The sequence below is a fragment of the Emydura macquarii genome, unplaced genomic scaffold (assembly GCF_026122565.2).
Source record: "Emydura macquarii macquarii isolate MOO-44397 ecotype Brisbane River unplaced genomic scaffold, CSIRO-AGI_Emac_v2 contig_383, whole genome shotgun sequence".
Lineage (NCBI taxonomy): Eukaryota > Metazoa > Chordata > Testudines > Chelidae > Emydura > Emydura macquarii.
The window spans coordinates 7,106,717-7,178,805 of record NW_027130520.1 but is presented as its reverse complement, the minus strand read 5'-3'; the positions used below and the strand labels follow the sequence as shown (position 1 = coordinate 7,178,805).

At 43.2% G+C, this 72,089-nt stretch overlaps 1 protein-coding gene and 1 long non-coding RNA gene across 8 annotated transcripts; one reads left to right on the top strand and one right to left on the bottom strand.

The window, feature by feature from the left end:
* Positions 1–32,779: 32,779 nt before the first annotated feature.
* LOC137145288 (uncharacterized) lies at positions 32,780–49,219 on the bottom strand. 4 transcript variants are annotated; one of them, XR_010917628.1, is made up of 5 exons: positions 49,067–49,219; positions 47,689–47,808; positions 46,517–46,641; positions 45,766–45,832; positions 32,780–33,229 (listed from the first exon to the last, which is right to left on the bottom strand). It is a non-coding gene; the product is annotated as an uncharacterized lncRNA (long non-coding RNA). The 4 variants fall into 4 exon arrangements; XR_010917629.1 differs by having other exon boundaries at positions 46,517–46,613; XR_010917627.1 differs by lacking the exon at positions 46,517–46,641.
* Positions 49,220–49,472: 253 nt separating this feature from the next.
* Positions 49,473–57,831, top strand: ZNF706 (zinc finger protein 706). Of its 4 annotated transcripts, XM_067537324.1 has the most exons (5): positions 51,749–51,906; positions 52,435–52,618; positions 55,262–55,398; positions 56,748–56,855; positions 57,527–57,831. In XM_067537324.1, exons 3-4 carry the CDS (start codon positions 55,264–55,266, stop codon positions 56,841–56,843), a joined length of 231 nt encoding a protein of 76 aa, XP_067393425.1. In that variant the 5' UTR covers positions 51,749–51,906; positions 52,435–52,618; positions 55,262–55,263; the 3' UTR covers positions 56,844–56,855; positions 57,527–57,831. The 4 variants fall into 4 exon arrangements, with proteins under 4 accessions (XP_067393424.1, XP_067393425.1, XP_067393428.1 ...); XM_067537323.1 differs by lacking the exons at positions 51,749–51,906; positions 52,435–52,618 and adding an exon at positions 49,473–49,491; XM_067537327.1 differs by lacking the exon at positions 52,435–52,618 and having other exon boundaries at positions 51,762–51,906.
* The last annotated feature ends 14,258 nt before the right edge of the window (positions 57,832–72,089 follow it).

Below are 72,089 nucleotides of genomic sequence, written 5' to 3'. Positions count from 1 at the left end.
ACCTTGCATTTTCCAGGGTATTCCAAGTAACTACTTGGAGATCCCAGTCCCACGGCTTGAACTTTCCCTTGTTTAAAGTACAGCAGACTCAAGATGAAAGAATCAGATCTCTGGTTTCTCTTTTATAGCTGAAGTGGGTTGTCAAGTGTTTAGGGCAAAGCATGTGACTGAGGATTCTTCTTTGTTGAGCACCCACTGACCCATCACTTTGAAGTTATCCTATTTCCCATGCATACATTGATTTACATAATGCAATCAGCCAGTCACTCATTATAACAGGAATAGATAAGCTGAAGACAATATAAGTAATACTGTTTTTCTGCAGTGTCTCACATCTTTGATCTTAAGGTTAAATGAGCACAGGAGCATACATAATGTAAATGCAATTAAGACATGAAAAGGATTTAGCATCTAAAAGCTAATTTGGTTACATCGGTAAACTTGTAACAGGATATAAGTACACAGACAAACATTTAGCATCGCTCTTGATTCCTACTACTAAAAATGAGTGGGCCTAGCCTATTAACCCCTTTTAGCATCTCTTTGATATTCACACACGAGTGAATTGTCCTGATTACAATTGCAATGCCTCGTTAAGTTGTTATAGGTCATACACAGGTTAGCTGGTTTGCCAGTGGCACAGTGTAAGCAAGGAGAGAACGCCTACAAGAGACTGTCATCCCCTCCTTTCATGAAGGGAATCTACCTGCCACCCTAAAATGTGAAAGTCAGACTAGTGCTTTAAAAAAATTCCTCAGTATTAGTGACCTTCCCAGCTACTGCCCAGAATCTATCCTCCTTTTTCTAACTAAAAGAACTGAATAGCGAGTGGGAAAATATTTTGGGGGAGCTAAAGTTGTTTCGGTGGCTAATTTCCAAATTGGTACAGTCTCCCTCCAGGCATAAAATCATGGACATGTAGGGCTGGAAGGGACATCAGGAACTTATCTAGTCCAGCCCCCTGAGCTAAGGCAGGACCAACTATACCGAGACGCTCCCTACAGGTGTTTGTCTAACCTATTCTTAAAAAACCTCTAATGATGGAGATTCCACAGCCCCCCCCTTGGAAGCCTATTCTAATACTTAACTATTCTCTTAGTTAAAGATTTTTCTAATATCTAACCTAAATCTCCTTTGCTGTAGACTAAGCCTATTACTTCTTATTCTACCATGAGTGGATATTGAGAACAATTGGTCACAGTTCTCTTTATAACAGCCCTCAACATATCTGAAGATTTATCAGGTCTCCGTCGGGTCCTCTTTTCTCACAACTAAACATGCCCAGTTTGGGGTTGGTTTTTTTGTTTTTTTATTTTCTTAGGTCAGTTTTTCTAAACCTTTTATCATTTTTGTGCTCTCCCCTGGACTCTCTCCAATTTGTCTACATTTTTCTTAAAGTATGGTGCTCAAAAGAGGATACAGTACTCCAGCTGAGGCCTCACCAGTGCTGAGGAGAGCAGGACAATTACCTCCCATGACTATGGAGGAATGGAGGACCGGGGACTGTAGCGTGTAGGGAATTTACATTGCTGCCTTTGGGGGAGGTTAACAACTCAGGATTGCACTGTTGCAACAGCTCTGCTACAGTTAATGTTGAGTAGCTTACTGATTAACAGCTGACTTTTTAAGGTGTTCTAAATCCACATGCATATTTAGATTGCCTTGAAATTTGCTGTGCTCCATAAGGGTTTTGGGTAGGGTTAATGTCTGAAATTTGGGTAGTTAGAGCAAGGGGTTCCTGAAATATAGCACTCCTCTCTTCCCCCCAAAAAGTAATGTTTACATATCATGTGGTTCTGATAGTTTTCATGACACTTGGAGCTCAAACTGACTCATCTTCCCCACATTTATATCACCTTGTCAGGATTTATCTTGGCTAGTGTGCGGCACCTTTTGGGGAAGCAGTATTTCAAGAGTTACTGACGGTAAAGCTGGGAACTCTGTGGCACTGGCCCTTTCTATGACTCATCAACTACTTTCAACACTTCTGTTAACATACCCCAGAATGATATTAGCATTTTTTGTAACTGGATCACATTGTTGACTCATTTACAGTGGATCACAAATTAATTTGCAGATCCTTTTCAGCAGTACTACTGCCTTACCAGTTATTCCCCACTTAGTTGCATATTTGATTTTTTTCCTTCCTAAGTGAAGTATCTGGCACTTGTCTATTGAATTTCATCTTGTAGATTTCAGACCAATTCTCCAATTTGTCAAGGTCATTTTTAATTTTAATCCTGTCCACTTAAGCACTTGCAACGTCTCTCAGCTTGGTCTCATCTGCAAATTTGATAAGCATATTTGACTTCATTCCATTTCACTCCGGTACCCAAATCATTAATGAAAATTCTGACTAGTAGACTCAGGATTGACCCCTGCAAGTCGCCACTTGATATGCCTTCCCAATTTGACACCATATCACTGATATGATTTCATCTAGATCACATATCCCTTGCTTTATGAGAATATCATGTGGGACTGTGTCAAAAGCCTGACGAAAAATCAAGATATCACATCTAAGCATCCCCCTTATCCAATAGGCCAGTAACCCTGTCAAAGAAGAAAAGTAGGCTGTGGTTTGACATGATTGGTTTTGGACAAATCCATGTGGGCTATTCCTTATAATCCTATTATCCTCTAGGGGCTTACGAATTGATGAAGTATTTGTTCCTGTATCTTCTCAAATATCAAAGTTAGGCTCACTGGTACATAATCCTCCAGGTGCTCTTAGCACCTATCATTAGAAAGGAGAACAATAATTTGCCCTTCTCCAGTCCCCTGGGATGTCACCTGTCTTCCATGAGTAAGGATAAGATTATATCACGAGAGGTCACAGAATACATGACTTCCCGTGACCTCCGTGACATTTTCTGCTTCAGCTGGGGCTGGGGCAGGAGCTGTCAGCTGGGTGGGACGGGCCTGGCGCCTCCCTGCCCCTGTGGGCAAGGAGAAAAGGGGGACCCAGAGCTACGAGCTGCAGCGAGCAGCAGGGGACCCCTGGAGCTCCCTGCTGCTGCCTCTGCAACTCCCTGCTGCCATGGGTGGTCAAGGCTCCCACCTGCTGCTGGTGGCAAGGGGCCCTAGAGCTCCAATCAACTATTGCAGGTGGCTAGGAGCCTCAATCTCTGAGCCGCCATGGGCAGCCCTTTCAGCTTGCAGCCATCACAGGCAGGGGGGGAAACCAGGAGCTCCCAGATGCTGCTGGTGGCAGGGGACCCCTGGAACTATGAACTACCATCACATGCAGCACAGACCTCCCCCCACTCCGAGCCACCGCAGATGGCAGGGGGGGGTCTGGAACTCGCCGACACCGCAGGCACTCCCCACAGCTCCAAGCCGCTGCCATGGGTGTCAGGAGGCCCCTGAAGCTCCAAGCCAGCTAGCTCTGAGCCACCCTGGCTAGTGGGGGGCCCTGTGACTGTCTGGATTAGGAATGACCATTTATAATAATGTTACTGATACCAATATTACAGAATTGCAAAAAATATCTTACAGCATATGCCATGCAAGGAATTCAACGCCATGGAAAAGTCATGATTTACTAAGATTGATAAGCATGTTTATCCACCTGTATCTGTTTTGTATTATAAGTTCTAAATATATACGGTATATTTGTATTTCAAACTTGTGCTGTGTTTCTGGGTGACACCCCCCAACAGGATGGCAGCAACACTAAGCCTGCTTAATGGTCCATCAAGAGAACTCAATGAAAGACTCCAGGGGCTACAGCTTAGGACTCAACATGACATGTAGGAATATGCCTATGGACAGGGGACTCTGAAGCTTTTCCATGCCATGTGCTGTGATTCTGTGTTTGGGACAAAGTAGTACCGACCTCATGGCAGAAGCTATATAATGCAGCTGCACTATCACCATCTTGTCTTTATCCTCTGGATCAACTCATCTACACCTGGAGCTGGGGAAAAAAAAAAAAAAGGACTGAGACCCAGCCAGGTATTGGATATACACCAAAGGAACTGTACAAGCCTGCAAACTCCACAATTCTGCTGAGAATCCAATATATATGGAGTTAGAAGTCATGTGTGTGTAGCTGACTGCTTTGACCATTTAACTTCTCTTCTTGTTTGTTTCTTTCCTTTTATAAATAAACCTTTAGTTTTAGATACTCAAGGATTGGCTGGCAGTGGGATATTTTGGGTAAGATCCAAAATATTTTGAGTAATGTGGCTGACCCTTTGGGAATCAGAAGAACATTCTGATAAAGGGAAGAGAGTTTTAATAACTCTCAGTTGCTGATTGGGACCTAGAGACTGAAATGCAATAAAGAGAACTGTGTAGTTCTTGGTGTAGCTTCTTGATAGCCAGTGTGAGAAATCAGCACTGTTTGTGACTTGTCAGTGTTACTCACCAGTTTTGGGAAAATCTGCTCTCCTTTAGCAGCCTACCTGATCTTTGCATTTTCAGGTAGACTACCCTTGGCATGGACAGGTCACAGGCCCCCCACCAGCCCCACAGGGCAATGGGGGACCCTACTGATCCAGAGCTACACACTCTGGCCCCCAGCTCCCAGCCTCTGCAGGCAGTGGGGGGAAGAGGACCTTGTCCCACTGCTCTCATCCCACCCCTCCCACTCTACACAGTCTGCCCTATTTTGTCATAGATTTTTACTAAAAATAACTGTCAGGGAGAGGGTACGGCTTCCATGAATTTTTGTTTCTTGCTTGTGACCTCTCCCTAACTTTTACTAAAAATAACCGTGACAAAATCTTAACCTTATCCATGAGTTATCAAAGTCCAGTTAAGGAAACAGACTAGAAGGAGTCCAATGCACCAAAAGAGATGAAAGGAAGGGAAAGTGAAGATAAAAGCCAATGGAATGGGTGCATTGTTTTGTTAACTGTAGTGGGGATTCTATGCTAATGATGTGATTAAAGTGTGTAAAGAGATTAGAAAGTAAAAAGCCAAACTGGAGTACCAGATGAAAAGGTAGAAAGCCAGCTACTGAAGTGTGTGATAATTGAAAGGGGCTAGACAGAAAGCGAGAGCAGTGGAATAGAGAATATGCAGCTGGGAAGGCAGATCTAAGTGGAATGAATATAAGGGGGTTGGAGGGGCAAAGAAAACTGGAAGACAAAACTTCAACACAATAAAAAGATGTGAAATCTCACTTTGTCTAAGAGGGCTAGCCAAAAACCAAAAAGAATCCTTTAGATTTCAGCTGTTATTTTGCAGCAGCTGGTCTGCAGTCCTTCACAGTCAACAGACAGAGCTCTGGGAAGTCGTAATGAAATGAAAAGAAATGAAATAAAATAAAGTAGGCTGATAGCATCACTATTTGTAGTTAGAGTCTAGCTTTTTTTTTAAATCCATCAGGGAGCTTCTGTTTTTTTGATATGCAAAAAAGTGGCTTTGCATTCCTGCAAAGAACAGGGGATAAAATTAAGCTACAAGCAAGCTATATGGTGTTTAAAGTATTTTACTGTACAACAGCTGGGGAAAATTTCTTCAGCTGTGGATTTCTAGAACCTCAGGTTGGTGAGCAAGACAGGTATTTTCTGTAGTGCCAGCCTTTACTTGGATTCTTAGATGGTGCCCAAGACTGTGGCACTGCAGTAATCAGAAGCTCTGGATACAAAATATTTAAAAAAAAAAAACTAAAGTAGAGGATAGAGAGGGTTGGGGCTCAATAATGCCAAGGGCCATTTCTAAAATCTTAAGTAATAATGACAAGTTTTAATAGAATTTTGAGAGGGAGCATTTTGGGTTGTATGGGCCACAAATTCAGAATCCTGGTTCACTTGACTGTAACACAATATAGACCAGAGGTTCTTGCTTATGGCCTGATCAGCACACAGCTGTGGCCTGTGTGACAGCCTCAGGGCTATAGAGGTAGTATATATATTGTGTGGATTGTGGCCCATATAACACTTTGCAAGCTGCATACACAGCCCACAATGGTAAATAGTTGATGAACACTAATATAAACTAAGCCCTTTTCTTGTATTGTAAGTTCTTTGAGGGAGGGACAGTGTTTTGGCATGTGCTAGGAGTTGCAGTCAAAAAAAGCAGTTAGGAGCCATTAGGAAAGGGATAGATAAGACAGTAAATATATAATCCACTATATAAATCCATGGTATGCCTACACCTTAAACACCTGCAGTACTAGTCGCTCCATCTCAGAAAAGGTATTAGAATTGGAAAGAGTACAGAGAAGGGCAACAAAAATTCTGAGGGGTTCCATAAGAGGGGAAAAAAGACAGACTGTTAGGAGAGAGACAATTAAGAGGTGATCTGATAAAGATCTAGAAAATCATGAATGGTGTGTAGAAAAGGTGTTGTTTATCCCTTTACATAACACAAGAATCAGGGCTCACTCAATGAAATCACTAGGCAGGAGGTTTAAAACAAACAGAAGAAAATACTTGTTTACACAATACAGTACACTTGTAAACTCATTGCCAAAGGATGTTGTGAAGGCCAAAAACATAAGTGGGTTCAAAAAAAGAATGAGAAGTTCATGAAAGATAGCTGTTGATGGACTTATTAGCCAAGATGGTCAGGGATACTGCTCTATGCTGGGTGTCCCTAAACCACTGACTGCCAGAAGCTGGGACTAGACAACAGGGGATGATCACTTTATAATTGCCCTGTTCTATTCACTCTTTCTGAAGCATCAGGCACTAGACACAGTTGGAAGACGGGATACTGGACTAGATGGTCCAGTGGTCTGATGCAGCATGACCATTCTAATTGTGACAGGATCCTTAGGATACAACCTGGAACTGGGGTACTGATGTGCCCTCAAATCTCCTGCCTGGGCTTTGTCTCACAATGCTTTGCTAGTGACAAGCATCAAAACCCCTCCAGGTGCTGTTATCACTCAGCACAACAATGTGGAGCCCTACCCCCCACTAGATTGCATGAATCTAGTGGCTCAGGGAGCAAAGAGAAAGGCACCTGCTAAATCTGTCCAGCTCCCCAGCCTTGCACCATCTTGCCCTGGTCAGAAGCCTGACCAGTGCAAATTTATTACCCAGTCCACCCCTCCCTCAATGTGGAGAGGACACACACAAGCCTTTGTAAGCCGAGCTGAGATTTCCCAAGCACTTCAACCAAAACACACAGTTTTAGGTAAAATATAAAACATTTATTAAGTACAGAAAGACAGATTTTAAGTGCTTGTAAGTGGTAGGCATAGAAGGTCAGAGATAGTTACCAAAGAAAATAAAAAAGATAAGTGTACAGTCTAAATCTTAAACCTTATTAGTCTAGGCAGTATTTGGATCAAGCAGTTCTCCCACCCCACTGGATGTTACACTTCTTAATACACAGGCTTCTCCCTTAAGCCTGGGACCAGTCTCTTCAACTCAAGTCTTTGTCCTCTCAGTGTTCTTGTTGCTTCCAGCATAGGTGCAGGAGGAGAAAGGCGAAAGCATAATGTTACTGTCCCCTATTTTATATCCTTAATCCATGTGCCTGGAAGACACTAGCCCAGATCTGTCCTGGTGGGTTTTGCTGAACCACAGGGTTGAGCAATCCCCCTGGTGTGGCCTTCTGCAACTGAGTCCTAGAGTTGCGCAGTCCCCATTGTGTGATGCTTGCATAACTATCATTGAATTGTAACTCCCTGGATTACAGCTATCCTGCTGATTAATGATTGTTGAACACCCTTCTGGGAGTGGTTCGCCTCCCCTGTATGTCACTAGCAAACTTACAACACATTTCAGTAACAACCATACAGCAACATCTCAACTTAATACACACCAACGATTTGCATATTTGGACAAAACAATGGGTTTCAGCAGATCATGACCTTTCATAAGATCTCACATGGCAAGCTTTGTATGAAATATCACAATCATATGAATATGGGATTACAGGGTGCTGCTTTAAGGTACAGTGTGTCACACTGATTTTCAAGGAGGCCCTGAGTCCTGGAACCCCTGCATTTGCCAGCCAAGGGCTTCACACGTCTTATCCCTGTACACTCATGCTATGCCAGCCTTCTTTTATCCACCATACATAAAGCTGGAGCTGTTACTATTATTCAACATATACAGAGCACCTGAGGGCTGCAGACTAGCATGACATTGGAAAGAGTTTTTTCCTGTGCTGTGTGAGGGATGGGGGGCAGAGAGAATGTCTCTCCCAGTCTGGCAAGATATTGGGAGAGTGTACTGAGTGAAATACAAAGTTATGTACTATAGTAGTGATCTGGAAAGATGCAGATTTTTTTTTCCAGTTATGGGAGGGTGGGGGCCACTCAAGAGTTCTTTCACCCTTATGGTGAAGGAAAACTTCCCACAACATGTACAAGAGCATCTCAAATGCCATCCAAAAAGAAATGCAAGCCTTTGGCCAAGAGGCAAGTTCCATCTGTTTTGTATAGTTAGGGGTCCCTGATAGTAATGTTTTTGTGCTAGATATGCTGCATGCCATAATTTTTCATAGATGGAGCAAAGACAGTATGGATTTGCCCGGCTGCCCAATTCAATGCTGCAGCATTCCTTTGGGTGGCGTGCCAAGCAGCTTCCACCTTAGTGGTAAGTCTGAATTTGGTCTGCATCTGCAGTTTCATGTAGAGGTTCATGTCTGAGACCTTTGTCCTGGCTGCAGAGATGACTGTGATCCAGTAGGAGTCCCAACCTGAATCATAACATCTGGAGGTGTACTCCAGTGGCAGAGCTGTTCGTCTGGAAGTAAGTGACCACACCAGTGGTTGCCTCTGCCTGCCAGTTATGCAGCTTGCAAAGATGGCACCATGCTATCAAGGGAAACTGTCAGTTGATAAATTGCTCTAGCTGGCAGATCCAGGACATGCAGATAATCCATACCCCAGTGCAGCAATCTTCCATAGTACACAGCAAGGCCAAATGCTACTGTATAGCAATCCATAAAACAAACTAAGTCACCCAGAATGGAGGACCGGGGACTGTAGCGTGTAGGGAATTTACATTGCTGCCTTTGGGGGAGGTTAACAACTCAGGATTGCAGTGTTGCAACAGCTCTGCTACAGTTAATGTTGAGTAGCTTACTGATTAACAGCTGACTTTTTAAGGTGTTCTAAATCCACATGCATATTTAGATTGCCTTGAAATTTGCTGTGCTCCATAAGGGTTTTGGGTAGGGTTAATGTCTGAAATTTGGGTAGTTAGAGCAAGGGGTTCCTGAAATATAGCACTCCTCTCTTCCCCCCAAAAAGTAATGTTTACATATCATGTGGTTCTGATAGTTTTCATGACACTTGGAGCTCAAACTGACTCATCTTCCCCACATTTATATCACCTTGTCAGGATTTATCTTGGCTAGTGTGCGGCACCTTTTGGGGAAGCAGTATTTCAAGAGTTACTGACGGTAAAGTTGGGAACTCTGTGGCACTGGCCCTTTCTATGACTCATCAACTGCTTCCCTGGGGTTAAAAGAAGGCACCTGGGCCATATAAGTGGGAACAACTGAGACAGTGGAGGGCTTGGCTGGAGTTGGGCTGAAAACAATCTAGAAATGAAGGTGATAGAGGGGAAGACTGGTTGCAGATTAGGAAAGAAGAGGGTTGACATGCCAGCGCTAGAAGAGAGAGCGCAGGCAGAAAGAAAAGAAAAATAGTAAAGAGAACATGTGGAAACCTAAACAGCCATAACAGATTGTAGGGACATAGAAGAAATAAGAACAGCAAATGTCTAGAACAATTCATTGATGAAAATAGTTTAGTGATCATGAATGATGGTACACTGACTAGGTATAATGCAGCCACTGGAAATCATTCTAAACCTGGGAATTGGGTCAAATAATACAGCAAGCAAATACAGCTGGGAAGTCGATAAAGAGGGAATGGGAAGTGACCACTTCCCAGTACTTCTAGTATATCAAAGTAAAGGCAATGTTGAGGTTGGAGGAAGGCCCCCTTCTTAGGAAAAAAAAAAAAGCAAACTGGGAACTATTTAGAGCCAGTGTAATGGAAATATTAATGAACTAAGTATGAGCAATGACATTGAGGAGGTTAATAGCAATATAACCAAGGAAATCATGATGGCAACAAAATTAGCTATATCTAAGGTATCAAGACACCCCAGAAAGATAGAAACCATGTACCATGGTGGAATGAGAAGCATACAAAAGAAATTAAAGGAACAAGGCATATAATAAAGTAAAAAAATATAAATAATAGCAAGGACTTCATGAAATAAAAGAAACAAGGCAACTGTGCAAAGGACTATTAAAAAGGCAAAAAGAAAAAGAGAAAATACTGTGGGAAAATAGAGATACTAAAACAGAGGTATGTAGGCATATTAGGACAACAAATTGAATATGGAGTAAGAGCAATTTTATGCCAGACTTCATTGGAGAAGGCCAAAGGATAAAAAGCTCTAATGAAGAAAAAGTGGAAGCCTTAGCAGAAATATTCTACCAAAAAAAAAAAAAAAACTTAGTAATGGTGAAAGTCTAAGTATAGAAAGCTGCCTGAGGAGAAAAAAATTCATTAAAAGCAATCATGAAAACTGGAAGAGGTGGGAGGAAAATATATTAAAATGAAATGAAAACTGTGAGGGAACTTCAAAAAGGTACATCTAAAAGCAAAAACACACCACAAAACTCTGCACCAGACAAGGACGGCGTATGTAACAGAATGCTAAAAACCTCTAGATGAAGGGAGTCTGAAAATACTGCTAAAACTTTACAACAGTATAGGGGGGGTGGGGGGGCGGGGAAGAAGGTGAGCTACCAATGGAGTGAAAACATGGGGTAGGAGTCCCAGTACAGAAACCAGGTAAACTGAACAAGGCCTGATGCATACAGGCCAATTTCCCTTACATCATGTACAGGTTAAGCCATGGAAAGAATGGTGACTGAAAGATTAACATATCTAGAGAGAAATGGATTTATAGAAAAACATGCAAAGTGGGTTCAGGAAGGGAAGGAATACAGATGATCATACAGGAATTGTAGAGATGGAAAAAAGTATGAAAATATATGATAGTAGCTCTCCCAGATATTGAAAAACTATATGATATTATGGAGAGAGGGCTTATTACATAAAATAGCATCCATGAGCATAAAAGAAAGAATAGATAAGCGGAGACAGGATTTCTTAAGTAAGAACTATGCAGGTCAGAGTAGGGAAAGCTTACTTTAGCATATACAGTCACAAATGGCACTCCGCAAGTGAGTGGCATCAGCCCTACCTTATTCAACATAATGGTAAACCATCTCCCGGAGAGGATGTGTAGGAATAGGCATTTCCTTGTTTCCAGATGATTGTGGCAGGTGGGCTGTAACAGAAATCAGGTAATAGCTGAGAAGCAAATTAATGACGCACTTAGGAGACCTGCAGGACAGGGAAGTAGGTCTTTAAATATTTAATTCTGAAAACCAAAAATTTATTAATAGGAAAATTAAAAAGGATTGTAAACGGCCTTTATATGGACAGCACATTGTTATAGTTAAAAGCTACAAATTCCTTGGTTGTGACATTTGACAGCAAGCTAATACGGAAGGATCATTGTGAAAACACTGTAGATAAATGTAAAGGTAAAAATGAATCTACTTTAAAGTACTTCTGGAACCAGTTGGGGCTGTGGCTAAGACAGTCATGGTAACACTTTAGATCCAGATTCAATTATTAATGCTCTAATCATTGAATATGGATGACAAGCATTTAGTTCACCATCAAAAATGAACCCAAAGAAGCTAGACTCAATCCAAGCCCAGGCATTATGCATTGTATATGCTACCTTCATATAATGTAGAGTGCAGGACAGGAAGGGACCTTGAGAGGTCATCTAGTCCAGTACCCTGTACTTAAAGCAGGATTAAGTATTATCTAGAACCATCCCTGACAGATGTTTGTCTAACCAGCTCTTAAAAATCTCCAGTGACAGATATCACAACCTCCTCAGGCAATTTATTCCAGTGCTTAACTACCCTGACAGCTAGGAAGTTTTTCCTCATGTCCAACCTAAATCGCCCTTGCTGCAATTTAAGCCCATTGCTGCTTCTCCTATCCTCAGATTAAAGAGAACAATTCTCTCTGTTCTCCTTGTAATAACCTTTATGTACTTGAAAACTGTTATCCCGCCCGTCTTCTCCAGACTAAACAAACCCAGTTTTTTCAGTCTTCCCTCATAGCTCAAGTTTTCTAGACCTTTAATCATTTTTGTTGCTTTTCTCTTGAATTTCTCCAATTTTTCCACACATTTCCTGAAATATGGCACCTAGAACTGGACACAATACTTCAGCTGAGGCCTAATCAGCACAGAGTACAGCAGAAGAATTACTTCTCATTTCTTGTGTAACCCCTTTCTATTTCTGGGTTACTTGGGAGCCGGCAACACTCACCTGCGTGCAAGGGCGCTTAAGGTTGTTAACAACAAAGGATATCCTGAGTATCCCAGAGGTGATGTAGAATAGGTGGGAATCCTCTATCCACCCCCCTGCTGCAGTCCCTTTACTTTTAAAGGAATTTAAACTTGGCGGTGCCTCCACCTGGCTGGCCCCTGCACACACTTAATAGCGGGCCTTGGGAGCTTCCAGGACTAAACCTAGTCTGATAATAATAATAATAATAATAATCTGAGACAGGTCTAACAACAATTGCACTTATGCAAACTAAACATCCAATATACTTAAATTAGAGTTAACACAACTTTACTTAACAAATTAAAGAAATATGGCATAACAGACTGAAATTAAACATCACTATTATGTTAAATCCACAGGGCAGCTGAATACATCAATTAATAAAAATAGTATAAAAACAAATGAAACTTGTCTAAACTTCCATTTACACTGCCACTGTGTACCCCACCTGCAGAGTGTACACTCCCCAAGAGTTCAGAGCCCTAACCCCTTGCTTGCGTGGGCGCGCTTGAAGATCTGCAGAAGACAGCACTCTGTGGGTTCGGTGTTCCAGTTCAGCCCAGTTGTCACGCTGGAGATTTGGAGCTGGCCCAACCAAATGTCTGCAGTCCTGGCCCTGCTTGAAAGGACTCTCTCTCTCTCTTCTCAGGCCCAGTCAAAGTCTCTCTGCAGTGCCCCTGCCCCAAACAATGGGGGGGAGGGGGGGGCGGGGGGCACTCACGCTACCTTCACTGCAGGCCCATCTCAGGCAGCTCCAGGCTCAGTCCCTGCCCTGGCTTGGGCAATGCCACCAACCTCCGAAGCTCCCTGCTCGATCAGGCTCTTAGCAGCAGCTTTGGGACCCCAGCAGCAGGCAGCAGCAGGCGGCAGCAGCAGCAGCTTTGGGACTTCGGCAGCAGGCAGCCAGCAGCTTCCAGCCTCAGCTGCACTCCACCCTAGCACCAAAATGGAGTCCCCCACATGCTATTCCCTGTCTCTCTGGAAGGGGAAGAGTCTCTCCCCTTTTCCCCAAGGCATCATAGGAGTTGTAGTCTCCCAGGCTCTTCCCAACTTTAAACTTCCAATCAAGTTCCAAGGCCCCTGAAATACAGGGTACCTACACTTGCTTACAATATTCCTGCTAATATAGCCCAGAATTCTGTTTGCTTTTTTTTGCAACTGTGTTACACTGTTGACTCATATTTAGCTTGTGATCCACTATGACCCTCCAGATCCCTTTCCATAGTACTCCTTCCTAGGCAATAATTTTCCATTTTATATGTGTGCAACTGATTGTTCCTTCTTAAGTGGAGTACTTTGCATTTTATCCTATTTACTATTCATCATGACCCCCATGCGCAATGCAGATAGCTGCTGGTGAAATGCCTATAGGGTTAAGAATGAAATGATTGGACTTAACTCTTGTTTTTGCTCAAGAGGTTATTGGAAACTGGTAAGATGGAAAAACAGTAAATTAGTGTAGTAGAACCTCAGTTACAAACACTAGAGTTATGAACTAACCTGTCAATCACATACCTCATTTGGAATGGCAAGTATGGAATCAGGCAACAGTAGAGATTTTTTAAAAAAAGCAAATACATACAGTACTATGTTAAATATAAACTACTAAAAAACTAAGGGAAAGTTTAAAAATATTTTGACAGTAAGGAAGCCATTTCTGTGCTTCTTCCATTTAAATTAAGATGGTTATAAACAGCATTTTTATTCAGCATAGTAAAGTTTCAAAGCTTTATGAAAATCATGTTCAGTTGTAAACCTTTGAAAGAACAACCATAACATCTTGTTCAGAGTTATAGAGTTATGAACAACCTCCATTCCTGAGGTGTTTGTAACTGAGGTTCTACTGTATATGAAGTATTCTGGGAATTCAGAGGACAATACTGGGGGGAAAACAACTGCCTCATGTTAATAGAATTAAAGTACAACAAAAGGAACTAAGAGAAAAGAAAGACCTAGAAGAAATTAGTATAAATAGCCATGGGAAAATATATTACAGGTGGAAAAAAAAATCACTCCCCTCTCTTCCCCCAAATATACATGTGGAATTTTATAATTAAATTAGATATTAAATTCTGTAGCCATTTTGGTGGACAAATTAGCAGGAGTAATGCTGACACTATTGTGGATACTCGATGTGCAATCTACCTCGAGTGTGATCTTGTTAGATTCGTTAGAATGACTAGCAATCAAGTCATAATTCAGATAGAAGTTATAATTAATTAACATTGTTACCAATAGAATTGGCACAGATGGAAGTAAATGCTGAAATAGCATGGATCCCTGCACAGGTTGGGATAGCAGGAAGATAGGTGGCAGAGAGCAGCAAAAATGCTGTTAAAAATTAAAAAAATTGTCAGATCCCTTTAAGTAAACAGGAGTTGAAAGTCTCATTAAGATGAACTAAGGCATGGCAGGAAGTATGGACAAAGGAAATGGGGGAAAGATTCCATGAAATATGCCCTAAAAATCAAAAAACACTGACATATTGCAAGAACTGAGGAGAGAGGGAGGTAATTCTATTCCACACACTTGCCAGACACTGTGGCTTAAACAGTAACTTCTTTAATAAACACAAAAATAGGTTATGAGACGCATGCAAGGTCAAAGAAATGGTTGATCCATCCTCCGGGAGTTTAAAGAGGATAAAACTGATTGGGGAATTTAGTACAACAAACTCAGGCACCTACAAATGATAATGATTACTTTAAAATACCTGGTAAGAGCATCGGGAAAATGGAGCACCACTAAGAAAACAATTACAATTTTTTTTTTAAATAGTCACTTTTTCCTATCATGAAATCCACACCTGGCAGTTAGACTCAGAATGTGAGTCTGCTGTGCCTAAATACAAGAAGTGGTTGGTTCAGTCAAGAGGAGAACAGGAAAGAGCTACCTGGAAGTGAAGGATTGGTAGGTGAGAGCTGCCAGAGGCCAAGAGACCCCAGGAAGACACTGGAGGTGGTTCCTCGGAGTAGGCAGGAGAGCAGCAGAGGGTTTTGTTGGCTGACTTAAGCTGGAGAGCTGAAGCCAAGGGCAACAGAAGGTTGAAGGAAGGAAGAGGCTTATTGGCTGACATCTCCATGCTGGAGAGTTGGAGCCAGCAGATAGTTGAGGGCCATGGGAGCAAGGGATGCTCCTTTGATGAGGATGAACTCCCAGTAGAGAAGCTGGGGGAGGGGGGGTTCCTGCTGGGAAGAGATGGTTGCATGCCATCTGGAAGTGCTAGGGGCCTGTCCTGGCAGAAGACCAGGCAAGGCCTGAATAGCTCAGGTATGGAAGATGCTGGAGCATGGTCTATATCAGTGGTTTTCAACCTGTGGTCTGCAGTTCTTTTGGGGTCTGCCAGTATAATCAAGGAGGTCCAGAAATGTGCCAGCAACTACATGATCATGACATACCACGTTCTGACACTCACTTCGATAGTGACTTGGCACTGTCCATACATCACCTAGCAACGCTGTAATTTTTCATTTAACACATCTTCAATCTGTGTGTTTGAGAATGATGCACAGAAACAGAAGTCTGATGCGTTTAAATGACTGAAGTAAAAGCTGAGGTCCTGCATTTTTAAAAATTCATATGCCAATCAGCCATCTGGTTTATGCCAGTTGTATTATAGACATCAGTTCGACGTGGACCTTGTAATTCAGTGAGGGAAGAAAAATGCTAGAGATCATTTCAGCTGCAACTGTGAAATAGAAATTAAACAAATTAACTGTATGATGAATAACTGTTATTCGTAAAGTGACAGTCTACTTCAGCAGTTCATGAAGCAGAAAACGTGTCAAATAAGACAGAAAGAAGCAAAATTGAATCCTCTTCAAAAAACAAAAACTGAGGAAATATGATGACAGCTACATTAAACTTGGTTTTGTTTGTGTATGTGTCTGTGAGAATCAAGATCCCTGTGTGTAATTTGTGGAGAAGTACTTTCTAATGAAGCACTTAAGCTGGCAAAAGACTTACAAAACATCTGAGGTCTTTGCATGCAGAAAGCATTGACAAGCCAGTGGAATATTTTGAAAGGAAGCAGAATTGCTTATTAAAAACAAAAAAGACTGTACAGTTGACAGTTTGTATAAGAGAAGGCTCCTAGAGCATCCTACAAGGTTGCAATTAGAATCACCAAAAACAGAAAGCTATACAATTGCTGAAACTTTACCGAAGCCAGCTGCAATTGATATGTGCTGTGAAATGTTAGGGGATGAAGCTACTAATAAATTGGAAAATGTGCCAATATCAAATGACACCATCAAAAGGCGAATTGCAGATGTTGCAACTGACCTGAAAGACCAATTGTTACACAGAATTCAAGCAAGGGGAAATACAGGTATAAATGAACAAATCTTAGGATGTATCAGGTGAGGTTCAGCTGTTTGGTTTACGTCTGATACATCTGTGATGGGAAAATAGAAGAACTGCTTTTTTACAGAGCACTACCTACAAAAATGACAAGTGATGAGATTTTTAAGTGTCTGGATAATTTTATGATGAGCAGCAATCTAGACTGGGGCATTGTTATGGTGTGTGCACAGACAGTGTTGGTGCAATGATAGGGAGGCATAATGGGGATTGTAAAAAAAATTAGATATTCCACCATTTGCAAAAGTAATGCATTGCATGCTTCACAGGGAGAACCTAGTCATGAGAAGGATGCCAGATGACCTGGAAGATGCACTTGTCAAGACAATAAAAGGGGTTAACTTTATCAAAGCACATCCATGAAATGCACATATTTTTTCAGCGACATGTGCAGAAATAGGTGAATTGCATCACAACCTTCTCCCGCACCCAGTGATCAGAAGGCTCTCCAAGGAAAAGGTTGTGAATAGTGTTTGTGCTTTCTGAGTGTCTGAAGGTATTTTTGGAAGAGAAAATGCAGGTAGATTCTAAGAGGAGATCTGGCTTGCTCGACTTGCTGATATCTATGATCACCTGAATCAACTTAATATTAGCATGCAAGGGTGCCAGTCAACACTTGTCACTGTCAAACAAAGTGATGGTGTTCGTTGACAAACTGGATCTATGGCAGAAACACCACAAAGGGAATGTGAGCATGTTTCTGCTCCTTCAGGAATTTTTGAACTTTGACAAAGTCAAGGCCAACTGCCTGCCTTTATGTGCTATTATGACAGAACACATGGATTCCCTTCTTTACCAGTTCAGAACAGACTTCAACGACATGGTAAGCAATGCTAAAATGATGTGGATCACAAATCCTTTCTTATCTACTGATGTGGAATTGCTTGAAATGATTCCTAAAGAGAATGAGTTTGAGCTGAGAAATGACATATGAAATGTGCCCATGAAACCATGCCTGTTGCTGGTTACACATCTGGTGAATTTCCCAAACTAACTGCACTCTGCGAGTCCTCCTGTCAATATTTTAGTTTACTAAGTTGTATTTTTTGTTTCTCTGTTCAAATAATTTCTCTACGGTAATATTTGATACTATTAAAGTAAAGTAAAAAGATTCTGAGGAACAAAATGAGGTGGGAGTTGGAGGTCTACAGATTTTTTTTATCCAGGGACCCCTAAACTTAAATAGACAAAAGATTGAGAACCACTGGTATGCGCCATGGCAATGGACTAAAGAACTATGTACACTGGGTGTGAGAAGTGGACGTTTGGGACTTCTGTTATGGATTATCTGAACTGTATTTTAGTAATACCTAGTACCCAAGGAGGGTTTTAGTGAGTCAAAAATGCTTGTGTAAAGTTACTTGAGACTCTGAAGAAGAGAAACTGAGGCATGTGCACTTAAAAGTGAGCATTTATGTACTGTGATTTTGAGTACTAGCCTTGGCAGCTTTCAGAAACGGAGCGTTATGCATGTTACTTGCTCTACGGCTGCATTCGGCAGGGGCTCCTTTAGAAAATTCAACCCTCGGACCAAAGCTTCCAGTTTAAAAGTTCAAAATGCCCAAAAATTCACATGCAAATTCAGATTTTACTTTAAAAGTGTGACTGTCAGTGCTCACTGACAAAGGAGTCACTGCCCTGGTAACAGCTCCTGCCAATCCTCTTTAGAGGCAGCAGACTTAGTAATTTCTGTAAGCATCCAGTGACAGGATATTACAGAGAAATGATCTTCCAGGGGCTTGGAATCTGGGGGCACCAAGAGTTACCCGCCAGGCAAGGACTGGCGATTGGCCAAGTCCTGACCTGAGGAGTTTGTTGTACTGGACTATAAGTGCCAGGCAGGAAAACAACCAGACCCTCTCGGACTTGGGTTGGCTGGCTCTCCTCCTCCTGCTGGTGGGGTCAGGGTGGCAGAGGCATGTGCCCTGCTCTGGCCAGGCACTGCCATCTCGCTGTGTGACAGGCTCGCCTCACAGTGCCTCTTCATAGCACACAGAGCACAGCAGGGGGTGGCAGCCAGCAGGAGTGGGGCACATAGCTGCCACTGTACCAACCCCATGGGAAGGAGGCAGCAGCAATAGCTCAGGTTCATGGAGGACGGGGAGGGTCAGGTTGGAAAGTGACTAATCTCTTGGGCTTGGGCCTAAAAATGAGGCCTATGCAGGCCTCTCCCACACAGGGCAAGGTACTTATGTGGTAGTTCAAGGGTAGATGCACTACCCCTAGAATTTCAAATCTCTGTGTAGGCAATTTGCATGCTGTGCACACCAGCGCTCTCATTGCACGTCACAGACACGGTGGGGAGACCAGGGTGGGGAACTGAGCAGCACCATGTCTATTGCATGGCATAGGCCCCCAAAGCTGAAACTGCAGGGAAGTGGGGGGGATGAAAATATCCCCGGAGATGAATGGAGCAGTTCACACCTCTCAGTTGTTTCAGCATGTATTCATCATTGTGGCCTGGGGTAGTCTCATATACCTGAGATCTCCTTATGAAGAGGCCTCTTCATACCTGAGCCCTCTCTGCTGCAGATGGATGTGAAGCGCCTCCTTCCCCATACACTAGGCCCACATTTGGGGTAGGGATGCTGCATCTGCACTCTCCTGCTGGTATAAGTACTCTTCACTGCCTCATGCACACTTTCCCAACTCCCCTTTGCCCCTCCAAGCTTACCAAAGGCATGGGAGCCTAGTCTGGGTGAAGAGGAGGGGGGCTTGGAGCAGTGGGGCATGGTGTGAGGTCAGAGTAATGGATGTAATGCTGAGAATCTTGGAGGCTGGAGAAGTATCCAAGAGTGCAAGGGACCACTCACATACTGGTTTTTTTGGAGGGGCGGGGGGAACTCAGTTCAGTCTTGAGAGCTTTGTCGAAGAACTGGATTTTAGGGGTCACATGTCTGTCATGCCAACATGAGGAAGCAGACAATGAGCTCATTTGCAGCAAGCCCTCCAATTAGACCCTATATCTTGTATTAGACCTGGGGAAAGCCAGGAGAGCAGGAGAGACTAGAGTAGAAGGAGCAGACAGACAAGATCTCTCTCTCCTCCCCCCCCCCCCCCAAAAAAAAAAACATGGTAGCACGAGACAAGCACTCCTTGTTTGCTGAGAAGCCAAGCAGAGAAGTAAATAGGTGGCCCCTTCCCCTGCCTTTCCGGAGGACTGCAAGGAGCAGTTGAGTTGTGGGCTGAGGACTGTCTCTCCCCCTCCTCAACTCCCTGGTGCTGCAGCAGCAGGAAACATGCTTTATTCTCCAGTCAGAAAGCAGAGGAGTGGAGTGATTGGAGATCCATCCCTGTGTTGGAGGATCAGAGAGACTAGTGGTGCAGGAGACTGGGGTATGGCAGATAGCCTCAGTTAAATGTCTATCCCAGAGCCATGGTTGGAAACTCTGAAAACCACAAAGGGGAAAGAGCGCAAAAAGAAAAAAATGCAAACTAAACAGTCTGAAGACTCATCAGCCATGGGGATGATGCATAAAATAGTGGCACCAGATTACTGCCAATTTAACCGTGGTGGTGGAACCCCATTTCAGCAAGTTTGGGGAAAAAAATTAAAGTGACAAACTGGACACAATGACCAGTCAAATAAATGAACTAGTAGTAGTTATTACAGACCCAGACTCTAGAATTACCAGCATGAGACCAGGCAGGGGCAGGAGATGCTTGTGGCCCTAGAGTCACAAATCAAAATACTGACTAAAAAAACTGGAAAATGTTGAAACAGGAACCATAGGTAAGATTTTAGGGCTACCAGATATGACTGAAGACAGATACCCCAGACAATACTCAAACAGATTCCCAACGCTGTTCACAGACCCCAAAGGTGGGTGCCTGCAGGTTGGGATCCATATTTTTGTAACCACGAACAGCTCTATCAATTTCTTCTTGGTCTCCCCTATTTGGTTCCGAGTCCCTTCTTTGGGTTTGTTCGCTGGTCTAGAGTCCTTAGATCTGAAGTTGGAGTCTGCAGCAACTCCTCAGAGAGCCCAGCAGAATGGAGGGGTGTGGCTGCCTCAGCCTGCAGTATGTCATTAAACCTCCCTAAGCCAGGGCAGGGCAGGTACACCTCATCACAGAACCCTTGATTAAGTTGTACTTAAATCTAATCAGTACCTATTTCTAGAGCCCCACAAATCTGCAGATATCTGCTTTATATCCACGGACCACTTTTTGCAGTTGGTGGATCAGATAGGGAACTCAAAGGCATAGGAAGCAGCTGTCTGCAGCTCATAGCCTTTGAGGCTGTGCCCAGGAATTGCTGCAGACTCCAAACTCAGATCTAAGGCAGGCAGATTCCACACCAGTGGACAAACCAAGAGAAGGGACCAAGCCACCAGGAGTGGCACCGACTGAGGACCCTGGAGGCTCCGGAGAATTGTGGATCAACCACCACAGGAAACAGGGTAGGAAGTAGCCCAGAGGACTCAAATGGCAGTACAGGGGACGAATCGGGGAACCGGTCAGTGTGTTTTGGGAAGATCCCTGCTGACAAGTACCCCCACCACTGCCAGGGCCTTGGGCGGAGGCTCAGAGGAGCAGGGAGGGCCCAAGCCCTCCTACCCCGCGTGCCACACATCCCTAGGCAGCCCCCCACTACCCCAACATGCCAGTAGGCCACATTATCTCACTGAGGTGGATGACTTCATTGATTCTGGCTACTAGCTGCAGTTCCACCAGGCTAGAACATGGGGCTACATTGCCCTCCACTCCTCCCCACCTTCCTCATGCTGCCTCTGGGCTCACCCCCTGCCTCAGATGCTAATGCACCTAGTGGAGCAAGGAGGACACAACACTGCAAGGGATTGTGGAGCACAGGTCAGAGCTGCGAAGTGAGGGATATAAGAGGGGCAACTACAGCTTTGCCTCCCACTTGTTCCTCCACCAAAAAAGACTCCCACGGACTATCTCTGCATCCCCAGTCAAGTTCTTCAGCCTGCAGTGCTGTCAATGCCCATCCCATCACCAAAGGAAGGGCTGAGTGAGGGGACTAGGCTGTACTGGACAGGCGGAGCAATTAGATGTTGCAGGGGGCAACAGTTTCATTTAGGTCAGCCCCAGCAATTAGGAACAACCTACACATGACCTATACTCCAACACTGAGCCTATTCCACACATCACACCTCAGACTTGTAAAACGTTACCAACCCTGCACCCTTGCCCTGGGGATTCCTTTGAGACATTGCCTTCACTTACACTTTGTGACACTGTCTGGAATGGGGTGACCATTTAGAATATTAATATAAATATTGCAAAATTACAATAATTCATACGAGAGATCACACCAGGTATCATTGGAAAGGCTATAATTTGCAAAGTATGATAATATGGTTTGTGTATGTGTCATCTTTGTTCTGTAAGTTATGGGTATGTGTGATATATCTGTATCCAAAAACTTCTACTGTGCAACTGTATTACACACCAGGCAGATTAGTGCCAGCATGATGACTCAAGGGCCATTATCTTTACATTGAACCCAGGGAGAGAAGCCAGGACAGCATCTACGAGTCATCAGAACATATAGGGACATGCTTGTGGTTGGGGAACTGCAAAGTGCCTTTTCCTATCCATGTGCTGTGAGCTTGTGTTTGAAACAAGCCATAGAAGACCAGACACCATAAAATGCAGATGCATCATCTCCATCTTGTCTTCATTCCTGCCTCCTACCTCTGGATCAATTTATCATAGAATCACAGAAGATTAGATATGGAAGAAACCTCAGGAGGTCATCTAGTCTAACCTCCTGCTCAAAGCAGGACCAACCCCAACTAAATCATCCCAGCTAGGGCTTTGTCAAGCCGGGCCTTAAAAACCTCTAAAGATGGAGATTCCACCACCTCCCTAGATAACCCATTCCAGTGCTTCACCACCCTCCTAGTGAAAAAAGTTTTTCCTAATATCCAACTTAGACCTCCCCCACTGCAACTTAGACCATTGCTGCTTATCTAACTTATCTACAAATGAAACTGTTGAAACAAAGGACTGAGACCCATCCAGGTACTGGATGTACACCAGAGGAATTGTACAAGCCTGCGAACGCCACAATTCTGCTGAGAATCTGATTTTATATGTATGGGGGGGCAGGGGACGACACAACACACGAGAGAGACTTTAAAGTCATTTGTATGTATTTGACTGCTTTGACCATTTAACATCTCTCTTCTCATTGGTTGCTGTCCTTTAACTAAAACTAAACCTTTATTATAGGGGATTGGCTGGCAGCATAGTATTTTGGGTAAGATCCACACTTATATTGGTATGGTAATGTGGCTGGCCCTTTGGGGATCAGAACAAGATTTTTGGTAAAGGAAATGGAGTTTTAATAAATTCTCTTTACTGGACTTGGTTGCTAATTGGGGCTAGAGATTGAAATACAATAAAGAGGGCTGTGCATTTCTTTTTTGGGGCTTCTTGATAACTAGTGTGGGGAATCAGGAGCACTGTGAGAGACTGGTTGGTGAATCTAACTGCAGTGTTAGCCACCAGTTGGGGAGAATCTGCTCTCCTTTTGCAGCCTGCCCTGACCTTGGCATTTTCAGGTGGGCTATCCTAGGCATGGATGGGTCACACCCCTCACTAAGCCCTGGAAATCATGGTCATGTATGCCAGCAGACAGATGACGATCCCCATGGCAAGACGATGCTCTGTGCACCTCAGACTCAAGCAAGAATTCAGTGCTAAAATGAGGCTCACTTGATCCCTCACTTTCATGAGCAGAGGTGCATGTGTAACTAATCCCTCCACCATTCAATACAGCTCAACCCAATGGAATGAGTATGTTTAGAGCACGTGCAGATAAATGCTGCAATTCACATCTGTGCAACACACCTCACAAGAAAATGCAATTGTTTGTGTTATGTCTACACCAGAGCTGGAAGGGGTAAAAAGGCACGCTGAATAAGAACCTGTCCTAGACTGTAGGTACATATGGGGGCAGCTAGCCCACCTCATTGCCTATATCACCACAGCTACACTATTTAGTGCATTAGCTCAGAGCTAGCACAATAGGACTACCAGAGCTAGAAGTTTCCCTTTCCAGTTCCAGGGTAGATGCACCCTTAGTCATTCTTCATGGGTATTTATGGCACCACCCTTACAGAGCCATTCCAGAGGCTATTGCCAGCTCAAGGGGGCAGACTGAAGCTTGCAGCAAACAAGTGGCATGTGCCTCAACTTTGTTTTTTGCAGATGTTTTAAGTTTAGCCACTCTCCACATTCTGGAAGAGTTTGAGACAGCACTGGATAACCTCAACTTTGTTAGTGAAGTTTTGGGATGGTTAATATAAACATTGAGTAGCAGGAGGTCCTTTTTTTAGTTTTTATTCCCAGAGGGCCAGATTCTGTTTGTAACACATCTCTTCTCCAGCATGGAGAGGCATCTATTGGCTCAGTTTCCCCTTGAACAGTCTTTCCTAGATTAGCAGAGCCATTTGGTGGGGTGGTGATTTTGCCTTCTGTCCATCTCAAGAGTCTTCATTTGGGGCACTCAATTTGCTCCCTGAAAGGGAAGAGGAAATCTTTCCTTAGGTCAGCCAGACTGTACTGGCCACAGCCCTTCCCTGAGGTTCTAACTTCACCCTCCCCTGGGCACAACTTCTTTCCAAGTTCTCCACTTTGGTTACAGGGCCCACCAATACATGGCACCAGAAGGGAGACCTCGCCCTACTTCTGCTCCAGCTCTGGGACTCTACACTGCTAGCAGCTCTGTCGCTCTAAATCCAGATACTTCATTGCTTCCTGGAGCCACTCCAACACACCTTGCTGGCCTTACCCTAGAAGTCCTCCATCAAATACTGGCTAGGTTCCTTCCTCTCCCTAAGAAGCAGCCACTCAAGCCAGCAAACTGCTCCAGATGTGCATCAGCTCCTGTCTCATCACAGGTTGCCCAGCTCATTTATAAAGCTACGCCCTGGGCTACTGGAGAGCCAAAGCACACACTCCTTACCCTAAGCTACAGGTATACACTACTAAACTTTAATACCCTTGCTCCCTTCCCCCAGGAGGCCCCTGCTTCCAGCCTGGGGTCACATAAGCCTCCTAGACTACGATTCCCAGAAAAACTATTTTTAAAGGGTCAGTGTTGCAATAATTGGACCTACAAGATGTACCCCGATTGTGAGCTCAGTTGTAAAGAGTGAGGTTAAAATATCAGTCTTAAAAAAGTTTTGATGGGAAAGGTATGAAATACAGGAAAAACTGAACTACCCCAACAAAGAAGCCTATGGATATAACTCAAGGACTGTATCAAGAACCTGCTTGAGAAGAGTGTAGAACCAGAAATCAGCGTCAGAAGCTAGGTTTAGTTGGTGGACAAGAGCATGGGCCATTTTACATGTCACTCCCTTTTAGGGTTGTGAAAGAAACTTTGCGGAAAATGTTGGCTGCTCGAGCAAGCTTCAATGATAGTTGCCACCCCCATAATCTCCTGGGATCCACTCCTTTTGTCCTAGTCCTGAGACATGTCTGGACCAGATCGGGCCAGAGAGAGGAACTCAGATGACATTGCTACTTCCACCAGCTCCAGCTAAATCCCAAATATCTGAGACGGTCTTTCCTACCCCTCGTGTCCTTTTCCTTCTACACCTTTTTTCCTTCTTTCCTATTCTTCTCCTTTTTAACTTCTTTTAAATAAGAGGCTGAATAAGACTGTATATTTTGCAACAATGCTGTAAATCTACAACCAGAAGAGGCAACTAAAAGCAATTCCCTAAACAGCCTGATGCTGGTACAAGTTTGCCAGGTTTCAGAGTGACTGATAGGCGCAACACATTGTCTTATGTTTTTCCAGCAGTGAAACCAACACCAGAGACAGAAGCTGCATTTTCTATCTTTGCTATTGTTCTCTCTCCTCTTGGGTGTATTTATCTACTTCTGTCTTTTTAGAAAATGGAATTAGTCTTCAACAGATCTTAACTGCTTTTCCTCAGAAAAGGACAGTTATTACCATCCTTAATACCATGTAGGAGACTGTCACAAGGGTTGTTTTCCTTGTAAAAACTCTTCAGCTAAAGAGAGCTAGAGTTGTTAAAATGAAAACTTTATTAAATACTTTACATTTCAACTGCTTTAACTGGTTCTCTCTGCCCCCCTGTATCTTTAATAAGAGGTTAAAATGATTTTAAGGGTGTTTGCCATGTTACTAAGGAGGGTGAAGTCTCTGTACCAGACCCTGAACCTTGTTCAATATTGGACAGTAACCTTAAACTCTTTGGATTCATATATTCAGGCCAAACTGCTACAAGTCCATTGCTAACCAGTTTGGGACTGGAACGTCAGATGTGGGTAAAGGGGTAATGGAGGTTTGAGGTGATCAGGTGTGTGATTTACCCAAAGGTGGTGAACATAAAACAAATATCCCTGAAGTAATTACTGGTTTTGACAGAATGGGGTTTCCAAACTGCACCAGAGCCATTCATGGACTCATATGCTCAGAGTTTACCCTCAGGGAGCACAAATCCACAAACCACAAAGTGGCCCAGAAGCTGGATTTTTGGACACCAACATGGACTGCACTGGAAGAAGTCATGCTAGGATTTTCCCCCAAGCTGAAGTCTACCTTCATGGACAGGTTGGGACACTTACCACATGATTGGTTGTAAGCAGAGTTACTGTCTCCACTCTTATTCAAGACAATCCTTTTCCCTTGGCTTATGAAACCATATTCTGATCTCAGAGCCCCTGGCAAATGGCTGAATTACACTCAGCACATATAGAATGGTGGCTGAATGTGCCTTTGGCAGACTGAAATCCCACAGGGTGCTGTTTATAGAACCATTTGGCTTCCAGTGTCATCAATGCTGTCTGTGTTTGTGGCTTGTTGTCCTTTACACACTCTGAAAATCCAAAAAGGTGAGCCATTTGCCCCTGAATAGACCTATGACAATAATGGATTGGAGAACTGGTATATTTAACCAGAAGAGTGCACCTCTCTCACTGGATGCACACTAGCAACAGAGATCAGGGGTGATTTGTGCACCCACATTATGGACTTGCAAGGACCCATGGTTGATGGAGAATAGGATGTTTCATATATTTATACAGCACTTTTTTTTTTTTTTTTTTTTTTTTTTTTTTTACAGTAAATGAACCACTCTTGCTGTACACTATGAAAGGCGTGATTGTCATGAATTATTAATTGTGGATGAGATGACTGCATATACAATAGCTGGGGACAGGGGTTTGAGACATGAATTATGGATTTTCATTATGGATTGATCTGAATAGATGTATTGAGAAATTGTGTTTGACTACAGCTTCCCAGTTGTGCCTCGTCTTATTCTTTGAAATACAGATTATATGATGTGATGAGCAGTGATAGTAGAAAAGCCTTTTTTTCCTAAACATGGCTGTATAACAAAAATATTAAAGTTTTGTAATGGAAGCCTGCCTCGCAACACCAGGACACCAGTAATAAAATAAAACGCATAAAACATTTTGAATGCTGCAATATAGTGAACCAGTCCAAACAAATCAATCCCCTACTTTTGCACATCCCCTGGCTCCCTTCCCTTTTCCAGCTTGTACTTAGTGCCACTGCACAGGGTGCTGCAGTTTACTACCTGTCACAGTAAGGGATGCAATTTAGACCAGTGAGAGGATATGTCACCACCTGCCCTGCAACCTGGGGTGCCTCACAATGCTTTGCTGTTGTGGCCCCCAACCTGGGCTTCTCAAACAGCCTGCAGGTCACATCTTGAATGTCTAAAGCTGCAGCCCTGGTTCAGCAGCTCTGACCCCAGTAGCCTGTTAGCAACACTCCCGTTTCCACCAGCCTCAGTTACTACTTGTACAGTGACCCCAACACACTCCCAGTCCTGAATTTTCCCCAAAACAAGTGTTGTGCTCTGTCCAATCCTCTCCTGGGCAGTCCAGATATTGGAGGGTCTGTGGTCCCTGTAAGAAGTCAATATGCAACAGTTGGCTACTTTAACTAGAGTTATCCAAACAGTTTAAACACAACACTGGATTAGTTTAGATTTAGAAAACAAGTTTAACTACAAAGACAGTTTGAAGTGAGTACGAGTATAAGCATTAAAGTCAGATTGGTTACAAGAGACGTAAAGATAAAATGCTTTCCAATAACTAAAAAAAACATTAGACTTGGTTCAAGATTTTTAAGTTAAAACCTTACCACAGGTTCCCAGCAACATGACTGGGAAAGTTCCTGATCTGAGAACTTGCTCAGAGTCAATGGACTGGTTCCTTTGTCATCTTAGGTGAAAGAAAGAGGAGAAATCAGGAGGGAGGGAGAGAGAGAGAGAGAACCTGGAGTGCTTTTGCCCCTCATTTTTGTAGTCCAGTCACCCTTTGAAATGCACTTTCCTGAGGGTTACCCCTAGATAAAGTTCCTTCCTGCTGTGTGGACAGAGACATGCAGTCTTGTGGTGAAAGAGATTCCATGTTTGCTGAAATGCAGATTGATCTGCTCCTGCCCACCTCATTGGCAACCACCAGTCAAGTGGCCCTTCTTTGGCAAGCAACTTTGAGGACACCTGGCTAGAGGCATCAGCTTGTCTTTTATCTTTGAGGAACAGGTTTATCCCCTCCTGCTGCTCTGAGGACTCTGTTTACTACTTGTATGTAAATTGAGATAAACACATTGGGTTAGGATAGACCTGTTCAACAACTTCTGCCTAGTCAGGGCTTCGTAAGTTTGAACATTCGCTATCATACAAAGAGGAAGTAATAATTTCACATATGTTACACTGTTTACTATAATATTGACCATTTGAGTTAGTTTCAGATGATACCTCAACAGGCATATTTTGTATAGTGATTACTACAATAGTGTGTAGGGTGTAAATACAGGGGTGTGTATATAGGGTGTAGATGGGGGATAGGATATGAGGGGGGGTGTAATCCTGGAGGTTTCTGAATGGCAAAGGGACATTCTACTCCAAGCAGCCAGTGGCAAGCCAGCAGTGTATGCCACACAGTTTTTCATACATATGGTGATTGAGCAACACATCTGAACTGAGTGGGCTGTGTCCTGTCAAAGAGAGCCCAGAAAATACAACCTTCCCTAACATGTGATTACCTCACTGGAGTCCTGCTACAGGAAAAGTTTGCAGCTATTATCCAGGATTGGGTACAATTCATGACAAAACAGGATGCTGCATTAGCATCCACATAGATCAGTGTCTCCCTATGGTTTAGGGTATAGCCTGCTTTGAGTACACCCACCTATGGAATACACGCAAATACACACACTAGACACATAGCCATCCCCCCACCTTGTTTCTGGACTGCATACAGAAGGGAGGGTTGTACTTCAGACACTGATTTCGTCACCCAGGCACTGCATTTTCCTCCCTCCCTGCCCTCCACCACATACTGTCAACAGGCAGCTTGAAACTGGGGCATGGCCAATTTCTCCAGTGTGGCATACTAAATGGAAAGGCAATACACTCCCATACATCTTCTTAAGAGAGTACCTAGTAAAAATTTAGTTAGACAAGCCTTAACTGTTGGCAAAATGGAGACAAGCAAGTGAATTCCACATGGTGGGGACACAGTGACATTAAAGCACTAGCATGCAATCTGCTATTAGCATGTACCTGCTGCTACCGGCAGATTCTAATAGAAATTGCATTTGGTCAAACTGGAAATCCCTCCCATTTGTACAAGACAGAGCCAGGATCTTACCAGGCTCCTTGGTTACTTCTACTTGTTCTGTGTCTGCAGGAGTCTGTTTCTCCAGGGGGGAGGAAAGGTCTCAAACAGTTCCTCCAAGTATGGACCCAGCACATGCAGCAGTTGCTCTACCAGTAAAGTCTCCTCAGGGGGCTGGTGTGAGCACCAGAGTCTCTAGCCTGATCTGGTATCTGCTGGTTCCCCTCTGGTCCCGTACTACATTCAGGAGTCAAAGTCACCATCCCAGCTGACCAGGATGTCATGAACCACTGTGGAGCAAAGTCCTCATAAAGAGGCAGGATCATGGGGGGTCCCTAGAGGAACAGTTACCTGTTTCCTGACAGTCAGTCAATTGGCTAGTCCGGCAATAGAAAGGATAGGAACACTGGCCTGTGGGATAGTGATGGCAGATTCAGGACACTTATCAGGAGAAGCGGGGCCTCAGTTGTGTCTGCACTAGTGTAAGCCAGGTCTGAGTGTCTCAGTGGCACTCTCCCTGCTCAGCAGCTGAAAGGGGGGCACTTTATTTACATGGGCTTTGTATCTGCATGAGTACAATTAAGTATTTAGCATAACTTACCTAGGTGCTGAGCATAATGGGAAATGGTTAGCAGGGCTGGTTTTGGGCTACAAACCACTTTTGTGTTAACTGCTGGGGTAATGAAGTGTTGTCCTTCAATTGTATGAACAGATGTCAGCAAAACTCTGCTTAGTCTGTTATGATAGCATCTGCACCCTAAACTAAACAGAGCTCCACAAGGGTGGCAGACAGATGTTTCAGCCTGGAAAGAGGGGGAGCAGTCTCCTATTAGGATTGCACTGGCCCTGGCAAAGGGCTGCCCCCAGGCATGGAGTGATTCTCTCTCCCCTGTTGTTAAAAGGTAGAATTAAAGACTCATCTTGGAGTCTTTTGTTTCTTGAAAGCAGAGACGTTACCTGTATGTCAGCAGAAGGTTTACCCATGAGCTGAAATCACTAAGAGCTGAACCAGTAGAGGATCTGGGAAACCTTGCCTGACAACTAACAGAGCTGAGTAAGCACCAGGCAATGCTGGTGAGAGGCCGGCACAGTCGGTGCCAGCCCGGTGTGCGGTCGGCAGAGAGGCTGGCACAGTCGGTGGGAAACAGGCGGGGCCGCTGCCAGTAGTCAGGGACTCAGCAAGGCCCGAAGGTGGTAGGAGACAGCAGCAGAGGGGGCCTGGTCAAGCCTGCGTTGGACAGGAGCGGCATAGGGGGTGGAGCCACACCCAAGAGGTGGACATTGCAACTACGCCAGTCAGTACAGGGGGAAGAAGGAAGGGAGAGGCGAAGGACATGCCCCGTACTCTGGGAGGGGTTTGGCTCATTGAGTTCATGAACTCTGTTCGCACTGTTTCCCAAACCAGTGTGGTGTTACCTCTGTTTTGCTATTAAAAGGTTTCTTTCTACACTCAGACTCTGCTTGTGAGAGGGGAAGTATTGCCATTTGGGGGTGCCCAGGGAATAGTGTGTAATTTCCCAGGTGACTGGGTGGGGGCTCGAGCCAGTTTGGTGTTGTATCATTGAGAGGGACCCCTAGATATAGAACCCGGCCCTTGCTGCTGCTGACTCCGTCTGGCAGAAGGGTTACACTACAAAAGGATGTATTTTGGACCAGAGTTCCACTGGGACTCCAGCTCAGCTCCACCCCTTGTGCTTGGGCCTGATCCCTAGAACCTGAGAGTTTAGAGGCTCAAGTCAGGTGTGTGGACAGAAGGTTAGAGGCAAACCACCCCAAGGTGAGCTTGTGTTTACATTGCAGCATAGACATATTGCATGAGCATGGAGACATACTGCATTTAGGATGGAAGAATCCCATGCACTGCTACAGACTGGGGACCGACTGGCTAGGCAGCAGTTCTGCAGTAAAGGACCTGGGGGTTACAGTGGACAAGAAGCTAGATATGAATCAGTGTGCTCTTATTGCCAAAAATGCAGCCCAATATGCCGTTAGCCTAAGTAGGAGCACTGCCAGCAGACCGAGGGACGTGCTTATTCCCCTCTATTCCACACTAGTGGGGCCATATCTAGAGTAGTGTATCCAGTGTTGGGCCCCCCACTACAAGAAAGATGTGGACAAATTGGAGAGAGTCCAGCGGAGGGCAACAAAAATCATTAGGGGCTGGAGCACAAGAATCGAGAGGCTGAGGAACTAGGCTTGTTTAGTCTGCAGAAGAGAAAAATGGGGCGGGGGGTTAGATAACAGCCTTTAACTACCTGAAGGGGGGGTTCCAGGGAGGATAGAACTAGGCTGTTCTCAGTGGTAGTAGATGACAAATAGGAGCAATGGTCTCAAGTTGCAGGAGGGGAGAGAAGAGGTCTAGGTTGGATATTCATGAAAAAATTTCCTAGGAGGGTGGTGAAGCACTGGAATGAGTTACCTAGGGAGGTAGTGGAATCTCCATCTTTTGGAGTTTTTAAGGTGCAGCTTGACAAATCCCTGGTTGGGATGATTTAGTTGGGAGTTGGTCCTGCTTTGAGCAGGGTGTTGGACTAGATGACCTCCTGAGGTCCTTTCTAACCCTCATCTTTTATGGTTCTATGAAAAACAACATGAGTTCTGTGGCATCTTGAAGACTAAAATTTATCTGGGCATAAGCTTTCGTGGGCAGAAACTCACTTCAGCTACATAATGACACCATACAATCACCTGCTTGGGTAAACCTTGAATAGCAATTTGATACTAGTGATACCCCTGATACATCTGAAATAAATTCTATCAGCTACATCTTTTCAACCACACCATAACCTCCATCTACTGAAAGATCCAGACTAGAGTCCTTCTGGTCCCAGGCCTTTGACTCCATTATCACTGCAAATCCAGGACACCAGAATATAAACATAGGTGGGACAGACTCATCTAAATACCCTATAGCCTAGCAGAAAGTGCTCCAAGGTGGGAGTGAGAGATCATGAGTTCAAATTTCACATGACACTTATTTCCATGTACTTCAGCTTTTATTGACCAAGCTCTCAGACCAATCGTGGAAGGCATCAACTAATTTTTAAATGGCATGTCTAATACTTAACAGATGTTGAACAAAGTCACTTCAGACAGAAGCAGGAACAGAACCTCTCGCACATGACAAGCCCAACTCTTATCCATTGAGCCATGCTGCCTTTCAGATTGAACATGCCAGACAAGCTGTTAGCCTGGGTCTAAACCCCTGAACTACTCATATTCCAGGATTCCTATCAGTATTCTAGTCCTGTCTAGCAAACAGACACGTAAACCCTGGCTGAGTGTGCATTAAGTCCCCTTGTAATGGCTGGCCCACACAGCAGAGACTCATTACTTCTGTAGTTCAGGTGGTAGAGGCGTGTGCTAAGAATGTGAAGATCTCTAGGTTACAAACCCTGCCAATGACTGGGGGGAAGGAGAGAGAGCTTACTACGTGCGGCCAGAAGTGTTTCCAGTTTAATAAAGTTTATTAATCCACACAGCTACGAGACCATTCTAAAACGGTTTTTATTATACAAAGTATCTAAGTTATGGTGTAACAAGATAATACAGCTGTTTCACATTTTTGACACAATGGCTGCTGTCACATTAGCAGGTTTAAAAGTTGGAGGAGCAATTCTGGGTATCCAGGCTAAATCAGTAATGCGAAAGACATATTAGTTGCCCACATTTGAAAAACCTGACCCTTCGCTTTTGTGATCTTGAAATGCAAGAGTCATTTGGTTGTGATAGAGGCAACCCAAACGCATGGCAACAGGATCTTCCGGCACCTCATACCACATCCTCATATTTACTCAGATGAACATGCACATTGTTGTTATCCACACCTGGTCACAGAACCTTGCTCTTATAATATGCTCAAAATGTAATTGTGAGCAGGGAATCAATAGGGTGTTTATCCAGGGAACAGTTCTTGGACCTATGTAACTTTTTCAATGATCTGGAAGAAAAAAAAAAGTCTGCAAGTGACAAAAATTTGGGGAGTGGTAAATAATGAAGAGGACAGCTCATTACCAAGCAATCCAGATTGCTCTGTCAAACTGGGCACAAGTCAATAATGTGATTTAACATGGCCAAGTGCTAGTGTACAGCTGGAGGAACAAAAGGTAGGCTGTACTTACAGGATGGGCGGGGAGGAGAAGACTCCCATCTAGGAAGCAGTGATTCTGAAAGAGATTGGGCATTGCGGTGGAGAGAGAGTCAGCTGAACATGTGCTCCGAATATAATGCTGCAGTCAAGAGAGTAACGTGATACTCAACTGTCTAAACAGGGAGATCTCAAGCAGGAGTAGAGATTTTTCTACTTCTGTATTTAGCACTGGTGCAACCACTGCTGGAATACCGAGCCTAGTTCTGGTGTCCCCAATTCATGAAGGACATGGATACTTTGGAGAGGGTTCAGAGAAGAGCCATGAGAATGATTAAAGGATTAGAAAAACATGCCAGAGTGATAGCTTATTTTACCACAGAAGTTAATCTCTTTGAGTCTAATGGCTGACTTGATCAGTCTATAAGTACCTATGGGGGGAAACAAATATCCGACGAGTATACTACTATTCAGTTGCTGGAAACTAAAGCTAGACAAATTCATGCTGGAAATAAGGATAATTAACCACTGACAGGTTATGGGCCATGGTAGATTCTCCATTACGGGGAATTTTAAAGTCAAGATGATCTCTCTTCCCCCTGAGATATGCTTAAGGAATTTTTTTTCTTTGAGGAGTTCTATGGCCTGTTATATAGCAGGTCAGATTAGACCATCACAATGGTCACTTCTGGCCTTGGAATCTATGAAGAGTGCCTAACCCTGCAGCATAGCTCTGTGACAGACTGTGCCCTATGTTCACCATTTTTACAAGATGATAAATTTTATACAAAAGTATACCTTGTGAGGTATCATTTGAAAACTCAATCTGCTGAACATTATTGTCCTGATAAAATGCATGGCAACACTGCATGTAAAGATTCTATTGTATAACATTACTGACAGTGTTTGGAGCTCTGGTTAGTGCTTGATCTTCGACCTATAATGCTCTAAGCCTTTGGAAAATCAGCACTTGGTGAATAAGAGAGCCCATGGCTGTTTGTAACACTGGATAAGAGCAGTGTGGTTTTGTTTAATGGTGTTCTGTAGCTCTGCTTTGTGTATCCTTTAGTCGCACATTGCTCTGGGCATTCATTAACAGTCTATTAGTTGATTTTTCTATATTCTATCAAGAGGGACTAATGAGACTAGAAGTTTCCTTCCACCCATACAATAGGAACACTGTTCTAGTTTTTACTCCATAGCAACTACACAGTCAAGAGACTCCCTCCTAAAGTGCTACTGTAGCAGTAGAAGCTGGCAACATCTGAGAGTAGGTTAAACTGACACAAGTGACTCAAAGGCTGTTCCCAGCAGTTGGTGAAGATCATGCTAGAGGTGTCAAACCCAGCTTGTCAATGCTCTCTGAAAAACCACCACTGCACCAAAGACTCTCACCCTGAGCTACAGGGCTGGGTGGATGTGCAGGGAGCCAGATAGAGAGCCACTACAAAGGTTTTTGAACAAAATTTTTTTCTGGGGTGGGGGGAAGGAAAAAAAAGATTTGGAGAAGCCAGAGCATTTTGCAAATTTAAGCCTTTCAGCAAGTTGTTTCAGTCAAAACTGAAAATGTGGATGAGTCAGACAAACACATTTAGATTTGAGCACCATTCACAAAGCCACTAGAGAGGGTGGTGCAGTTTCCCATCACTGTAGCTCATTCTGAAGCAGGACTTGAACCCAGATCTCCTACACCCCAAGGGAGTGCCTTGACCAATAAGCTGTGAGCTATGCTAAGATGTGGTGCTCTTGGTCTCTCCTCTTGAAGCTATTCCCACTTTGTATAAGTAGACATGGCAGAATTTGATTTTTATTTTTTTCTCGTTTCAGTGATTAATAGGTTTTTATTTTTACAATTGCTGGAAATTAAGGGGCTGGGTAGGGCCTCACTGACAGCAGGGCCACAGAAGGCCCCTTGTGTGGCCAAAGAGGCCAACATAGCCTCCCCTGCACCTTGTGCTTGGGTATGGTCCTGACCTGGAAGAATAGAGCCCCCAGCCAGGGCTTCAAGGGAGGATCATGAGGCCCCCAGCTGCAGGGTGCAGCTGAACAGTTCCTGCTCAGGGCCAGCTCCCACACTTATTTGGTGAGCAAGTGGGGCCACGACAGCAGGGCTGCAGAGGGCTTTCTGCATGGTTGCAGAGCTGCTGGCATCTGATCCCTGCAGGCACAAGTGGGAGGTTGCACTCCTGTCCACTGTTATAGAAATCTACAAAAAAAATTGATTTCATCTGACGCCAGTCAATGGTTACTGACAGCTGTCCATTTAAAATGAAATCCTGCCATGCTTATATAAGAAGTGCCCTGAATAATCAGTGAGCTAGAGAGAATGACAATAGCCTGGTAGTTAGGGCACTTGTGAGAGAGGTAGGACCCTGGGTTCAAGTCCTGCTCCACAATGGGAAGTCTCCCCCAGGATGCATGAGCCCCAGGTTCATGCTTTAACCACAGGGCTAAAGGTTGCCATCATGGGCTCCGGTGTTTCATGAATCTAGCCCCTTAACTTATTTCAAACACAAAAGAAAGTAAGTGCCTCAAAACAAAAAACCCATCAGATTTTGGGTCAAACCAAAAAATGTTTCATTTGACCTGAAAGTGATTGATTTCATTTCAACCCAGACTGATTCCTCTCCTCAAGTTTTCCAAGTCTGCCGGAAGTCAGTTATTCACACCATCTTCTAGAAACAATAAGAATCATTAACTACCTTATCCAGGTTTGAGCTGTTTCCCCCTCACCTTTGGGCCTGAGCCATATTATACTCATTTCATGAAACAAGTTTTCAACCTGCATGGGAATGCTGCACAGAGATCCAGGGAGAGACATTCTTACTCAATCTGAGAAAGCATTCAGCTAGGATTTCATGCAGTGCTGAAGAACAGTAGAACCATGTTTTTTGGGCACACAAGTAGTCTCACTGACAATCATACCATCCACAGGCATAAAGATCGGCATGTATGTATTCACAGGATTGGGGCCTTCGTTTTCTAGCCCGATCAAACTAATAGTGTAGAAGTTCACTGATGATATTCTGTCGCCACAAGAAATATTCCAGGAGACAAGCCCAATTGAGGAGTACTAGTTCCAGGAGCAGTTCCAAATACAGCATCGCCCCAGTGTGTTATCCCATTACTTCAGCATTTGGCAACAAGGCCACATTGGATTTTCACTAAGTTTCCTTCTTTAACTATCGGTAAACCAAGATTAATACATTGCTCCAAGGAAGGTTAACTGGCAGTCTCAGAAAACCTAGGGACTGCAAGGGCTGTGGTGAGTGAACTGACTTCAGAACAGGGTTGGATCATGACAGGTCAGCGTGGAAGGGAAGGGAAGGCCAGGCAACTGCTCCTGCTGATCCCCAAGCTATATCTGCTCTTTAGACAGAGGATGTCCGTGTCAGCTGCTCATGAATACCCCCAACACTTCGGCTATGTTTACACCGACAGCAGCAAAATCGCTGCTGCCAGATCGATTGAGCCGTCAGTGAGACCTGCTCAAAATCGATCACGAAGTCGACTAAGTCCAGCCCCTCAAATAGTGTAGCGCTGAGTTGATGGGAACGCTGTTCCCGTCGCAGTGTGAACAGTGCGCAGAAGGGAAGCTGAGCAGTCGACGTCAGTTATGCAAACTACTCTGCGTAGTTTACGCAACTCCAGTCGACTGCCGCCGAATCGCATGGTCAGTGTGAACCAGCCCTTAAAATGCAGCCTGTAATGGATCTTAATGAGACTTGAATCCACCACAGAACTCTGTGATCTTCACCCTCCAGGAGTAGATGTTGTGCCTAAGGCAGTTACTGGTGATGCTGAATGTTATTGTTATGACTTATGAATAGCTGTGGCTGGTTTTTTATTGTTTTCCCTCCCTGCAACTGAAGAGCAGCATATCAATTAAAAGTCAGTGTTGGGATGCAGAAGACCTTACAGCCTAGGCAGGGCTGAAAGAGGCTCTTGCTTACGTGCAATAATGCAGAATAATTAATTCTGCATGAGATTTATACAGCAGATATTTTGTTATTGATATGCTTGCACTATAGACACACAACCTGAAACAAAGTTAATCTGGAGCTCAGGAACTGTATTCCCACAAAACATATTTCTATAGAATCTAGCCTTGCCTGTATCAGTTCTATTGCACTCTGGAAGACATGGTGTATCTCAACTACCAGCACCTCTTGAAAAAGTCAAGGAGCAATTTTACCAGCACCTGTAGAAGTACCGTGGTTTTGGACATGCTGTTGACTCCAGCCTGAGTGGATGCTGTGATGCTAGTGAGGATTTGAAGAAAGATGGGGAAAAAGGACCAGAAGAGCTACACAGAGCTCAGAAGCATCGTGGATCTCCCTTTGCACCTGCACAGACTGTACAGGTGACAGGGGCTCTGTTAAGGGCTTCCAACCATTAAAATATACTGATGGACATGGGGGGCTCTAATGTACAGAGACAGTCACTGCTGAGCATTTAAGCAGTAGTGAAGCTTGGAGGCTAAAGGTAAGTAATACCTCAAGGAGGTCAGGCTGCATAGAATGCTCTCATTTATCAACTCCCTCCCCGTTCCTCAGACCACAGTGCCTTTGTGCAGAGGTCCTGCATTTTAGTCAACATGGTAGCAAGAATTGCAGCTATCTGCATCACATTTTCCCTTCACACACTTGCCCTCCCACCCCAACTCCTTGTTGTGCTATGTGTTGAGGCAGAGGGAGACATATGGCTTCCAAATACTAATCTGTTCTATTTGGAAGGCAGATCCATGCTGATTTATTAGGTCTGTAGGATTCAATTACCTGAAGAAACAGTAACTGAAGACAGTGGATAAGGCAATATAGTATGACCAAGCAACTTTTACTTATGTTCCAGTCTTGAGGTCTCCCCAAGATACCTGCAGCAGGACTGGGATCCCATAGGTCCCACAGGACCTGCCGCTATGATAGTAGGAGCAGGTAAAATATACTTCTTTGCAGGTGGGTTAAAAGCAAAAGCAGTAATTTGCAGGTAAAAAACTTTAAATTTCATGCTTAAATTTAAGCACAGGAGAAAGTATTTTTATATGGTTTAAGCAAGATTTGTTTTATTCTTTAAGTGGCAAAAATTGTGCCTGAATTCAGTTATATAAATAAATGGGCTGCTTTTATTGTTTTTAGTGGAATGACGACATCTGTCTCTTGGGGGATCCAAGGTTTTTGCAGGTGGGAGCAAGATAAAAATGCAAGCAACAATGTGGGAGTGGATATTGTGGGGCAAGACGGGAGCAGGATTAAAACAAGAAATCCCACACAAAGCTCTACTCCCCAGCGCAGTTTTAATTTAACAAAAACAAAACAAAAAAACTGATTTCTTAGTAGCAAGAGAACGAAGACCATAAAAGAACTAAGAAAGGTCAGGATTATATGTAGAGAGCATAAACATGGTCCTAGAAGGGCTCCCTGCCATATAAAATAGCAATGGCAGGTGCTTCCAGAGTCTGGCTAGTGAGGCCATACAATACCAGCTGACCTAGGTGGGGGCCAAAGAAGTCAGCCAGCTCAGACAAAGACAGAAGGCTGAGGTCAAAGCTTCTTCCAGCTAGAATAATAGAAAAGGCCAAACCTTCCAACTGTCAAAGGTCCTTGTACTGAATGCGACAGTGTGATCCATACTATTCTAATCTAGACAGAATTGTGCTAATTAGCCTAAAGAGATGACGACAACACCAATTTGAAACTCATCTCCAGTAAACAAGCAGGGATCCCATCACACATTATCCATTCTATGGAAACAGGGTGCCAGTGCAGTCTGTTTCTGGATGCAATTCAACTATTGGTTTAGAATATAAACCTCTATAAAGTTCAGGGCTTATATATCCAAAGAACAGCTTCTGCTCATGTCTTGTTCCAGCAATTGAAATTAGCTGACATTTGAGCTGACAGTCCCAAGGCATGTTTGGCTGGAGGCCAGGTGTTTCCACTGAAGGGGCCCCCTCTGCTCTGAAATTTCCTACATTCTTGTCCAGCTGGACCCAAGGATGCAGTCCTTTAAAAATACTAGGTAACAGGCTTACATGTTCCAATCAAACAGGCAAACTGTGTTTAAGTTGTTTAGATTGGGTCAACTGGCTGTTTTTGAAGTTAGATTTTGCGTTGAGAGCTTTATATAGGTATAGCCCTGTATCTAATTTTCTGAATTCTAGCAAGGTCTTCACTGGAGAGCTTCTCTGCATAAACTTAGAAGGCCAAATCAATGATTATCATGATTCCTGCATTTAGAAAGAAGGCTTTTTAATACCACATTTAATCCTGTGATTCAGATTTGACAATGTTGCAGTTTCATGACTGTCAGATGTGCGCTAAAGTCAGTTAATTGGCTACAATACGTTTATTAACTATAGCTGAGACAAAGACACAAACTAACTCTAATTTTAGATGTTCAGAAAGTTGTAGAGATGCCCAAATGGTAATTTTAAAAGCAGCTCCAAAGTGTGTAGTTTGATGTGGTACCAACTCTAGATAGTCAAATTAGTATTTGATCCATCTACTTATATAGTCAGCTCAACAGTTACACTTCTAGCCCACAAATGTTAGAGGACATAGCAGCCAGCTATTCCTTAGCATGGTAGAGATGTGCGGATGACCAAATAGCTTTCCCTACTCCATTCTCTACTCAACATTGGATTATTACTGTACACTTCTAGGGCTGTGTCCAGTTTAGCTTTACATTTCTCAAAGTGGCTTCCATAGTTTCCAGGAGGACACTATACCACTCATTCAGTGTCATGCTACTTTCATGATCTGTCTTGAACATTCTATTCCTTACTTTTATCCCACTTAACCATCAATGATTACATGCTTTGAAAGGCTGTATATACCTTTTAAGTTGTTTACCTAAACTATATGCAGTTAGCTCAAAGAAAATGAGAGCTTTCCCTCAGAAATAAGGGACTCCTGTAACTCCAGTGGGGTTACAGGAATGAGTAGGACTGAACTTGGCCTTGTATCAATCTGTTAATGAGGTGTCCCAAATCAAATGCAGAGAGTCATGTGTTGTCTCAGGGAGAGGGGGAGATTAGCGTCTTCATTTGGAGTCCATGTAGTTCTATTAAATTAGGAACTCAAAACAGAGTCACCTCTTAAAAATCTTAATGAATCATTGCCTAGCATAGCCACCATTCTGGACAATGATTACTTATGGAGTTAAAGGAGTATCCCTGTCTGTGTGTGTACTTAAAATCGCTGATAATGCTGTGTTTGGCTGCAGACATTTCCTTGACAGTATTCTCAGGGCTAGCCTGATAGCTTGAACATTGGGAGTGAAATTGCACCAGGCATGCCAGCTGGCAAGTGAGCAAGCATTAGTCCTAGAAAGGACTGAATGCAGTCCACTGGTTGGATCATCTGTTTCCCTGGTATGAACCAGGTACCCTGAGGGTGTGCAATGAGAATGCTGATTCATTGCTGGCACCAATGCTTTTCAACCTGTACACAAGTGTCCTTTTGCTCACCCAGTCCTAGAAGCTCACATATGCAGATGAACATTTGCCTAGGCATCCAAGAATGGTTATTCCCACAACTTGAAGATGCCCTAAACACTGACTTGATTAAGATACCTAAAACACTGAAGTCAGTAGCATTTACAACTGAGCGTGACCAAGACACTTTTGAGATTCAGGTCTTGGGCTGCTCAGGCACTGTAAAGTCATCCAGGTTAGTCTGGTTGCTCAGCAGCAGAACACTGTGCTACAATCTGGCTCCATTTGTCTCATCACTTGCCCATCCCAGAAATCTGGGACATCAATGTGGTGTGAAGAATGGTCAGCACCTTATGTCAGAAACTGATCTTATAATTGACCTGACCATGCATGTACCCAGCTTTGATTTGCCATGCCATTCATGGCCCTTCTGACCATGGTCCATTCAAAAAACACAGTTCAATGTGCAGCCAGCCTTCATTGGCCCCAGGTGAGAAAGGATCCCACATGCAGCTGTGGCTGAAGAGAGCCAATGTCTGATCACTGAGGACTGCCCTCTAACCAGATTTGATAGGGGTCTGAGGGCTCTGCTGGGTCTGAGGGTGATGAGGCTGCCACAAGTTGGCTTGGCAAGCTCCTCATCCAAATAACTTAAAGGAGCCTTCTGAAGGCGTCATAATTTTTGGGCATATTATGTTTCTCATCAGGAGATTCACTAGACATAAGACAAGGCTAGTCACAACATTGCTATGGCAGTCCAAATTGTGTTTTACAGCTATATTCCACCAGGCAGTATAAGGAAGTGAACAACTGCAGCTGAGCCAGAGTTCACTTCATTTTTATTTTTGAATCACAGAAAAATCAGGCACAAAAGTCAGTTGTAATCAAAGGCCAACAGAAGTGTCTAACAGTGTGATCAGAAGATACGCTTTTAAGTGTTACATATAAAAATAGTGGTAAAGAATAAATTGGGTGGATTTTCTGCTTTAATTAGTATTGTGAAATATGATAGGAAGACAAAGAAAAATCTGGTTATTTTTCTCATATTGGAAAGATGCCCCAGAAGAAGAATCCCATCCCCCACCCCACACAACACTGCTGGAATACAAGTATCTGCTTTACCAAACCAGCTCCCCAGTATAAAACTGTGGAGTTTTGCTATTGGCCTGTTAGCTGTTCAGTAGTGATCAGTAAAAAAGCATCAGGAGCTCAGTTGTGTCCAGTGCTCAGTTATAACCAAGGAAGACAAGACATTGACTAATTCAGGAAAGCATAAAGTTACCATGATTGTTTCAGGGTCTCTCAACCTCGAGTGAAATCCTAGCCTCACCGAGGTCAAGGGATATCCCATCCCTTCACTCTAGGGAAATCCCACCACATGATTAATACAGATAGCACATCCAAGCTATCCTCTTCAGATACTACACAGTAACATTGTAGCTGAGGGGTATCCACTTGTAGTCAAAAACTAGTGAAACCCAAATCTGTAAGTTGTGGACACATACTGCAGTGCCCAGATGAGTGCCCATCCTCCCCTCCCCCAGCATCTTGGTTAGCAATGGGAAAGCAGACGGAACAAGCTAGGATTGGAACAGGTTTGTCAGACAATTACTTGTCCAATTAATGTCATAATGTACTGTGTTTATACTCAAACAGGTGCCAGACAGTCTTGGCCCTGAAGGGTTTATTAGTTTGTTCTGTCTTCACTTATACATCTAAAACACGTAGAGTAGGGTGTGCCCATGAGTGATGTGTTAAATCCTTGGAAAGTATTTGTATATTCAGAGAGAAATCAGCATGTAACAAATGCAAACCCTTTACTGAACTACACCAAAACCAGCTAGGACTGGTTGAGCTATCCCCTAAAAGTCTAAACATTGCTATGGCAACCTAGGCAATAAGATGAGACCAAAAAAAACACCAAACAAGTGACCTTTACAGAAAGTGGATAAATTGGAAGCACAGAATGTTAATAAGAAAGTTGTTTCAATTATGTTGGCTAGTGAGGAAGACTACATGGAAACAAGTTAATGAAGGAGAGCACTGTACCCCAACAAGGGTACATTCCTACAAGCCGAGTGCCTCCTGTAAGCCGGTGAATCATCAACATCTGCCAAAGTCAGTGGACACACATCTTGCAAGCTCAGGCCCAAGACTCTTCCCCCTTTTGTGAAATTCGGCATGCATACAGCTCCATTTCATTAGAAAAAGGATGTTAGGCTACATTCTGCCCTCAATCTGAAGTAGTATCAGCATCTGAAATAACTCCACCTTTCTCTTACTCAATTCTATTGACTTCAGTAGCCGAAATGAGGGTTACATTTTAAAGCTACAGGGGAAAATTTATTTGCTCTACTAGTAAACAGTAACAAGAAAGTGTACATAGACCATACAAGAGGCCAACTGAACTCCCAGTATACAGATAGACATGCCAATGTACTTTAAATGTATATTTAATTTCATTAATAGGACTAATTATGCAGTAAGCAAAAGTAATTCTGATATGATTTAGGCCAAAAAGGTTAAGTAAATGAAAGTTGATCAGATTTGAGGCTGGAAGGGAGCTATGTAAATAGATAAATTTTATCCTCATTAAAGTTATAAAGTAAAGTATACCCTATACCCATAAAGTCTGAGGCTAGCAACCAATCACAAGATACCAAATTTCTCTTGAAAAGAAAGTTCTCAAAAATATAAACACTTTAGTTTTAGCTTGTCTATCGACATTAGGAGTTAAGGTATAATTTCTAGCTCAGAAGTAACTCTATGGATTAATTTGTGCCACCCCCAAATAACTCCAGTGGTGTTGCACTAGAAATTAGGCCCTATAGCTTTAAACGCAAAGGATCAAGCTCCACCTTCAACACAGCAACTAGCAGACCATGAACATGAGTGGTAGGGAAATCCGAAGATCAACTGTAAACTGACAAGTTACACAGATAAGAAACACTGGGCCTGGCAATGCATTCTTTATAGACAATTATGTGAACAATTTCTCAATGGGAATTTTAAGAGGCACATGTGTAGGCTTTCTGGGAGGAGTCATACACTAAAAGCTGAGCCAAAAGGTAGGAGGAAGTTTTCCCAATATTTCCATTTAATTGGTTGGACCAGTTCAGTGAGAAAAATCTATCAGACCAAATTGATCACTAGTGTAAGTGTCTGCACCTCTCCTGAAGTCAAAGGAGTTGTGCCCATTTATGCCAGTGAAGACTTAATCCAGTGTCACAGAATTACCATTATAGGAGGGTAATGCCATCTATTATTTCAGGTGTTCTAAAACTGGAACAGGACCTCTATGTACATTTATGTACAACATTATGACTGACAGTTCTTGCCTACAATTTTCCATTAAGACTTCAGACTAAGAAGTGTATTGCTGTATACATTTCTTGGATAGACTGATGCAGTGGACCAAGTTCTGTCCTCTTACATTTAAGATCTGAGGTCAGCTCTTCATTACCTCAGATGCAGGACATCCACCCATTCCGAGAACGTGCACGGTTTCTTTCAATTGGTAGCATGAAGAGGGGCCGTGAGCCTGCGCTGAAGCCCATACTGCTACAGCTTCACTGCTACTGGTACCAGTGCTGGCTAGAGCAAGCCTAACTCAGGTATGTCTATAATCACGTACCCCAGCTAAAGTACAGACAGATTAAAGCTCTGTTTGCTTACTTGTGCTACAATGGCACCTAGCATAGACATACCTTGTGAAGGACTTTACACTGCTCTGCTCAAAGGTGCAGCCCAACGAATAGGCTACACTGTGGCAGTGTCTGTTAGGGTCAGGGCCCCCACATGGGGGAGGGGGAAGGGTACACTTTACCAGGGCCCTGAGGCCCTGGAGGGGCCCAGCCCAGGCTGCAACCCCCATTACAGGAGGGAGCCCCCCATGTTAAAAGTTTGTACTGGGCCTGAAAAAGTTATGCTTGGGCCCTGGTTAAGGTATGTCTACACAGCAGCTGGGAGACATGACTGCCAGTGCAAGTAGACATACCTGCCCTAGCTTTCCTCAGACTGGCACCTAAAAACAGCTGTGACCACAGCAGCACACAGGCAGTTAGCCCAAGCTGCCACAAAATGCTACCAGAGGGGAAGTCAGGCAGGATTATACTCCTGCCGTTTGCTTGAACTAGTATGCTAAAAATAGCAGTGTCGACACCACACATGGGCAGTGGCTCAGGCTAGCTACCAGAGTACAATCCCACTCAACTCCCCCCACCCCAGGTACATGCTCACAGCAACTCAGGCTAACTGTCCCCCAAGGCCATACTGCTTTCTTTAGGGCTAGCTCAAGCATAGCTAGCTCATGTAACTCCCAACATGGCTAAAAGCACATTTCCCAGCTGCTGTGTAGAATGGCAGCATGCTAGCCTCTGCTGAAGCCCAACCAGAGCATGAGCCCAAAGGGGACCCTGGTTGCTAGTCCATGCTTCTATAGCTACACTATTATTGTAACCTATGCAAGCTAAATTTTTACCTGGACTAGCTTTGCCTACCTATGCCACAGTCACTCCTTCATTTGCAGTATAAACATATCCTGATGGTTATACAGACACTCAGGAACTGGGTGAGACTTCTTGGAGTTACCCAAGGTGTCCAGGGTGAATTGCTACCACTGGTTCATGCCAAGAGGAAGCCTTGTGGCCCCCCTGCAGAGGAAGCTCTGCAGCTGCTGGCCACACAGGCCCTCCACTAAAGGCTCCACGAGCCACACTCATCCCCTCTGTAGGCTAGCAATTTACATACCCCAACTCTGTCACTCAGGCGCCCAGGCTGCTGTCTTCTGGACACCTACCATACACGCTAACCGCTGTCTCCTCAGAAGCAGTGCAGCCCCAGTTCCATCTCAGTTTAACACTCCTTAGCTCAAGGCACTCAGACATATCCATAGTAAAAACCAAATTAAAAGTTTAACAGAGCTTGTGGTAGACTTTCCAAATATTTTACTTGCCTTTATTTTGAAGCAGGTTTTCTATACCTTCTTAGGCAGAAGAGTGACTTGTTAGTAAGTATCTCACCTAAAAAAAAAAAAAAAAAAATCAATTCTAAACAGCACTTGTCCAGTCTGGAAAGCTGTCATCTACCATTCACGAGACAACCCCCACTAGCAGAGTCACTTTCCTGTAATGGATGGCTTCTTCATCCTCTTAGAGAGGGACAATTGTCCTTCAGCTAGGCGTCCCCTATTCAGACTTAGTGGGGTTCTTTTGTCTTTGTAAATGCTGAAGCCTGCATCTGGCCCAGACTGTCACCAAAAACTTGCTCAGTCAATAGATGTCCATTGTTCTCATGTTGATTGGGTCAGCCCTCAGGTGACAGATTTCACTCCCTACAGAATAGCCTATATACCTAACATTGGTTCCCATACAAACATCTCAGCCACCCTGACAAGTTCTTACCATTTGGCAGAGACCCCATACAACGCCCCCTCCCCCACCAGTAAAATATTAAGATGATCAAGCATAAGGGTGATATCTGTGTGTGTCAGTCTCCTAGCAAAATCTCAGTGTAAGTTAGTGGAGTTCTGTTACAGTAATTTAAAGGAATGACTATCTAATATAGCTTGCAGTGAAATGTAAGATTGTGTGTGTAGTCTGTTTAAAAGTCCTTTAATGCTTTGGTCTAACTGCTAACTAAAACTTTTAAGAAAGCTGGTTGTCACTCTCACTGACCACCACTTCCGAAAGGGAAGAAATACATACCTGAAACATTAACACCCCTGCAGGAGGACAGGCAGCTGGTGTAGAGGGGCAGCATACCAGGTCCTGATCCAAGACTGGAAGAGACCCAACCTGCAATCTTACAGCAAGAGCAAAAGGCCTTGCACCTTTTGAGGTGAGGGCCCTCAGAGACCAGTACGGGAAAAAGGTGCAGCTAGCCCCATAACTGTTGGGACTTGGTGATTCTTCACCACTGTTACATAACCATCCCCGCAACCCCAAGTGAGCATGTGCCTTTCCCAATCTGCTCTAAAACAAATCCAGAGAGCCAAAACCTCACCACCCTGTCCTTCATTCCTCGATAAAAAAAATCCACACATCATATGAAATCTGCTCTAAGCATGGCTGATCTTAGGGTTAGTTACTTTAGGATTGCACAGTCCACTCCTTCAGTCATTTCCATGGATGCCCCATGCAGAGGCGAGGGAGGTGGGTGGCAGTGGCCAACAAGCCACCTCCAGCGGTGTCAGTGAAACACTTGTTGTATGATCACTATCTGCTTGCTGAGAACCTTGTTAGCATGATCACCACCTGCTTGCTGAGAACCTTGTTAGCAGAGTCAGAAGTACTAGCATAGTGGGACTCTTGGGCCTCAGGCCCATGAATGGCTGTACACACGTGGGCCCCTGTAGAGCCCTAACTAAATGAAACCTCTCCAAGTTCTGCCACTGTCAGAGAAATGGACATCTCCAGTTATGATGTTCAGCACCTAGAAACTAAACAATCAGTGCACCAATGATAGATGCATAGTGTTTGAGTGTTTCCAGTTTATGACAAATGATCAGTCAAAACCAGGTATGTTGGACTGGAGAGGTCTTGTGTTCCATCAAAGATGTTGTTGCATCCAGGCCCAAGTTCCACTTAAACACTTGCTAAGTGGGAGAAGTATGCCACATAGCTCCCCTACAACTGCTGTAACACTTGAGGAGCCCCATTAGGACTAACAGCAGTTACAGGAGCCAAAATACTGAATGTTTTTCATAAGCTTTCAGCTCAGAAAGGACCATTCGATCTAGCAGGACCCCCTGCAGCAAGCCCAATAGTTGCATGACCTTGTATCAGAGCTGTATCTCCCCTCCCCCTAAGACTCAAGGCTTAGTTTACAAGCACAAAAGACTGCTTGAATTCACATGCATGATGTAGCAGATTCTTACTTCTCAAGCAGCAAGCCTAGCTGCTGACTCATTTTCCTTCTGCAGAGTCTCCTTCCAGTAGATGGGTGATTAGAGACATCCAGTCAAACCACAAATCCTCCCTTCTGGATGTACAAGAGTCTTCCCAAAATAAAATATTCTTAGCCCAGCCCATGTCACAGTATTTACTACATCAGTGCAGACTGATATCCAAGTAAAACAGCCCAATACATCTTCCTGAAAAATCCACTGTTAATGCCAGCCAAGAAGGGGACCTTCTCTAGAACTCCAGCCTTGATCCCCTAAGTAAGAGATGGTGCACGCCAAGGCTCATGCCAGCACTATTTCTCCTATTTTCAGCTGTTTCCTTCCTATGCTTTTCTACACATCCACTGCCTCCTTAGCACAGCCTCCACCAAACAATCTCACCTCTTCTCAACCGTCTACCTCTTGTTTCTATCTTGTCTTAAGAGCTAGAGAGAAATAGGGCTTGGGACAGTATCCCCACACCTAGTCTCACCTCTTATGGAGAGAGACAGACAGATGACTTTTCTCCTTTCCCCAGCAAGCCTTATTGTCAGTCACATGCTTCCTTTAAGGACTATATAACCCACCAGAATGCTTGATATTAAAGGGGCCCAAGACCCAGTAGGGGAGACCTATACCCCATTCTTAAAGATATATACTCCTTGCTAAACACAAGTAACTACAGTTACAGCACTCTTGAATGAGTAAATTAGGGCTTCATAGTTGAAAGTTTGGCCATAACAGCTTTCTTAGTGTGACTATAGTTGGACTAGAGATGTGTTTGTGAATGTTCTAGCAGAGGATGAACACAAAAGGAAGTTGTGTTGCAGACCACGTTAAAAGACAAGTTGTAATATACTTAGCAAGTGATAGGGCAAACCACAGGAAAAAAAAATACAGGACCAAATTCTACATCTGTGGATAAGGGTGTAGCAGGGCCCCAGCCATCCCTGGTGCAAGGAGACATTGGGGTCCCCCTCCTGATACCAAAAATATCTGAAGTTTTGCTTATCTTTACCATGTTGCAAAGTTAAATACACACTCCTATGGCCTCCACCCCACCACAAAGCCAGAACCTCACTTTGTGTAGCTCAAAAGCTTGTCTCTCACAAATAGAAGTTGGTCCAGTAAAAGATATTACCTCACCCACCTTGTCTCTCAACTACCATTTTAAACATTTACACTGAATTATACAATAATTGTGTTGTACACTTGAGGGCAATACATTTATACACTTAAGAGGAAAATACATGACATGCTAAGGAAAAAATGTTATTTCCAGAAAAAAATCCTTCAAAATAAAGCATTATCCCATATTTTCAGTCAGCCAAGGTAGACACCATAATTTATACAGTAGTTTAGAAGTACTTACATCAGAGTCTAAGCAGAACTTAGAAGTCCCCAAACAAAAATATCCAAGTTTGAGTAATTGCTGCTTCTGCTTCAAGGCCTCAGACACTACCTGGAGACACCCCCCACTTGCTCAAACATCTCTGCTATCCTTGCTTGTTTCAGATCGGATCAACCCCTCTCCTACTACTGCTCCTCCTGCATCAGACCCTCTTCAGCCAGCTAATTAAAGCCTAGCCCCTCACTCAGGTGTGGTGGGCAGGCTAATTAGCTAGAGCTGGTCAGTTCTGGTGCTTAAAAGGGCAATCCATCCCATTACAATAAGCTTGTATTTGGTAGTTTGATAGAGGTATAAGAACCTATAGTCTGATTATGGAAGGTGACATATGAAAAAATCTGCATCCCATGTGTGGAGGGGAGGAAAGTATATGAAGCACCCTGAGATGTGTGAGTATATAAGGGAAGAGGCTAAAGGCTGCATTTTAATGTGTTAAAAGGGTCTGACCCCTATATCTAGAGTATGCAGTGGTGCAGATGAATGGAGCCTGATTATCCTCTCTTTCAGACTGGTGCAAATCCACCAGTTTAAAATTCATCTGAGATCAGAATTGGGGCCGAAGACCTTGTCTGCAGGGAGATTTTTAAGGAAATAAATATTCTACTGTTGCAGCTCCATTGCAATGTAATCTAACTTCCAGTATTTAGAATATTGCATCATTCTACACCTAACACAATGGGCTTCTTGGTCTATGCTCCCTAGCTTCTATAAACAGATTACAGATTCCCTTATACCAGTATAATACAAATAAATATAATAATAATAGACCTACTCTGAGCAGGATTCTCTGGGCTCCCTCTTCACAGGCCTCTAGTCCTTCACAACTTAATCCCTTCTTAACCAGCTGCTTGAGTAAAGTCAACGCTGGTATCTTCACTCCACTGTTGTTCCCATCCATTACCACCTACCTGTCAGCTTCCCCTTAAAACACCTTTGTACTTCTCTTATGCTATCTCTTGTGCATCGGGAAAACCCCTCGTAAAAATCTGTAAGTCACTATCTTACTCCCTTTCAAATCCCTTCTTAAACCTACCCAAAGATGCCTATGAAACATCACTAAACAGAAGATGAGCTGTGACTGTCCTTTACCTTTTTTTCTATTCCCTCTTACTAACTCCCAAGTTCTTCTCTATCCTTTCATTGTACCTCTACCCCCAATTAAAAATAAAAACAGTCCAACAGCAAAACGTGTAATTATCAAACCTGTGTCCACTGTCCAAATATTCCTTTGCTTCCCTGTTCTAAACCCACCATCTGTTAAGGACAATTTCTTTATCTGTTTGTACCATGCATAGCAGAGTGGAGCCCTAATTCTTACAGGAGTTGTTGAGCACTACAATTGACAGCTCTTTTGCTTTGTCAGAGCAGCATAAAGCATCCAAAGTGTACAGGCAACTCTGGTTTTATTTGCAATTGGTTTGGGTGGCACTATAAGTGAGAGGGACACTATGTGAAAGGGGATGGGGGAGCTTAGTGTGAGTCCCCCACTCCAAATGTCTCTGTGCTATACGGGATCCTTCTGCTCCTGCCTCAGTTTAGTGAAGAGGTTCTCAAACTTTTTTTCTGGGACCCCCTTTGAAAATATTTCAGGCTGTGATGACCCCCCACACAAAAGTGACAAGCCACCCCCATGCCATGCCACGCCACATCACCCTTACTTCTATGCTGCTGGGGGCCGTGCCACCTTCAGAGCACCCAGCCAGCAGCCCACTGCTTTCCAGCCACCTGGCTCTGAAGGGCTGTGGCTGTCAGCCACGGCATGTGCTGGGGCTGACAGCTCGTAACCCCCCCATAATAACCCCGTTTGAGAATCACTGATTTAGTGCAGTGCGCAATAGACTAAGGCAGCGGTGCCTTTCAAACCAGCCCTGGTGGTACAGCCACAGTGGGAGATTTTCCCCAGTGTAGACGCCTCCAGTATCTCATGGTGGGGCAAGGAGGGGGCCTGTAGTTCAAGAGATGCCAATGGTTTGAGTTCAACAAAACGGACACGTGGCAAAGGGCGGGCAGGCAGGCAGGGTTCTGTAGCGCATCAGGCTCCAGGGCACAGAGGTAGCGGGTTCTCGGGCTCAGGCATTCCCTGCTTTCCATCTCGTCTTCTAGTTGTCTGGGCGGGGGGCGGGGAGGCCGAGCAGGCGGTTGAACGTTTAGGGTCGGGGAACCTGCCCCCGACTCCATCCCCACGTGACCCAGCACAGGGCTCCCGCCTAACTCGCCCTTCCCCTCAGGGGCGGAGGGGCAGGCTCTTGAGCGGGCGCTCTGCCAGCCTTTGCCCTCCTGCCCCGCGGGGCGAGACGGGGCTTTTCGCCGTGACTGAGGCACCCCCGGCAGGAGCGCAGGGAGCAGCTTTTGTCCCTGTCCCTGCCCCCGCCCCGCATCTGCAGGGAAAGGAGTCAAAAGAGCGGCCCCGGCTCCTCCCTCCAAGGGGCGGGGCGGGAGACCGCGGCAAGCAGCATCCGGGCACCGGGGGCACGTTCTGGAGCTGCGGCTCCGCCCCTTGTTCCTGTGGAGGCCCCCGCCGCCCGCGCGCGCGCGCGTCTTCCCTTCCCCGCGTTATGTAAGAAGGCGGTGTCGCCATTGGCCGGCATGATCGAAGCGGGGCAGGGCCGGAAGTCGGGGCCGACTCTAGCGGGAGCGCGGCGAGCGTGTGTTGTGCGCACGCGCGCGCAGCGCGGCTGGGGCGGGGCGCGGCGCCGCCGATTCCTCCATCCTCCTCTCGGGCAGGCGGCGGCCGCGGCTGCTGCGGGGCCGCACGGAGCCTTCCCCACCCGGTCGCTACCGCCCCGGCCGGCCGGTTAGTCCGGGTAAGCGGGGGGCCCGGCTGGGCAGGGCAGGGCGCTGTTGTAGGGAAGAGCCAGGGCCTTCCTCCTGGTGCCCCGGCCATGAGGGGAGCGGAGGCCCGCAGACGGCGAGCGGGCCGGGGAGGGCGCAGTCCAGGGCGAGGCGAGGGGGGCTCGTTAGGCCGGGGGCTGACCCCCGCGGGGGCGGGTGGCCGCGGTCGCTCTCTGCCGGGCGGGTGAGGCCTGCGCGGGCCTGTGGTGTGGGGCTGGGGGTGTCCGGCGGGTGGCGTCGGCCCTCGCCCCGACCGGGGACTGCGTGCCGGGGAGACCCCCGGGGCCGGAGAGGCGGCGGCGCTTGGCCTGTGGTGGGGGGCTGAGGCATAGGCGGCGCCCGCAGGCTGCGGTTCCCGGTGGCTGGCCGGCGTCGTCGAACCCTGACAGTGGAGTCGGGCCCCGCGCTCCCCGTCCCTGCCCGCCTGGGCCTCGAGTCGCGGCCGGGCACAGCCTTGTCCCTGCGCCCACGGGCTCCCCTCCCTGGCTCGTCCCTTGCAGTCCCGTCCTGGAGGGCACGCCGGGGGGCTGCGCTCGCTGCTCGGAGCCCAGCAGCCGCTGGCTTCTCCCCGGCCCTCGACTCGGCAGGGAGAGGGTCACCCAGGAGGAGTTGAAGTACTTCCACGCTACACTCCGGGCCGGACGGACTGACTTCTCTGCCTCAATCCAGGCTGCTGCGTGTGAGGTTGGTTCTGCTTCATCACAAAGGATTTGAGCACAGGGCCCTTGGCGATTTTGCTAGAAACTAAACTGGACTATTTTAAACTACTTGTAGCCGCTAAAAATATCAGAGGAAACAGCTGTAGCTGTCCCGTCTCGGGACATGAAAGTTGTTCTTCTAGTTTGACTTTTTGGTTACTTGTGATCCTGGTTGTCTTACAAGAAAACGGTACATTGCAATACCATAGGTTTCAATTGAGTGTGCTAGTTGACGTTTGCATCTTCTAACTTTGCTGTGACTGCTTTAATGTTAAAAATCTCTAAAAGGCATTTTAAAGTTTCTCGTATGTTCTGTCATGCAAATCTATATTAAATCAAGGTTTTGGGCCGGTTTAAGTTCTTGAAGGGTGATTCTGCAGTTAAGAAAACAGGGAAGTTGTCATAATATGTTGTTAATTCTGAAATATGGAATTGGCTTTGCTGTGACGGAGTGTAATTGTTTTAGGCAAACTTTGAAAGTGATGGCATTGCAGTAGTCTAAGTGTTAGAAATATTTAGCTTCTTGTTACACTTAGTGTTCAAATTCTGCATTTTGGGATTATGTTAAGTGTAAACAATAGTGTTTTAAAACTAGAAGAGCGGCTGGGCCAAATCTGAAATTCCCATATTTTTCAAAGAAATGCTCATTTAAATGAGAACTAGACAAAACACACAAAACCAAGCTCCATACTTACAGGCAGCCTCAACATAATAAGCCAGTGTGCTTGTCTAGTGGCTTTTTTAGTAAACTGATATCAAGGCACTAACTAAAACATATTGTAATGCTTTCTAATTGAGGTGCAACTGTTGTGGGGAGAAATAACAGATTACTAAAACCCATTCTGTTTCCCACATCTGGATGTTTCTTTGTCTAAAATGAATTAGTTTTTCCTTATTGTTTGTTAAGACTATCTTGACACTAATGTAGAGTAGAATTTAGATTAATGAAATCTTTTATTAAATTTAACTAGGAAGTTAAGCCTTCAGTTAACTGTAAGAATCTTTGATCTCCCTTGCTTTTGAAATGGGAACTGCATGTTCTTGGGTGTACTCTACATAAACAGTCTGAGGCCCCTGCTGAGATGCATCAGTGTAATGGCAGCTTCAGCTGAAACCATCAATAGTGAAACTTTGACAGGTATTTTTAATGTCCTGAAAACTCATTGCTAACATAGTGTTTGTTTATTGAGATAATCACTGCAGCATTCCTTTAAATAGTTTTGATACAGAAATAGTTAAAGCAGGCTTGGGAAGTCCTTGAACATAAGAAATCTATTGATTTCTGTATCTTTTCTCTAAGAAAACGTGCATGGAATTTTCACTTGTTCATACTTTTTATTCTCTCACCTTCTGATTTCATAATTCTTTATTGCAGTTGGTAGCTATAGAATTATATGGACTATAAATACTTTGAGGGTAGGGACTGCCTTTGTATTCATACAGTGCTTAAGCTGGGTTTCCAGGTGCTTCTGCAATACAAATAAACATCAGATTTAAAAAATTACTTTAGATGAGGAATTAGCAGCAAGAATAGAAATTTGGAAACAAGTTTTCCATGAAACATTACCTGTTTCACTAGATAGAATAACTGGATAATCTATTTCCATGTCTCATGAACATTCTTCCCCTGATGGTGGGTGATTCTATCCCGGAGGGCAGCTGTTGTCTCCTCCTCCTCTTGTCATTCTATATGTAGTAGTAGCTATTGATGGAAGTAGCTAGCCTAGTTCCCTTGGTTCCAGCTGATTTTATAGACCTACTCTCTTTGTAAGGAAGAGCCTGGACACCTATAAATAAGGATCTGATTCTGTCTTGGGGGTCACAGATTCCGTGACTACTTCAACTTCAGCACACCCACAGTGGTGGGACTGGAGCAGCTGTCATTCCCCATTCAGAGCAGTGCTGGGGCTGGAGCCGCAAGTGGGGCTCTGACTGTTGGTTTCCCCCTTCCCCCCCGGGTATTTTTAGTAAAAGTCAAGGACATGTCATGGGCTTCCTATGAATTTTGGTTATTACCCATGATCTGTCCATGACTTTTACTAAAAATACCTATGAAAAGCTTAACCTTACATATAAAGCAGCTTGCAAAAGGGAGAGGCAGGACCATGTTACCCCAGCTTTCCACAGACCCCATAGAAACCAGTGGTCCATGGACAACAGTGCAACCATTGTCTTGACGCTACTAGGATCTGATTTAGGTTTCATGTGGAAATGTTTGGGGCTTTATTGCTTAGAAAACCTAACAGATTGATTAAACCAAAGTGAGCTCTTTAAACCTGAATTTCTTTACCTGGACAGGAATTAGAAAATAAGTGTATATAAAAGGAAGCAAATTGGTTGTTCTGTTTATGCACTGAAAATACCTCTCTAAAAAGATGGGCTTTGAAGTGTCATTTAGGAGGTAGCTTTAGAATGAAACATACTAATCACTTTTCATATAAAAAGTACTGGGAGAGTGCAGAGGTGTTTAAACAAGGAACCTGAACAGATGTCTGCCTCATGTGAATTACAGAATTGTAGGTCATATGGAGAAAGCATATGACTCTTTGCTCATAAGGATACCTATCTAAGTCGGCTAGCCACAGCAGTCTCTTTCTCACTTAGACTAAACATTCTTCTTTGTTTGTAGATATGGCTCGTGGACAGCAGAAGATTCAATCGCAGCAGAAAAATGCCAAAAAGCAAGCTGGACAGAAAAAGAAACAAGGACATGATCAGAAGGCTGCAGCCAAGGCTGCCTTAATATATACCTGCACTGTCTGTAGGGTAAGGGGGATCAGAAGACAAAGCATTATTGTGGGCAACTCTTTTTTAGCCTAGAATAGGACTTCTATAGGAAGAAGTTGTGGAAACCACAAAGTAAATATTTCTGTGGTAATAATGGGTTAACTGGCTAGTTGCTCTAGGCATATTTGTAGTTACTATGTATATAATGAGACCCTATTACTTTGTTAGACTGTAGATATAACCTTAGCTACATAGATAGCTCAGAAAGAGCAAAGATGGCTTCCTGTGGGTACATGTAATGATCAGCACCTTGTAGCTCAGTGGTTCCGAACTGCTTAATTGCAGGCTTTTATGTTTGTTGCAGTTGGTATGCAGTACAATGCTTCTCTAGATGTCTGAAATCACTTCCTGTTTATATTACTTGATCGTTAAATGAAAAGATGCTTGTCTTGCCATCATTGGTGGCTGACATCATTGAGCATAACACTAAGAGCTGTAACCAGGGTTTAATAAATCGTTATAGATTTCTGCCAGAATAATTGTCTTGACAAGAGAACAGAAATTTAAGTATCTAATCAGATTCTGACTTTCCTCCTGACTGGCTTTCCTGTGTCTTTCCACTTAGTGCCTTCATTTAAAGGGCCCGCAGATGTCACTGTAATGAACTGTAACAGAAAGCTTCCAAATGGAGGACTGCTCACTCCAGTGCATATATCCCATTCTTTTCTGCAAAATAAGCCAGCTTTCCTACTAATGCAATCAGAAGTTAGTCTACACATTTTTAGAAACAATAAGTTAAGATGGCTCATGCTGTTTAGTGAGTCACCGGGGACTACAAATAACTCTTTGGACCGCAGTATACCATTGAGGCTATAATAAAAATGAATTTGCTTCATGGTTCTACTAAAATATACATATTTATCCTTTGCCTGAATTTTGAAGGGGGTAGGCTTCCCACCAAACTAGGATTTTACAGATAAATTAGAAAAAACTTGACTTCTGCAAGGAGGTTTCTAATAAAAAATGAGCACACATCTTTCAAGATGTTCTTGGCAGGTGACATAAAACAAGTGTTTGATAGTGATATGCTGAAAAGGGGAGTTAAAAATCAGGATTGTTGTTACTATAGAGCCAGAGATTCTTTAAAACTAGCATAGTAAGCTTACAATAGCATCTTGATAGCCTGTCAACTGGATGTACTATGGCAGTAAGATTGATGAATGTACCATATATGTATATCACTAATGAGACAGATCAAGTCCTCTGTTGATCTTGGTGAAGAAAACCTAAGGTTTGAAATGGGGAGAACAGTTTAGTATAAAGATTTTACCTAACATACTTCTGCCATGCATAAAGATAAATGTCTTTTTTTTTTTTTTTTAAATCAGACACAAATGCCGGACCCCAAGACCTTTAAACAGCACTTTGAGAGCAAGCATCCTAAGACTCCACTTCCTCCAGAATTGGCTGATGTTCAGGCATAAAGTTGTTTACAGGTCATTACATAACTTTTTAAAAAACTAAGTCTGAGTTTACTGTTTATCATAATTAATAATTAGTCTTGCCCCACTGGCTGAGATTTGAGAATTACTCCTTTTTCTCCAAATTGAAAGTTAGCTTGAAACTAAAAGCACATCCTTAGGTCACTGAGCATGAGAAGCAATGTAATCATTACTACAGCAGCATCAGCAGGAGGCCTGGCCCTTGATTAGACCATTGATGCTAACTTAAAGAAAAATATACAGCCCTAGGTGAGAAGCTTACCCTAATGAATGTGAAGTATTATTCAGGTATTCAGATTAGAAACATAAATTACTATAAATACTTTTTTCAAAGGATACTTTATTTGCTTTTTGCTGTACAACCCTTAATGAAATTAGAGCTGTTTAGCACATGGCTAGATATTTAGACTGTTACACCGCCTAAAAAATATGCATACTGTTTGGCATTTATAAATAAATTATTTATGTAGCTATTAGTCTTTTGAGAATATTTGCAGGGTAGCTAAACCAATGGGATATTGCAAAAAACAAAACTAACAACTAAAAAGTCTTTGGTGGTTCATAATTAGTTCCATGTTATGGTTTTCATTGATTAGAAGCTAAACAGTAGTTGGAGCAACATTGTGCAACAGTTCAGTTTAACTGAATTCGTGTTTTTTTTGTAGGTGAATTTGTGGCACCTATTGACTCGTCCGAAGTCAGACCTTACGTAACAAAACTGCAGCTGCTTTTCTAACAAACTGTTGATCAACATAAATGAAGGGGTTACAGAAACATTCAGATTTTTATGCTGTTTCCTCTTGAGCTTCATGCAAAGACGATTCTGTGTAAATGTACAGTTGTGCCCTATCTGGAAATCCTGAAAATCAGTCCATACTTGTTATAAACATTTTTTACAATTGTAATTATACTGATGTTCATATTGTGTAAAATAACTCATTTAATAAAGTAGTACTTTGATTTTACAATATCACAGGTTAAATGCTTGTAGAAGTTCTGTTTAAACTTTCCACGTTATCTGCCTTATAAAATCCTGATGAAGTCAAAGTGGCATTCTCTCCATCCTGCCAAAAATTTGAGCAGTTTCATTCCACTGAAATTAATGTACATTACAATAAGATGAGCTAAACCTTAGCAAAGAGGATGCTGCTTATATTTACCTTCCAATGTGCTGCCTGCTTGAGCTCAGTTACTAAAATTTAATTTTTTGATTCAAGAGGCATAGCCAACTTTTAAAAGCTGCATAGAATCATGGGACCTCCTCCTTTTTTGTTCTGTTTATTAGGGAATGTCAATACTATAAGCCATTTAGAACAGGTCTCCTTTACTGTAAGGGAACTTGTTCCTTGGGTTCATGCACTGGCGAGACTCTTGTTAAACAAGTAAACCTTAAGGTTTGACAAAACTGAGACAATATAATTTAATATTTCTGGGCATGCTTATCTGAATAATGTTCACAAATGCTATATCAAGTTAAAGTAACTCTTCTCTTCGTTGTAAAATTAAGTTGGAAAGACTATAAATGCACACAAGCAGTCAACCACACATGTTCCCATCTCAAATGTCTCGCAATTTTAGTAGCAACTTTTTTCAAGAAGCATGCAAAGTAATCAAAGTATAATGATATACTTATTTGACAACGAACTTAAAATAGGATTGTTGGAAAGTTCAGAGAAGCCAAATGACTAACTGGAAGTGATGTAGCTAGTTAAATTTAAATCAGTCCTGACTTATGAACATTACCAGGGAAAATTTAGGCTTTACCTAAAACCCCTAGATGAGAGTACTTGAGGGCAGATTTAACCTTCATGAAATGTATTGTTGACTGGATTCTAATCTCAGATGTAGAGCACAAAAATGGAAAAAAAAAATATAAAACTGCCATGTATTTGAGTTGTGCTGGACAGTCTGCAATACAGTAGTCATCCTAAACATATAGGGTGAGACTGCCAAAACAGAACGTCAGAAATTGATTAGACAGGGAGGGGCAATACTATGAATTGCTGAGAAATTAGTTATTGTGGCTGCATTTTGTTGTAACATTCCCTTATTTCTGCCAGGTGAAATAATCCTTGGTACATGTTGAACGCATTCTTTGATTTAATGAAATTCACTTGAAATAGTGGTATTTTTGGCATATCAAGTCGAATACAGCCTCTTTCTGTGTCCACTTACTTTCCCTTTTAATGAATTACTTACGTGGGGCTAGCTCCCACCTCTTTACTATGACAGTAAAATTGTGTCTTTGTAAATGTTCACTTTGGCCTAAAGTTTCATTGTAATATACCCATTCTGCCACAACTTGCATACCCCTAAAGTTTTATAGGTACCCTGTTTGCCTGCTGAAAATAATCCAGTACTGCACTAGTATACCTGACATTGGAATGTAGTCCTTCATTTTTTCTTTCCTTAATGTTACAAATTAATCCAATAACTGCATCCTGACAGACTGACTCCCACAAGACAAAGAAATCTCTGCCTTTCAAGTTGGTGCTGTGGTGTACTTAAATATTCTCATGCTGTAGTTTGTTCAAAAATAAGATGAATTATACCTTAGCAAAATGTTCCTTATTCTGATTGATATTTGGTAGTCTGGCCTTATTCAGGAGAAGGTTCTGGGATGCATCCTTTTTTTTTTTTTTTGGTTTTGTTTTTAAAAGGTCCTAAGCTGAAAGACATATTTTGTTTTAATTTACAGAGTGTGTAGCACCAAATAATGGTGGTTTCATAATATTGTAGCTAATGAGCAAATAAGATGGATGGAAAGCTGCATCATGCTGGTAGGACAAATAACCTACTTTCATAAGAATTTTGTTGCATTTTGAAAACTGTATGATATAATCTAAAAGTAGCAGTATCAACTGATGTTTATGTAGTTAAGGCAAGGATGCTCTTCAGTTTTATATGCTAATAAACTCCCTAGTTACAGCTGTTGCAATCTGAAATACTGTAACTTTTTCTAATAAATTGAATCTAAAAGTATGGGGAGGGATTCAGGACTAGATGGGGGAACTGTCCTCATTTAGTATTGTCTGCAAATACTCATATGGAATTAAAGAATTGGGGGGGTAAGGAATGGGGAGTTTCCTCTCCTGTCCTGAACTTGTGGATTGCACCCTGATAACTCTGGCTAAAAGACACAATTGTGCATTGTACTGTGTCTGATTAAAGAGCAAGTTAAAAAAACTCAAGTGTAAAATGTGATATTTCCTGCCTGATAAAAGCAGTGTTCCTGCATTTTTATTAAATGTATTTGATGCTGGCTGGACAGCTCTAAATCTTGAAGCTATCCAACTACAAAAAACAATTGGCAGGGCAAACTTCCCACCTTTATCCTGCAAGGATGACTTGCCTCTATGCAGGGACTGCTATATCTTTCTCCCCTTTAGAGACTTAGCTGCATGAAGATGTTGAATCTCTGTAACAAAAAAATCAAGTGAAGTTAATAGGTGATCTTAACAAAGCAGTATTTGTGTTCTGTGTGATGTTCTGGCATTCACTTTTTAGCAACTTCCACACCTCTTAAATGTTCTGCTGTGAAGCACAGTGCTCTTCACTGCAAGAAAGATTGACCAAGAGAGTTAGTTGTATTTGCAAGCTACATAGTGATGAAGATCTGTGTTCCTCCAAATTGTACTTGTGTTGAAACATAATATAATACCACTAAAATCATATAGTAAATAGAATTTACATATCTTATTTAAACATGAGTTAAGTTCTAAGGCAGATCTAAAAAGTGTAGCATAGTGAAGATTGACAAATGGCAATGTTTATCAATTAAAAGTCAAAGCATAGTAAAGGGTTGAATGCTGACACCAATTAATTTGGAAAGTTCTGACCAGCAAGCTGACTTTGTTAAAGAATACAGAGTAAATGGTCAACTTGCTTTATATGTACTCAGTTCACTATTTCAGACTGTTCTTGTAGTAGAGCCTCCTGGCTAGATTAGATTTACAACCTTCCAGGCATTCTTGTAATGGCTGTACCTTCAGCCAACTGTTACAGGCTTCTAATTCTCAGTTTACACATTTAGTGTAATTATTACATATTTAGTGGTTTCACCAGAGATGTCCCATCATTCAAAAAGGATATTAGACCCTGTCTATGCAATACCTGCAGTTTTGCTTGCAACAACTGTTTTAAAATGAGCTCAATATGTCTGTCTGCATTAATAGAGAGTTGTGGGATTTTTATATTTCAAAAAAATCATGATGCTCCAAATCATGTCTTAGGTAACCTACTTTTTCAGAAAGTCTATAATTTAGTTTTTAATCAGGGTAGTTTTTGATTGTAAATCCGATTTAGTCTGAAAGCATGTTTTAAAACTTCTCAATGGGGTTAAAAGCCCCACACAGAATTAGTGATTTTTGCGTGCCTCGATTTTATAGGGTTCAACCTAAGACATCTTAAATATGGGGCCTGATTTTCACAGTGTTGCGCACCTATCCTTTGAATATAAACCTTCCTTTAAAGATACCTCAAGTTCATCATCCAAAATCACTAGTCCTTGAAAAACTTGACTAGTGTGAACATGGCTGAAGTGTCTACCCTGTCCTTAGCTGTCAGTGGTAAACATGTAAATTATCATTTGAACTGCTATAGAATTTTGCTTATGTAGAAGTTGATCCTCTAACTATATTAACTTCTGAACAGGCTAAATGCTATTTATGATACAGTATTTCCTAAATTGGTCCTCCAATATGGACAGACCCAAACTCTGCTTAAACCATATTAGAAATAGGCTCTGGCCATGCCTTTTAAAAATGTTTCTAACATAACTTGGCTCTGTACAGGGTAGCCAGCCTATGTTTGATACAGGTTTAGGTGGAACAATGTTGAGTGTTCTAAAGGTGGATCTTGGAGCCAGTGTAGAGAGGGCTACAGCATCAACACACTGCCCTTGGGGTGGTGTCAGGTCAAGCTGCAAAGCAGTTTACCTGACTGCCCTGCCTTTTTCCTTGATTTTTTTTCCCCTCTGTAAAAGGTATTAAAGCCATAAATACTATGATAAAAATCATAAAGTCAAAGCTGCAAACTTTCCCACAAAGGTTTAAGCTGTGTTAAGTATTTACTCTCTACATGCTGGGAATGGCTAATTTCCAACATTCTTAGTATGAGGTATGAGTATTGCAGGGCAAGAGCTTGCATCCTAGACAAGAACTGTCCTAATAAATCTGTTGTGTGCTTGGTAACTGTTATGCACTCCCCAACATTGTATTGCACTGATTTTTTCAGAAGCTGAATTAAATGTGGTTCTAATTTCACTCATCATATGTCATTCTGACCATATCCTTTCCTTGAATCCCTCCTCTGGCTTTCAAGACCCTGCATAATCAATCTTACCCCTTCCTACTTATCCATCCTTCTTTCTTTTCACTTGACACCAGTTCTTTCCACGCCGGTGATGCACCCTCAACACACCACTTACTTGTGTGTCCCATAGTCATTTGCATGCTTTCTTTCATGCCACTCCTTAGGCATGAACTGCCTTTGCTGCATTGGTTCTCCTCATGCTAAATCTGCCTCCCCTGTCCCTGAGAGGCCTAGTTCTACCAGGATGTTCATAACAAATTAAGTAATAATGGTACGATTGAGTGGAAATTGGGACTAATTTATATAATAAATGTTAATATCAAGATATGGCCAATCGTCACCTTCCCCATTTCATTTCTGTGTTGTGCTTCTCTCCTTTACCCTTTGTTTGTAATTGGGCACGAACCAAGTCTTCCTATATGTTTTGTACACTGGGAGAACTACTGGAATATAAATTAATGTTAGTTATATAAAACTTATTCTCTGCTTGAAGAGAATAGGTTTTTTTAAACCTATTTTATTCCTGATGTATCTTAAAATACTAGTTGCTGCTGTTTGTCAATCATTTCCATTCTCTCCGCATATACACACACACACACATGTATGTGATGTAATAGTCACTTTGTTTTTGAATAAAACTTTGAAAAGCATATTTTACTTTGAGGTATTTATGAATATCAAGCATAAAAAAAATTGGGTATCAGTCTTCTTCCAGCCAAAAGAATAGTTAATGATTTGTCCACTGGAGAAAGTTTTTAAATGTTTGCTAATATTATGTTGGCTTGTGGAGTTCTGTATGGAATTATTATAAATTATCTGTATTGCGATAACACTTAGAGACAAAGGTGCCATTGTGCTGTGTGTTGTAACTTGGATCAAATATCTGGGAATGGGTGCAGAATAAGAAGCTGAATAGAATAATTTCCTCATGAATGGAAGTGCTTTTTCTCTCCATACAGGATTTGAGGATGGCAAAACTCCTCATCTTAGTGAAGGAAGAAGTTTGTATGTTGTTAAACTAAGAATGGTGTTAGTTTATCGAGTTTCTTACTTAAGAGTTACATTTAGCTTATTTGTTTTGAGGATTCTAAATATTGTACTACTTAGAATGTAACTTATTTATGGGTTGGTTTATTTTGTAAATGGATTCTGCTGTACTTGTGTTGGGCCTTTATAAGTTAACCGTAAAGAGGGTTTTTTAACAGAGCTAAGAAATATTATTTTATCCAATGACATACCTGCATTGAAGAAATTCCATATTTATTTTTCTTCCATTGTAGTAGTAAATTACTTAATATATTTGATACAACATGGTTTTGAGAGTGAGCTATATATTGCTAATGTAAATCCTTGTAGTGAATCACAACTTTGCAATTTCATATAGAAGAAAACCTTTTAGCTTCAGTTAGGCGGTCTCCTAACCTGGCTTATGCTATCTGCTTACATTTCTTCCCAAGTAAGGGTTTGATCCTGTACCACTGAAGTCAGTGAGAGTTTTGCGATTGACATCAATAGGCCCAGAGTTACTCTAATTACACAATATTCCCTAAACTCTGTCTTGAAGAGAGAATAACTTTTTGAACCATACATCGAGCAACCAAAATCATCATATGTATTTAAATAGTTCAGCATTTGACAAATACATATCTGTATATGCAGAAAGGCAATAGCTCAGATACTGTTGTAAAATCTCCATTCCACCTCTTGCTGACTACTTTATCAGTTTTCTACAAATTAGATGTAATGTCCTCTATTACAAAAATTAATGCAAGTAAGATCCTTACCCCAAAGAAGACATAAATTGTCACGTGTATGATACATAAGAGATAAATAGTTGTACTAATCCCCATTTTAATATGTATACAACGTTGTGTGAAACATTTCGGGAAGCTTACCTGTGGACACCCATCCTAAATGAACAAGGGCAGATCTGATGTATTTCACAAGCCATAACTCAAAATATGGAAGTAAAGGCTTAGGCAATTCCTAAATTTGATTTTAACTTAATATTCTCTCACGGAGTCACTGCATGATTTCACAGGGCCCAAATGTCATGTGTCCTTCCCAAACCAGTGAGATCCGAATTGAAAAGGGGGGGAGAGGTTCATGGAAGAAAGAGAAATTTTCAAATAAATGCAAAATTGTTATTTACTAAAAGTGATAGGCTAACAATAACTCAACATTGAAATTTTAACCAAACATGTTTAATGCATTTAAAGAGATGCGCACAGTCACATATTTACTCATGATGCTAAAGGGTTATATTAACTTGGTTCATAACAAATTAACTAAGTAATAATGGTACGGCTGAGTGGAAATTGGGATTAATTTATATAATAAATGTTAATATCAAGATGTGGCCAATCATCATTAATGTTATCAAATGAAAATAGAACTAGGCTGAAGGAATTCCTTTGGACTTTGTCCCTAGTGCGGTTTGTTTGTTTAAAAGTGTCATGTACAGATCCTCCCTTAACACGTGTCTTCGCCAACACTAATAAGAAAATACATTTGAAAATTTTGGTCAAAGATTTATGACCAAAGTGACTAGTGATTTTGGGTATTCCAATTCCTGAGTATCCAACGTGAGGCACCTCAGAAGGTGGGCATTTGTTACCTTTTGAAATTCTAGCTCCTTTAACATGTCTCAAGTTGGTTACCCAGAATTGCTAATCACTCTTGACAATCTTGGCTTTGTGTTTTAGGCATCTTAAACAGACCCTCACCAGTTCCATTTAGCTTATACTCTGCTCTCCAAATAGTTTGTATTTCTATTTGCTTATGTTGTATTATGAAATAAAATATTTAGTTTCTTTTTTAGGATGGCCAGCACAATGAACCCTGATCCCTGGCTGGGGCCTCTAAGCACTAGTGAAATACAAAGTATGTGTATTTACTTACGTCAAATGTTTGCTTCTAAGCTCTTTGAGTGTGAACTCAGGATTGATCATTAATGCTGGCCAAGATCTATTCAAGAGGCAAAGTAAGTCTCTCCCCAAAAGATTGTGTGTTTTGTGGCATCCACAGAAGATATTTTCCCAAGGATAAACACAACAAACACCACCTAATGTTTATTCTTAAGAGATGCAATCAGAAATGCCAATTAAAACAGTAAAACTGCTATGCCTTGGCAAACTCTGAAATCTTGTCATAAACAAAGTAATAAATATTTGGCCTGCTTTTTTCTCTCTCTCTTTCCTCAGCCCCAACCCTCCATCAAAGACAAGCTTCTGTTTTTAAGCTTGCACTCACAGTTCTCTTCTCTGGGAACAAATCTAAAATGAATAAACAAATTAAACAATATGCACCAATCAAAGATTATGATAACTGATTAATGTTTTCTTTATTTGATAAATAAGCTTCTCATATATAGTAACGGGTATTAAGTAACATGTTTTTGTAACTTATCAAACTTAGGGGTTTTTTTCATGGCAGAATTAGCTCAAATTATAACTCAAGTGTTGCCCCTAATTTGAGTCCTATCTACACACAAAGCCCCATAAATTGAGTGTGGTAGTAATAATTTTAACTCAAGCTGGCTATGCCTGCCATTAGTGGGTTTAAGCTACTGCTCAAGTGAGCACAACTCATCAGCTGCTAAAACAACTGCTCTGAGTACTCAAGCATTATTTCACAATTTGGCCACCCTCACATGAGCTAAGTTAATGTGAAAGGGATGAACTTGAATGCAGATAATTCACGTTAACATTGCAGTGCAGACGTGCCCCATGAAAGATGTAAGATAAGCAAAGAAAGACTATTTAGAATAGAAATTACATGTTGGACAGACTTAATTTAGGAGTAATTTATTTTTCGAAAAGAAAGGCTGCTATAGACTCGGTGTTTATACCCAGAGTACTCTTCATCTACTCAAACACCAGTGCAGTGCTTAATTTGTAATGAAAGAGGTGCCAAGGCTCAAGCAATTTTTTTTACTTTCATAACTAACATGCCAGAGGTGCCAGGGTTATGACTTGCCATGCCTAGAGATGCCAGGGCTCAGATCTGGCAAGCCCTGGCCCAAATTCAGTACTGCACCGGTAGCATGGAATTGATATTTCAGAATATAGACTGAAGAGACAGAGTCAAATTTATGCAAAGAGTCATTAATGTCAGTAAAGAAACTTGCAAATATTGTTTGACAAGAATTTGTCTCCAATTGCATATCCACGAATAAGTTACTGGGACCAGCCCAGAAAGAAATGTACCAGTGGAAAACAAGCACTGTTAATGTGAATCCAGTCAAGCCCCTAAGGATATGTCTACACTGCAATACATCACCTGCGGCTGGCCTGTGTCAGCTAACTTGAGCTTGCCGGGCTCAGGCTGCGGGGCTATAAAATTGCAGTGTAGACGTTTGGGCTGCGGCTGGAGCCCGGGCTCAGGGACCCCGTCGGGGGAGCCGACACGGGCCAGCTGCAGCTGTTTGCTTGCAGTGTAGACATACTCTAAGGGAAGAGCTCTCCATCTTCAATGAACTATGAGGAAGAAAATGAACAAAAAATGCTCATTAAAACAGATTCAGATTAAGGGGAGAGTACAAAAGGACAGGAACGTGAGCCAAAACAGTAACCTCAGCCAAAGCAAAGACCAACAGTGAGCCCAACAGCCAGAAAGAATCCTTCCCCAGCACATCTCGACAAGGTGTCGCTGGCTCCAGATCTCAAGCAGGTTAGAGTCTTTCTTAGGCATGATGATGAATTAGGTTGCCTTTATTTAGTGCTTAATTTGTAATGAAAGAGGTACTAGAGCTCAAGTTGGGTGGCCAGAGATGGGCGGCTGCTGGCTTGGTGCCCAGGTCTGAAGACAACGCTGCTGTCAGCAGCAGTGCAGAAGTAGGGGTGGCATGGTATGGTGTATTGCCACCCCTACTTCTGCGTTGGTGCTGGTGGCGGCACTGCCTTCGCAGCTGGGCAGCTGGAGAGCGGTGGCTGCTGGCCAGAGGTGCCAGGGCTATGAGCTGCTAAGCGGCAAGCCCCAGCACAGACTAAGCACTGCCTTTATTGATTGAAATTGTGCTCACTGCAGCATCTGTGTGGTAAGCCCTTGTCTGGATTTCCAGAGGAAAAGCGGTTCTTGCCTCCTTTAAGGGCCCCTTCCCCCTACAATGTGTAGAAGAGGGGATGGGGGATGTTTACAGAGAGGGAGCAGGAAAGAAGAGTGGGAAGCAGCTGGAAGAGATCAGGGGCAAGGCCCTGTCCTTCCTGCTAACCAGAAAAGTGTCGGGGGTGGGGGTATTTATACCTTGTGCAGTCCTTGAAAAGCCTTCTCTTACCTGGATCAGATTGGCAGCACCCACCCATGAAATCTGCAAAGGAACCAAGTATCCTCATGGCTCACTGTAGGTGTTATGCTAGTTGTGCTTTTCTTTGGGGGCTGGGAAAGAATTTTCTCCTCACTGCTAGATTGGCTGAGGTTGGGTGGGTTTTTTCCGCTTCCCAGAGCAGGTCTGGGACCTGGAGGGGTATAGCAGGGAAGTTATGTAAAATCCATGGCAAGATGTCCCGTGCAGGTACTGTACTTGTTATGGGAGGGATATGGCTATCAGACCAAATGAACTGGAAAAGGTTTTGAAGGGAAGCATCTGTTAAGGGGGCTCTTATGTCTGATCCGGATGGTGAGAGAGGCAAGCTTTCGAGCTTACACAGAGCTGCTCTTCAGGTCTGGGAAGTGTGCTCAGAGTGTCACAGTTAAATGCAAGGTGGAACAGATTGCTTAGCATAAGTAGTTAACACATATTCCAAGGGACCATTCAAGATGAAGTGGCCCATTAACACCCCTCCAGTCACAGGGAGAAAAGGAAGGGAGAGCAAAACAAAAGGCAACTGGGGGCAGAGGTTGTTAATGGATTATAGATTGTTGTAACAAACCATAAAGCTGGTATCTGCTATTCAGTCCATGATTTTGAGTGTCTAGCAAAGTTACGAATTTAAGCTCCAAGGCTTGTCTTTTGAAGGTGCTGTGCAGACTTCCTTTGAGAATAAGGACTGAGGCCTTGTCTACACTCAAAAAATAAGTCAACGTATTATGTCAACTTACAGCCGCCACAGTCACACGGCCTCCTTGGGTCAGTGAAGTGCGTCCTCACCAGGAGCAGTTCCCCCGATCTAAGAGGGGCCATGTGGGGAGTTGAGAGACTGGGCTCTGAAGCTGAGAGGCTGGCTCCTGGCAGGCTTCCCCCCCTTCTTGTTCCCCACCAGGAGTTAGCCCTGAGCTTCTCCCATCCCCATTCCCCACCAGGAGCTGGCTTCCTCCCTCCCTATTCCCAGGAGGAAGCAGCCCAGTGCTTCTCACCCTTGAAGAGTGGGGTCCAGCTGCCCCAGCTTCCCCCCCGCCTGCTCCCTGCTGGGAGCCAGCAGCTTTGTCAATTTTAGGGTTCAGCCATGTAATTGACAAGGCTGCCAGGAGCCGGGATCCAGTGACCCTGGGCTTTTCTCATCCTGGCTCTCAGCCAGGGTCTGGGATCCAGTCGCCTGGGCTTGCAGCAATCTGGGCTTCTCACCTCGCTCCCAGCCGGGAGCGGACACCAGCTGCCAGGACTTGCAGCAGCCTGGACTTGGGCTTTCTTGTCATTTTCACTGGAGTGGTGAAAGTGACAAGAATGACAGCCCCACCACCAGTGTAAGGGGAAGCAGTGTCTATATTGACACTGAGTCACCCTAACGAAGCTGACACAAGCCCTCTCATCGTGGTGGTTTTTGTCAAAAAAACAGGGCAGTTTTCTCGGCGGGGTGTGTGTGTGTGTGTGTGTGTGTGTGTGTGTGTGATTGCAGTGTGTATACCAGCACTGTTTTGTCGACAAAAGCTGACTTTTGTGGACAAAACTCTCGTGTAGACCAGCCCACAGAGGTCAGATACAGAGTGATTGCTTTGTGAAAAGTGTTCGCCCATCGGTGAAAGGGTGTTTTTGTCTTTGATGGTTTTTTTCATTGGAGCATAGTGATTGTCTGGTTTCTCCCATGTAATTGGTATTGGGGCAGATAGTGCACTGCAGGAGGTACATTACATGATGCAATAGGCATGTGTGTAAGACCCATGATTCTTGAAAGGTGCGTTGTGGGGGAGTGCTGATCATCATAATAGTGGAGATAAGTCTATGGGTTTTGCATCTGTTATTCTGGCAGGGTCTGGTGCCGCTTTGAGTTGGTGTGTCCTGGTCTGGTTGGAGTTTGCTTCTGATGATGAACTTGAGAGGCTGGAGGGGTTGATGATGGCCAGAAGAGGGGTTTCAGGTAAGATTTCTTTCAGGATGAGGTCCCCATCAAGTATGGGTTGTAATTGTTTAATAATACCCCATAGGGGGGTGTGGTGAGAGGGATTTTATTTCCATGTTGAAGCAGGTTCTCTTGGGGTATATGGGTGACCCGTTCCATGATGTGATCTACTTCGCTGGTGGAATGTCCTTGTTTGGTGAAGGCAGTTTTAAGCGTGTTAAGGTGTATATCCCAGACTTTCTTTTTGGAGCATATTCTGTGGTGTCTGAGTGCCTGGCTGTAGATAACAGATTTCTTGGTGTGTTTAGAGTGGTTATTGGATCTGTGGAGATAGGTGCGGTGATCTGTGGGTTTCTTGTATATTGTCTGTAGGGTTTCATTTTTGAAGCTGATTGTGGTCTCCAGGAGGTTGATGCTAGAGTGGGAGTGTTCCAGAGAGAGTTTAATTAACAGGTGATGGATGTTGAAGTTGTGGTGGAAATCCATGCGGGTGTTTAAGTCATCTGTCCAGAGGTTGGAAATATCTCTCAGACATATCATTGGTTTTGTGGTGCTGTCTTCTCCTCACCACCTCCTTCTTTTCCCACTATGACTGGAAGGGTGTTAATGGGCTACTTGAAATATAGGTTAACTCCTTATGGGTTAACAATCTGCTCTACCTTGTATTTTGCTGTGACACTCTGAGTACATTTCTCAGACCTGAAGAGGAGCTCGGTGTAAGCTCAAAAGCTTGTGTCTCTCACCAACAGAAATTGGTCCAATACAAGCTATTACCGACCCACTTTGTCTCTCTAATATTCTGGGACCAACACGGCTACAACAATGCTTCATAAGATAATTTTTGTGCATTCATAAACTGTTTTAGTTTAATTATAATAAAGCAGGAGTCACGTACCTGTAAACAAACTCCTCTCCCCATCGATGAATTGTATGGGTTATTAATGTTTAGAAAGGGTCCACTTACTAATTTTAGGAATAATTAATTTTTTTGTCACAATTCACTTACAGAAGAGTGTCCCATACAGAAAGTGTTTTGCTGCAATAGAAGTAATCTCTGCTGAACTAACAACCCTCTTTTACTTTTATTTGTAGAATAAAAGACTAATTATTAATAGCTGCAAGTTCTCTTGCTTGTCTAAATCCTGGTGTTCCCTAAGGCAAAGTGAGAACTTTTGTGTGATCAATAGTGTGGATTTCTATCACAAGGAACAGCAGATATTTGCTTCTCTGGACTATAATTTTAGTAATTTGGGAATATTGCTTGGCCTCCACACCCTAGCTCACGCAGTAACACTCCTTTCATGCCCACAGTTTTCTCTCTAGTACCCTTTCCTCCCTGGCCATACAGAAAATCTTCTTTAGGGACAGAGATCTCCAGCGGAAGGCAGAGCATGTGGGGGAAGGACTCCGGACAGTACCAATAATGGGTGTATGTCTGTTGTCCCCATGCCCCTCTGCTCTCATGCTTCCTGCAGAATGCTTGGGAAAGCGAAGGCTATATAACCGTTTCTGCAATGCTCCCACCACCCCACCATGGCTGTGGAAGCTCCAGCCTTTAAAGAGACTCCCAGAAGCAGCAATTGGTACATGATCTCCATGCTTAAAACATTCAATCTATTGAGCTTTATTGTTTTATAACTGAGCACCCAAACCACCAATTAAAAACATGGGCCTGGTTCCCCACTGCATTCGTTTAAAATAATTGGCTCTAGGATGAAAGCTTTCATCTCACATTTCAGCTACTAACCCCTTCAGACTGTGTTTTGTTAAATTTCTAATACAAGCTTAATTGCAGAAAATCAGTACTGCAAATCCTACCTTCTAACCAACCCATCTGTTTGTTTCCCCACCCTCACAGTGCCTCATCTCATTTATTCTCCACTTAATGCTTTCTTTCGGGAGGAGACAAGTATTGTACATGAAAGGAAATTAATATGAAAAAACACACAGCTATGAAGCAAAACAAGAACTTGCAACGCACAGTCTGTAAGAATGAACCAAATTATTCAGCTTGAGTATAGGCTTGATCCTGCAAACTTTTACACATGGGACTAAGTTTTTATCCACGTTGGCAATAAAGCTGAGCTCTTTATTGTAGCCACTGAATTTATTTTTAAAGAACATTTTCCACCCATCTCTTGGAACCATCTACTGAACAGTTGTTCTCCAAAACCTTATAAAAAGTTACAAATGTCAGAAGACGTTCTAGGCTGTCTTCAAATCCCTTTTCCATCTATATTATTTATTTTCCAGAATGCAGCTACTTTTTAGCCACTTAGGACCTGATCCTGAACTCCTTCAAGTAAGTGGGAGCATTGCCATGATTATAAATAACATATTTGCTTTGTACCGGGCCCAAAAGTTGTCAAAAATGTGTTCTAGACACCTAGTTAACTGTAATGGGAGCAGGATTGGGCTCAGCATTCCAAACTGCTTGTACAGACGGCTGCTCGTGCTGTATGTTTGTTCTCCCATTGAGTGTATTAAATGCTTTAACTCTTTTCAATCATGACCCTGTTTTATAAAGTGATATGTTAAATATTGGTTTTTCTTCATTTCCAGAGAGAGCTAAGGAGCAAATACTCCCTTAGGCAACTATCAAAACATGACTCCTCCTTGCTTTTTTAAACTAACCAGCTGATAATCAACTAAGTAATTAGCACACCTACAAAAAATTGAGAGTAAAGCTTCCAATATTTAA

Excerpts from the sequence above, each read along its gene's own strand:
- ZNF706 (XM_067537323.1), top strand. Across the intron at positions 55,399-56,747 it reads ATACCTGCACTGTCTGTAGG|ACACAAATGCCGGACCCCAA; the intron begins GTAAGGGGGATC and ends TTTTTAAATCAG.